General features: G+C 42.2%; 1 protein-coding gene across 1 annotated transcript; it reads left to right on the top strand.

Moving 5' to 3' along the window:
• Window positions 1–35,025: 35,025 nt before the first annotated feature.
• On the top strand, window positions 35,026–60,903 carry GRPR (gastrin releasing peptide receptor). The gene is made up of 3 exons (XM_074816889.1): window positions 35,026–35,444; window positions 56,610–56,961; window positions 60,511–60,903. The coding sequence occupies exons 1-3, from the start codon at window positions 35,026–35,028 to the stop codon at window positions 60,901–60,903; spliced, it is 1,164 nt and encodes a 387-aa protein (XP_074672990.1).
• The last annotated feature ends 11,186 nt before the right edge of the window (window positions 60,904–72,089 follow it).

Here is a 72,089-nt window from a genome sequence, read left to right as displayed (position 1 = left end):
GAACAAGGCGACATTAAATGAAATAGAAAGGCTAAAGGGAAGTACTTCTCACACAGCTTGCAGCACATGAAATTTGCTGCCATGGGATAATGCTGAGAACAAGAATTTAACAATTCACAGAAGAGTCAGTTCCACATAATGAGAACATCTGCGATTGCATTTGATAGGACACATTTATAGAGGACATTTTTCTTCATGCTTGAGGACATATGGCAAGTGCTAACTGCCTGAAGAAGAACCTTCCCTTACAGACTGGCCACTGGAGTATCAGATCTGCTCCTCCAAAGCATTCAGCATTACTGTTGAATATATTTTTGACTATCAAGTGTTCAGACCTACCAGTCCATTTATGCAGACTTAAATAGTCTGTTTGTCAGATCCAGGAAGGCAATTCCAAGGACCACGATGAGAAATTTTGCTCTTTTAATTATAACGTTTTCCCCTATTTTGATAATCCTTTTGTCTTTGTCAGACACTGATGGGTGGGTGGTGGTTTTTTTCAATCTACAAGCAATTTAAAGGGAGAGGAGTTGCTCTGTTTAAATGATGAAACATTTATATGTTTGTGACTTTGGATCCTCTCATGAATGAAATAATTACAGCTTTAACATCAACATTCAGTGTTCCCAGAATAAATTGAAACTCCAGCTATTTATTTAAAATATAACCTCTTTTCTTGATCAATATCTCACCAATGGTTTCAAACTGTAACATATGTCCTATTCAGCAGACATTGTATGATATGATACATTTAAAAGGAAGAAAAGTCGTAATCACCTTTCACAGCAAACGTCTAAAGGCAGCACACTCTTTAATGGCCAGCTTGCCACCAGATATTTGCTGTCACTTATCTAAAATACTACTGAATGTTGTCATCAGTGCTACAGATGACTAGTAATAAACTAAACACCATTATCTCCCTTAGAAGCTGTTCACCCTGCCTAGTCTGATATGAAGAAGATGTACGGGCATTTTATTTTGAATTTATCCTTTAGGTACATGGCTCATTGTACCTGTGCAATAATGGGCCTTGTATAAGCAGAATACATTTCCTTTGAACCACAACAGCTTATCACACCCTAGCTGTGACTTCAAGATAAAATCACTCACCATTATCAAATTGTGCCATATACATTTGTTCATATAGTTTCCTTCATCTGGTAAACCTCTATAACTGCAGCTAACAGTGGCTACTGATAGTCTCATTCTTCAAAAAAAAATAGTTGATATGTGGGTTAATTTAAATTAGTCTTGATTCAGCAATTCCAGCTGGGCTGGAAGTAATCTGAATAATGAGTTTGCATCACTAGAATATCTCAGTGTTCTGATGGGCTTCAAAATGAATATTTGTGTACAAATCAGGTTAGATATAAATCATATAAATATTACCAAAGCATCACTTTATTATTGTCATCAGACTTTAAAAAAACAAAAATCCCGCCCCCCTCCCCAAATAAGAGAGCAGAAATAGCTTTACATATCTGGGATTTTTATCTAGTTTTAGATTAATCAGGCTTTTATGCATGATATTGATCAAAACATGATAGAATCAGAACAGTTCATGTCTCTGTCATAGCCTCTGCTTCCCCAGCTGTTGGAGCAAAGGGCTACATAGACTAGTGGAAAAGGTCTCCTTCTCTGGACCAGAAGTTGCATGCTACCCCTGATTTTGACAGGACATGCAAACAGGCTGTAGCAAGCAGAACCCGTGAGTGCTGTGTCTGTGCACTTGCTGCAATCCCCAGTGAAGTCACCTGAGCACCTGGAAATGAAAAGTCAGCTGGTAACAGCACTGAACCTGTGAAAGAATGTTCAAATTCCCACAAACTAAGAATTTAAAGGCACTCAGGAAAAAAAAATTCATTTTATAGGGTGATTAGAGGTTATCAGATTTTTTTAGTGACAGAATCTACCAGTCTGTTCCAAAAAAGCAAATAACTTGCCTTATCCATTCTTCCTGTGGGGTTTGGGGTTTTTTTTTTTTTGTACTGAATAATGAGCATAGTAATTCAATTCATTAAAGCAAAGCTGAGTAGTGCAGCAAGGATGCTGAGACTACAAAAAGCTTCTGCAGGGCTACATAAGCACCAGTAATATGGGTACAACTTCACTGCTGAGAGGAAAAAGTCAGAGGGAAGTATCTGAAAAGGCAGGTAAACTGGGAGAGGACTGGAGCAATCTGATAATTTGCTACTTCATGTTACCTGGCCTTGCCCTCGTGTCTAAAGTATTTGGTATTTTCTTTAATTTGCAGTAAAATTAATTGAATTTTTAAAATGTTAATGACATTTAATTTCTCATTCTAAGTAGATGATCCAAAATATCTGGAGGTAAAAGGATATGGAATTAACTTAAAGTGCTAATACTGCACAAAAGAAGAATAAGTTCTTTTCAAGATATTTGAAAGGAGAAAAAATATCAAGAATATTTCAGTGGGACTGAACAGGACATTACATATATATGATATGTATACATTATATATATAAGTATCTATGGCTACTGCTAGACTTCTATGTGAGTGTGTGTGCATATATATATGTGCATATACATGTATTTGTATCTATGTATGTATGAGTATATTTATATCTATACACACAAGATGTATTAAATCACTAGAAAATCCATATGTTTAATTTTATAAGTGGGACACAGTCTGCCTGTGAAAATCTTAATTCTCTTTCTAACCTATCATGAACAGCAGTCAAGGATAATTATCTGATGTTAAAGTGACACCAGTGGGAAAACAGAAGTGAGAATTTTCCTCTTCAGTAGCAAAAACATGCAGAATGATGGATATATTTCCTTTTTTCCTGAGGTCCTGTCTCTTGGCTGAAGAGGTTCTCATCTCTGACCATTTAGCTCTGCTACTCTGGAGTAATTTGCTGCCCTTTCAATTAAGGCTGTCCACATGTTTGTGAGGCTGCAATGTGAATTACACAAGGGAAATCATCTTGGCTAAAAATAACACACACCAAGTGTATTTTTTGAATGAATATTATTAACTGAAATTATTCCAGCATTCTGGTTTGTACAGCAACAAAGAGTTGAAGGGAGCAATAAGTTTCATTTTGGCAGCAGGAATGAGCAGGCACAGAGGAGACCACTGAAGCCAGATCTACCCGTGTATGGCCGGACCGAGTTAAGATATACAGAACTGAACCAAATGGACTCAAATTACTTTGAAAGCTCCAGCAGCAACTGGGAAGTTGCCTTGTCTTGAGGGAAGGATCTGGCTGTGGTGTGAAGGTTTCTGGTCTGCAGGGTGGCCTTGGAACTGCAAGCAGTGAAACCTAGAGGAGAGGGGTTGTAGGATGGTAGATGCCATGCAGCTTTCTTGTGCTGGTGTGAGCCATCCCAGCTGCTTGCCCATGAGCATGATTTAATTTGTCTTGTTCGCTGTTCAGAAGTGAACTTCATGTCACATCCCCTTAGTTTTTCTCAGCAGATTTCTGCAGAGATAAGTGCCAGTGCCATCCTGGGCAGGGCAGGCAGGAGGCAGCACGGGTGGTAGCTGTGCACAGCTGAGTGAGGGAAGTGGCAAATCCACCTGGGGAGAGGGTGACGGGCACCTCATCCCTGCCAAGGATTGGCACTCCTGCACCCTTTCTCACCACCAACCACCTGCCTTTCAGCTACTCAGGGTTGCTCCAGTACTTCTAGTATTATTCGAAGCTATATTCAGTGAAAGCCATTATTCTGCTTGCTTTTGCCCACCATATGCAGGCTGTTAAGCAGACATCAGCTTATATCAGTTTGGAACACTGCAGCTCCATTAATCTCAGCTGTGTTGCCTGTGATTTAAAGCAATACAAGTGAAAACAGGTCTGGGACTCCGTAAAGGCTTGGGTATCTTCACAAAAAAAGGACCTTATGAAGCAGAAATGCTACCCGGTGCCCCAGTGGGCAGCTCAGATATCATTTCCCAATACAGCTGTCTTGTTTGCACTAAAACCCCTGATAAAAACAGTCTTTTATGGAAGCGTCAAGAAAGACCATAGAGAAAAATATGCCATTATGTTACTTCTGATGAATTTGCACATTACCATAATCTTTCATGACTTGCAGCCACCCCACCCCTGTTCAGTCAGTAATGTTTCAGGATCAGCACATCAGCTGGGATCAACCAGCACAAAATCACTCACCTCAGTAAAACTATGCCAGTGTGCATTCACCATCTGGCCTAAGACAGTTATTGTGTCTCTTATGTCAATAGTTACAATTTTAGTTCAGTTATTTTTACTTATCTGTGACATAACAGCTGCTAGACACCACAGCTTGTTTTATTTTTGATTCTTACTGTATATGGTAAAGTGCCTGGGTGTTTTCAGTACAGTTTGGCAAGCTTTGGAAGTGCCAAATGGTCCAGTCTTACAGATGGTTAGCACTATTCCACCAGCCTGCCTGGAAGAAGCATCTTAGGTCCTACTTAGCTACAGAGGTCTGTTTTGGTTTTGTTTACCATATGCTACAGTTACCTGGATTTGAACTATTGTTCTCCAGTGTAAACTTTGTACATGACTGCATGGTGATATGGAGTCTATAGCCTTTTACAAAGTGAAAGTCAACTTCCGGAAAGAGCTTCCCCACCACCATTGGGAATATGCTTGTTACTCCTAGTTCCCAAATTAGTCCATGACACAAGATTTTAATGCTGGCTCTCACTGCCCAACTAATGCTGGTGTTTAATGCCCCTTTTTATGGCAGATGAGAAATCTGCCAAGCGTATTATTACCGTACCTTTTACAATGATAATGTTCCATTTAACTGCAGACAGCATTCTTCTTACTTCCCAGGAAATGTCTGTGATTCAGGACCACCTGCCTCTGGAGTCCCCTTGGACATGTCTACACCAAGGAAAGGCAAGACCAAGGAACAATCCCTGCATTTGAGGCCAGCTGGCCCACAGCTCTGAAATGGTCAGAGTACCTGAAGCGATGCTGGAGCCATGTGGTAGCCTGCCAGACAGCTTTTCATTGCATCAGATTGAAAGTATATTGCACAATCTGTGGTGGGGTAAAAATATAGGTGGATGTTTGATGGTTTGTCCAAGGAAAAGTTAAAGTGCAAGAGATCCCTACATGCATACAACCCTGTCCTCTCACCCAGGTTATCTCAGCTTTGGGATGTAGGAAGGTCTTTGCCTATTTCAGCTCTTTGCCATCATTTCCATAATGAACTGTCATCTTTGAATTTGTAGGTGTAATAACTATTTTAATTGTTTCATTGCAATTTAAGAGATGGGATAAAACTGACAAATCAATCCCAAAAGAAATGGCCATAAATCAGCAGTGTACAACTGTGCTAGTGTCAGCAAATCCATAGAAGGATGAGAATAGTAAGAGACATGTATGAATAATAAAAGTAATAAGGGAGATATTTTCATTAAGGTAATTTCCCTGGAAACAGTTATTGCTTGAAGCAATATAACAAATGATATTTTGTTTAGACCACAATTTAAAGAAATTATTTAATGATTCTTATGAGGGTTCTGTGACTTCAAAATAAACAGAATATGGTCTGAGTCTGTGCCCAGGTAGTTAATGATAAAACGAAGTCATTCAGCCTGGCTCTCACTGACATTAAAAGCATTTTGTATTGCCCTGCCAATTTCCAGTAGCCGAACTTCTGCCAGGCTTAAGAATTAAAAATTGTACTTTCATACATTTGGATGAAGTCCAAAAAGTATCCCAATACCAAGTACATTTTAAGCAGCTTAAGGCAGCTTTACATGACAAGAACAGTGGAAAGGCTCATTAAAGCAAATGACTATGAGGTGCAACCGCTCCAGAGATGCATACTCTGGCCCCAGAGTCATAACAGCATTACACCATTCTTACCAATTCCCAATCTTGTTATTTAGCTACTTTCCAAGGTCAGAGATAGCCTTGGGTACCAATACCACGGGGACAGATTCAGATGTGGTGTTCGTGACTGCTCCAGAGAGCAAAGAACAGTACTTTTGTTACAGAGTGTATTAGCCGCAATAAACGAGACTTGGGATTTGGAACACAACAGATAAGAGTTTCTTTTTCCAGATTTGTGGGTCTTTGCCTGCAAATTAAAGTGGTACCAGGGAGCTTTTCAGACAGTGAGTCCTGTTCAACCCAACTGGCAAATTGTTAGAAGGGTCCGAGGTGTGGTTCTGGTCTGGGACAGCTGATACCCAACAGCCCCAGGCACCATTTGGGACCCAGCATGGATCAAGACCACCTATCACAGCTGTCAGTTTGGATAGTGCTGTCCCATTTTGGAGCATCCCCCAAAAGCATCTGATGCTGTGGACACAGGCTGTTTCACACAAGTTTGATTTATATGTGTAGGTGCAGAATGCATTTACAAATTGAGACTGGTTCTCCCATGCATCATATCAGCAGGACTTCCTCCCCACCCTATCTCTGCTTGATGTTGCAGCCTGATGTCAGTACCTAGTAAAAGCCTATACACTTGCAGATTGAAAATAAGACTCCTCCTCTTTTGAAGGAAAGCAGCATATTTTATTGTAAGATGTGATAGAAATACATAGGCCTATGGTTTACCCCTGATTATATGCTTAACATCATGCAAAGGTCTTCAAACTGAAAGGAAAAATTAGCAGTGTTGCTTTGGAAATGCCTCCCAGAACCATCTCTGCACAAAGGAAAACATGCACTAATAACAACCTACAAACTATTCTATAAATATTTTTATGAATATGAAATGAATACTTTGCAATCATAATACTGAAGGAGATTCGGTAAATAAGAAACCTTTCAAACATCATGAAGGTTTAAAACAATCCTGCAAAATCTGAATCTTTTCACAAAGATTGAAAACTCATCTATATCACATGGTGAATGAGTAGAGTAAGAAACCTCATAATCACAAAGAAAATCAAAAAACCACTCTTTCTTCTTTCAGCCTCTTTGAGACAGAAACAGAGCCAATTGCTCAGAAATGTTTCTCATGAGCTATGTCCAAGTGGCAGTGATTTACATTTGAAGTGTCCATGTCTTACAGCTCCAAAAATAGGCATGAATTTAAAACTGAATTTATGCAGTTATGTCATCTTCTGAATTGGTCATTTTTTTTTCTGTATTATCCCTTCACTGCTCAGATGCAAAACCAGTCAGTTGCAGAGTAACTTTTGCATATGTAGATTGAAATACAAAGATGCATGCATGCTTATAAATGTCAGGCTCCTGTTTACTTCCATTTCTGCCCCTCTCAGGCTAAATTCCTGAATGTTTCACTGTATGGTATGAAGAACTCCTCTAACCTGCAAACTGTAACTGGCTTTAATTCTGTAATAACCTGCTTAGACTCTACATCCTTCTGGAGAACTGCATCAAAAAAAAATCTAAAAAATCTGACAATACAACAAATAGAATAGAGAATTCCCTGGTTAGTATAAGAACACCTCAAAGTCTGGAAGATATTTCCTAGTTGCTTCAGCAGACTAAGACTTACAAAGCTTAATAGAGTCTCTATTGTATTCTAGAGACTGATAGAAAAGCTTTGATGAAAAGAGTACTCTTTGGTAAGTAATTCTTTGCTAGAGTGTGTATGTTTTTTGGAAATTTCTTCTGAATTTTAATCCTGCTTTAATGCTGAAGCTCATCCTTATGAGAACTTACAGCAGTAATGGGAGCAGGTTGCACTGTGCAAACAGACCCCTGCTCTTAATTACTACTCTAGCTACGTTAGCCTGTTGCAGAGCTCAGGCTGACAGATACTGCTGAGAGAGAGAGAAAAAGAATTATTTCCAGTGCATTGGGGACCTAATCCATTGAGTTTGCTCTTGGAGGTGACTTGGTATATCCACAGAGAGCTTAATTGGTGGTATATATGTGTCTCAAATATATATAAGCATTGACACATTTACACAAGTCTGAAGAGACAACCTGGCAGAAGACTGAGTACATACCAGTATATTCTTGGTACGCTACCTTGGAAAATGTCTTTTAACATTTCTCTCGAGTTGTACAAACACCAAAATTTGAGGGGCGGAGTGGATTTATAAACTTGATTTGTATGTCATTCAGAGCCTTTCATGGGCTCCATATCGAGCCCTTAAGGAATTTCACATCCAGTCACGTGTCATCCATGTGATACTCCTTTAGTGTTTCATGCTAAGGCAGTAATACATAATAGCTGTAAGGGGCACCCCTTTGCTAAAACTCGTTAACCATCTTAAGGATGACATCTTCATAAATTCATTCAGAGGAGGATTATTCAAGAGACACTGACAAATGAAGCCTAGCACATCCTGAGTAAGGAGGGGGTCTGAGTGAAAAGCTAAAATGTTATTAACGGTCAAGGTAAAGGAGGTCTTTGTCTCGTATCACACACAGCTACCTCAGTGCACCCCTGGCTTGCTCCAGCACAGGCCGGTAACAGCGAACAGACAGAAATCTCATGAAAATATTAACATGCCCAGGAGCAGCCACCTGTTTGGCATTGCAGCTGCAGCACAGCAGGCGAGGATATCAGCCCAGTTTAGGTGCAAGGGTGCAAGCACTCAGTGCTGTGGCCATGGAGCCTTGCTGAAGATGAGTGTGGTGAGAAGAAGGCCGACTGCCTTGGGAGGAGCAATGGGAGGTGGCTGCAGCATCGCCTCTCTCCCATTGCCATGTGCAGCACAGTCCCCAGCCCCTGGGCTTGCCTGGCCCTTCAAAGCCCTCTCCCAGCATTTTCCCCGAGACCTGAGCCATGGCCCCTCGCCTATCCGGGGCTGGGCTTTCCCACAGGGCAAACCCCGGCAGGGGAAAGGTGGCCTGAGGCATCTACATACTCCCCCCGTAGACCTAAAAACATTATCCTGGCAAAGCCCATTAAGACCCAACCAATATTAAAAGTGACTATCAAATGATAAGACTTATCCCTCCCTTGAAGGTGATTGCTCTTAGAGGAGCAAAGCTGCAGCAGGCACAAACATTGCAAAAAGAGATTATTGCCTTGTAACTAAAATATAAACACCCTTGCTGAAGAAAGAAGATATGTCATAAAACAGCCCGAAGTGATGTTTTGTTAAAGCAGCGAAGTCTAGCACAAAAACATGAGACAGCTGATCTCTGTTGTGAGGGCACAGCAAAGATTTAGCTCTGCCTTACTCTACCTATTCAGAATGTCCTCACCTAACAGCACAACTATAGTAAGTGGCTGGCACTTCAAAACCTGTTTAATCACCAAGAGTCCAGACAAAGGGTGTTTCTGGGGCAGTCAGTACAATTTGCTGAGGATTTTCCGTAGGAAAAAAAGGACAGAAAAGAAGCATGGAACTGATAGTTTTGATAGGGAATTGTACAGACCAAATTTCTGTCTACTTAAGTGTTTTGAAGTTCATTTTTCTCTATGCCCTTACACATCATACAGCCATCAGCCATCTATGCATTCTCCTGCCAGAAGTTAACGTGACATAAATTTCCACAAAGGTAAGTACAGTCAGTCCTGCTCTGCACTGAAAAGATTTCCCAGAGGACACTAATGACTTTTTGAACTATCCAGCACTTTTTCAGACTGTCACAATATCTAATAACAAAGTTCACTTGCACCTTTTTCAACACAAGTTTCATAGGTTTCAGTTATATTTAATAGAAAGAGTCAGGAAAGAAGAACTTCAGAAAAGAAATTAAAATATTCAAACCATCAAACAAGAAACTGCACCCGCCTTTGATTTTATTTCCATATTTATTGTCCTCCATCTGGGAATGAAAAAGAAAGGAAGAAAATAAATTGTATTTAGTTAATACACATGACCTTGTTATACACAGCATCGATTGGACTTTGTGGTGTTGAGCAGTTTGGGAGAATATCATTAATTTTATATGGAATTTCGAGGTAATGTTATGCTATGAAGCATGTGTGTTTGCTGGCTTTGATCTGCGATTTCAGCTTGCAAGGTCCTTTACACAAATCTTTGTAGTAAGCTTCCTGTTCTCAATATATAATGCAGTCACTAAGTCATATATTCAAGAGATCTTGGTTTCCAATTATCTTACTCCACTTTAAATGCAAAATAGTCAAGCCATTCTATCAAGACTGTCTTTGCATCAGTGTCAAAACCATATTCCTGAATAACAGTAATTTTTTATCATCAAGTGCTTACTTCTATTATTTGCTGACTGAATCATTACAAATAAAAACTGGTAATAAATTTACTCCTGTTGCAAAGCATTTACGGAATCATTCCATTTTCTACAAACACATTTAATTTCTGTAAGCAATAACAAATGTTTTCTCTGACTGTATATCAACAGATGTTTTTTTCATTTTTCTGCCTCCCAGAGCTGTTGATTGAAAGTTGGAGGCAGGTGAATAATGACTAGCACACTCCAAGTGTTTGAAATGCAATATGGGCTCCATGGTGATTCATTAAATTAGGTAAGTATTCATTAAGGTTTTCTCAAATTTCAGGAGGCTGTCCTAGCTACTATAAATGATAAATATTGTTATGAAAATAAAAGAAAACTAAATCACCACTTTTAGTCCTCAGAATATTCACAGATCACTCACAGTAATGAGTCAAGATTAAATACTTCTACAACCTAGCGTATCCAGAGTGTCTAAGCTTTAGGCATGAAATACCCATGCTTTCTGTCTACTGCTAGAGGCTTTGTCTAGGGTGGGATTTCAGACCTAAACAGCCCTTTCCCACCGCTGTAGCATACACCAAAAGGTTGGACTAAAGCTTTATCATTTCCATTTGAGAAAACTTGGTGCAGTTTTCTTCTTCTGAAAAAAATGTGCTCCTTGGAAATATGGCTTACATCGACACTAGGGATCATTGTTGGTGGTCAAAACTTTAGAAATAGGTATGATTTATCAGGCAAGCATGGGAAATACAGCTGACAGCTCTGCATCCTTTAAAGTCCTAGTGTCAGTGGGGATGCTGGCTCTGTGGCACGTCACAGATTTCCCACACAGTACCCGGTGCAGAGCAATCCCCATGGGAAATCTTTTTATTGCTCAATTTTCTACTGCGTTTCCACCTGCTCCACAAGGATGAGCTGCCCTTTCCTCTCCATCCAGCTGAAAGTATGGTCAAGCCCAACTCGGCATGAAGAATCTTTGCCTGTCCTCAGCATTTGGGTTGGACGGCATCATACAGAGCAAACTTATGTGACCAGAGATTTGTCCCTTTTTTCCTGCATAATAGAGTGCTATACAATTAATACCGCTGCTTTTAGCAAGACAAATACTGTCTCTGATGTCCTGCGGCATTGCTGAGGGCAGTCACTGCATCGTTAGACCCTGTGCAGTGAAGGCAGGTAATGGTTTACTGTAAACAGGTCGATACTGTAAACTTCTCCCCAGTTCTGCAGTCAAAGCTCGTGTGCAGAAGGAACAGTGTGTACCAGCTCCCACGTGGGGCCGTAATGAATCAGGAGGGCTCAGGAACAGTGTCGAAGTGACATCCAGGGCTGGCAGTGAGCTTTTGGGAGGCCCAAAGGAAAGGAAGGTTTCCCCCTCTAAGGACTGAAAAGGAGAGCAAGAAGGGGTTGCCCTGGAGGCAAACAAGGATGATTTGCCTACAGTGAGTTCAAATAAAATAAAGGATCCACTAAAACGTCTCTAACAGAATGAAAGAACTGTCACCAGTTCAAACATTTAAATAAACACTTTTTACAATTTTGGTCACGAAGCATTTTCTGTGACTGGAGACAGTAAACAGTGACTCTCACAGAAGATGATTTCTTAGTTTGTGAACTGAGGCTCCTGAAAGGTTTAAAATCCATAGATTTTTCCTTTCTTACTCTTATTCTGAGACTGGGGAAAACATGATATGTAAAACCCTTAAGTGCAAAGATAAAGCATGAACAGAGTCACACACCACCATGGAAGTGGTCAGTGGCCATAAATGTCCCCAGTTTTACTGTAAGTGTCAAGTAATTTTTCATTTTGAAGGAGAGCAATTGAAGATTTTAAGAATATTTCCATCCAGACTTCTTGACTGCAGCTGCCGGAAGCTTGAGGCAAAATCCTGGCCTTCACTTCTTATGGGACTGGACTGTGTTTGGAAGCTGAGACCTCAAGTGGGAACAAGCTTCAAAGAAAATTGACCCAGGTCACAGAAAGGAAAGAACATACAGATGGGACAATCCAAAAGAAAACAATATGATCTTGATCCTAATTATTTTAAGCATGCCATCAGTCTGCCTTACCGACATGAAAACCATCCAATCTTTCATGGGTTGTTTGTTGACAGTTTGTCATGGCAGTGTGTTACTGAACAAAAAAATCAACTATTTCCAAGAACAAGGTCATGGGATGTTTGATGGATTGGTGAAGGATAAAGAATTAGCTTGTAGAAGATTAAGAAGGAGAGGCTCCTTGTCTCAAAAACAGATAATACAGCTGTTAGTGGGCTGGTGAAGTGGAAGCAAAAAATGGGGATTGCTAGAAGTGTTCAGTTGATTTGGAAGCCAGCTGAGATTTCAACAGTTAGTTAAACTGAAGTGAACAAAACCTCCTTCAGTAGAGCCCTGATTTTTGCAGTGGTACCAACATTTTTATCAAGAGCTATGATGTTGATTGACAAAGTGAATACATCCTCCAGCCATTGCAACATTAATTAGCTGGAAAAGAAAAAAAAAAAAAAAAGAGGAGGGGTTAGATGTAGCAGCAAAAATTCACTCTGTGGTAAATTCTGCCAAGACACTGTGGTCAACTCATCTAAGACTGGAAACATTCAGATAATTGTATAGCGGCAAGTTTCCTACTAAGACTATAAAGAGCATTCTCTAGGAAACAGCAGTAAAATCTGTATCAATTAAAGATGCACTGTAGATGCTGGTCAAGAGAAAAACTGACACACTTCATTGCTTTAATTTCAGAAGTGCTGAAGAATTTGCAGCATTGCAGATAAATCTGACTAAAAAAACATGGCTGCAGAAGAATTACTTGACTTTTTTCTTTGAAAACACTGACAGAAGGACAAGGAAAGATGACACCTGTAGGAACAAAACCAACAGTGAGTTTCTAGCAGTACCTATAGGGACTTCAGTCTGAAAAATATTGCTAACTGTAAGAGTGCTTTGTGAGTGTGACTGACTCCATGTGTCTCTGTTACTAAAGAAGCACTGTGGGAAAACAATTAAGAAAATAGATGATATAGAGAAGCAAACTGTCATCACAGATTTTTCTATCTGAAATAGTTACAGCAATAAAGAAGATCTATCTAACTTGAACTGCACCAAAATTCATCTTCTAACAGAAAAGTATGTCGGAGTTTCTTAACTGCGCTCTAGTTTAGACTCAAACAACTCTATAATCACCTTGGATGTTCAAAACCAGACATCCCTCAGCTTGCATCTTCAGTTTATAAAAATGGCACACAAAACTGATCTTAATTAGGTCATTAATTAGTTAAAAGAAACTCCTCCCTGAGAAAATCTGCCTCTGTTTATTTCTGTCGTTCTCTAGACACCTTAGGAAAATTTGAGCTGTGCTGTATTTTTGAGGCTTCCCTGCCTTTCTCTAAAAGCCATGTTCTGGAATTGCTGATTTCATTGTCCTTATCTTGCTCAGGCCCTCTTGGATCTTCAGATTAAAAACTTCATTGTTATAGGCAACTCTGACACAAAATACAAAGCCACCACATAATGCAACATCAGCGCTGCAGAGAAGCAGAAGACCTCTAGTACTCAGCTATTTGTGTCTAGGATGTCCCTAGGATGAACGGTATAGAAACCTAGAAAAGCTATGGAAAAACAATGAATGAGCTAACATGAAAGAAACTGCTTAAGGAGTTTGGCTATGACATAGTGAAAGAGGACACTTTTTAAATGCCCTCTATCAAAGCATAAAACATGCTCTGAAAAGAGAAAGAATATTGAAGGGAAAATATCACCTAATACATGAAGGGAATGCACAAACAGCGAAGGAGATTGAGTGGACCAGTGGAAAGGACACACATCAGAAGGAGGACTAGAGAGATAACAGGTCAAACAGGTTTTTTTTAAAAAGGAGAGTTGGGATGAAGAATTTGCAACACATTCTCATTTAATGCATAACATAAGAGAAGAGATGACACAGATGAAAAGTCCCCCTTTGGAAAGGGCAAAAGAAATAGCAATTTTGGGCAAACGTCAAAGGGTGTAATTGCTCTGTTTATACTGAATGAAAAATGTTCTGCAAAGGAGCCAATTTCCATAATGTGGAGGCATTTAGTATGATTTATAGCCCTGCTTTAGAGGCAGTAGAGTGAAAAAAACTGTCGTTAAAAACCCTGCCTTTTATCAGAGGAATAATAGCTGTTGGAAAAGAAACTTCAAGGAACATCAGGAGCTTAGAGACTGGGGAGAAGCTGCAGGTGGCTGTGTGTTGTTGAACAGTTAGATGGGGCACTGAAATGGCATCTCCTCCCTACTACCATCACGGGGATCGGGAGGAAAGCACCTTGCAGACAGAGTCAGAACACGAGTTGCTGAAGATAACACACTTTCCCCTGGTGCTCTAGCGTGTGATGCAGGGATGAGAGTATACCCTCCATCATTAGTGTAAAATAGCAGCCGCCTGCCCTGTTTCCTCTCCCCAGAGTTGCCTGCCTGCCTGCCCGTGCTCTAGCTCATATGTGGTACCTCGTTTGGCAACTTCCACCCCCAAACCAAGGGTCATGGGATGGAGAAGACAAGGCAGTGCTGGGGTAAGAGGAGAGAATTCACTGTTACACATCTGGTTAGGTGTTGAAGGCTTTTCTACAGCTCAGAAACAGGGAGCATCTTTTCATTCTCTAGCCTTTCTGGCACTCCTCTGTCACAGGGGTTGGGAGGCAGAGCCCAATTGCACTGCAAACTTCAGGGCTCACTGTGCCCTCCTCCTGGTATCCCAGCGTACCCTCAGCATAGGAGGCAGCTGTTTTCTGGCTTATGAGTTGCCTCTTACAGAGTACTTGGTAGCTCCAACACACACTGAGAATTGGCATGCATTGCTGAAAGACCCTGCCCTCTATTTTGTATCACAAGGCAATCTCTGATTCAGTGTATGCTACCTCCCTGGGCCAGATCTTTCACCCCACTGCAGCACCCAATGCATGGGGAGGGTCTGGCCCATCCTCCTGCAGCATGCAGCTTACCCACTGAAGTCTCTCCAGCTCCATTGGCCTTCCCTGCCTATGACTGGGAGCTAATCTGGATTTAAAAAGTGTTTCTTCATTTCTTGCTGCTCCTGTTGTCAGATGGACCCACTTCTTGAGGTTGCCCAAGTGCATAAGTGCTCATGGGAGTGTAAATGTGGATGCGGAAAATGCATGGCCCAAGAGAGGGACAGGCTGAACCTCCCTTTTGACAGCTGCTCCCAGTTTCTGCAGCTTAAAGCAGTTGCAGTATAACAGCCTCATTCACTGGAGAGACCCCAGTGGGGAAGAGAGCTAAATCAGCCTCATACAAGGCTTGAGACTGGATCAGGCTCTGGCTGTAATAGAGCTTTCTGCTCCCAATCAAATTACACTCAAAGAAAGTGGAGATAAAGTGTGGATAACTTATAAGAGTCTCATTACTCCGGTGTAACAGGGCTGCCCGAAGTTCAACGTTCATGGCAGGGCAAGCCTGACACAGAAGTTCTAGCAGAGCTTTGAGAAAGTTGCCTGCAGGCAAGTTTCCAGCTCTCCGTGGGCTGCTCACTCACTGCCTGCCTTCAAACCCAGATCATACACTGAGGAATGAGTGCTTGCTGCTGGGTGTCTTTAGGCTGTTGAGCCTAAAGTTGTAACCCAGCTTTGCTGATGGGAGAAAAGGCACTTTTATTGCCAGGCTACCTCTGGCCTGTGCTTTGCTCTTGCAAAGCAACTGCTAAGCCGCTACACCAGCACCCGTGTTGTTGTTGCTCTCTCTGCCAGTTCCTCTGTCCTTTTCCCGTCCTGCAGCTCCAGAAGCAAGGCAGTATTTGCACCTGGCATGTGGCCATTCCTGTGGGTTCCATGTGGCCTGCGAGATGGCCTCCTCTCTGAGCAGAGCCAGTCTGCGGTGCTGATCAACTCCCAGCTGAGGTGGAATTGGTTGCATCCTTATTTTGTTTTGGATCAAAAAAGATGATCATCTTTTGATTTGATTTGCCCATGGATACCATTCAGTATAGGCCTTTAAAGGGGAGACTTTTTGCTTTGTTCCCCAAGATGCTGAGCGCTCCCAAATCTCACTGATCTAAATGAAAAATCATAATCCCCCTCATGACAAGGGAACCGTCTTGACCACATTCATCAAGAAATGAATGAAAGCTAGAGCGAAGCATTCTTCTTTTCAGACTTAACATACTTTCCTGAAAATGCAGGGATTAGGTTTCCTCAGCTGAGTGCAAAATAATTTCTGCCAAACATCTTCTTATGGAAGAAAGATATTAGTGTAGTTTTTTGAGAGGGAAAAAAAGAGAATGAGAATATTTTTGACAGGCAAAATATTTTGACAATATTTGTGACAGGCAGGCTAAAGACATTAAGCTAAAGACTCTACCTCTCACAATGTCAAGAGTTTCTGCTAACTGGGAGTTAGTCAGTTGACAGTGCATGTAAAATCAATACCAGCTGACTTAATTGTTGACTAATCTCAGTTCACACATTCCTAAGGAAAAATGGACTATAGAGCCTGCTGTGATTTTTATCCTGTTTGGTTAATGAAAAAGGAAAGGCTCCTTCCAAAAATACCCAGTCTGTTCATTTTATAGATTGTCCTGTGAAAAACACTGCTCTGCAAAATTGAGGAAAGAGGAATTACACACCTGATACAAAAGGAAGTTGGGTAATTAATAATTTGAGCTCCCTTCATAAATATTTTAGCCTTATAAAGGTAGAAAAAGATTTACCTCCACACACAGAGTCTAACTCATTATGCCTGTCTGGTACTATAGTCTCCACACATGTCATTTGAGCATTATTTAAATAATCTAAACTCATTAGGGAGCACAATACCATCACCTACAGGGAGCAGCATCTTACATCATGAGTAGTCTCACTGATGTCACCTATAGAATAAGGTATTGACCAACATCAGTACAGATAGTGCAGCAAGGTCCCAGATGCAATGGTAGGCATAGCAGAAAGAGCAATAAAATGTCAAGGTATTATTATGTCAGCATGAAAGATCTTATTGTTCCCAGTCCAAATCTCTTTAGTCCTGAACACGTTCCTGTCACACACTTGCTGTGGGATACTCAGGCTATTTCAGAGTATCTATGACTCAGTTATAAATCTTCATAAACACAAATCAATGTCAGCATGGGCACAAGTGAATTTAGCATTTCCAAGGAGAAATAAATAGCTATTAAGAAGCATACTTCTCATTTCATGTGTCAACTCAAATACTGCCTCACATCAGTCAGATCTATACACTCTAAAACCTGTCCGGAGAGACTAAAATTGCCTTCTAAATAGGAGCAGAAGAGCTCAATGAGCTGAAATGGAGTCACTGAAACATAGAGAGGGGGGATGTCACTGGTCACAAAACCTAGCAAAGAGACTCATGATGCAGCACAACAACATGAGAGCCTTGACAGAGCATGGACTTTTTTAATGTTTTACAGGTGGTTGTAGTTTTTTTAAGGAGAAGAATCTGTATTTCCAGACTGGTTAAGAGTTTTTTTTATGACTTCATTCTGTTCACTGTATAACAGCACTTCACTCCTATTTCTTTCTTTGAATCCCTCAGACAATACACATTGCAGCTCTGAGCAAGCATTTCTGCCAAAGGTAACCCACCTAAGCTTGATAATTGTCTTGCAGGGAGATGGGTTACATTTCAGCTGTCTCTCAGTCCATCCTCATTGGTTTCTCTCTTTAGTGAAAGAGAAGTGAGTCACCAGATACTTCACAGGACTTTCCTTCTATGGCCATGAAACTGCTGGATGATTACACTGATAAGGATTATTACAGATAAGGAGTTGCTTATCTGGCCGAGGCTGGTATTTCTACAAATTGATAGTAAATATCAGCAATTCCAGAATTAAACACTTCTCCTTTTTTGTCTGATAAGAATTGCATTGTAAGAGAAGTTACTTAACTTTCAGAGCATAACCCATTAACAGACAGATGTTTACCTCTTTATTTGTAGGCTGCGATGCTTGAACCTGAAAGGAAGCACCAACCCATTTTAGACCAAAAACCACCCAAGAATTACATAAAGGAACATTCATCATATCCTGCATCTCTTCCCATACGGCAGGGGCAGGGTGTGTGGCAGTAATCTAAAAATCTGAAATCCTTTCCTATATTTCTAATAAATAATGAACTTGGGGGAGATGAGGAGAGGGGTAGTTTTTTGAATCCTGACATCTATTACAGAAAAGGTGGTAGTACTTCATCCCTGACAGGTGTCTGCAGAGAGTTTGCCAGCAAGCCAATTCTTCTTCATTAGGGCCATTTGGGCCAACTCCAGTGAAAATGTTAATGACTCTATTGAACCAACTACAAGAAATTTAAGATGGGGGAAATTAATATTGATGGGCTGGTTGGAGCAATGGCTGTGGCATTCAGGGAAGGTGCGGAGCCAAAATCTTTAACAGAGAGTGCAAAGCTCAAGAATGGGAAGATGAAAAGCCAGGGTGAGAAACTAAGGATGGCCAGCCATGGCACAGTGTGGGTGCTCTATGCCCTGGTTCTGGGAGTAAAGTGGCAGCCCTGCCCTGCCTACATGTGCTTACCTTCCCCATCTTCCCACTTCTTCACTCCTTCAGTGTGCTGCAGATGAACAAGCTACAGAAGCATCTTTATTTTCTGTCATCACACAGCACTTTTACTCAAGGCCACAGGGGTGAAATTCTGACTGTGCTGAAGTCGATGTGAATTTTACTGTTGTTTTTTGTAGGTCCAGGCTCTTGCCAGCTATGCTTATATCCAAAATTTACCGATCATTGCTAATCATTTCCTGCAGAAGAAGGTGGGAAGCTGCATTTTCCAGAGGTGAAAAGGTTACAGATGAGAAATCTCTCTGGAAGTGTTGTGCCTCCATTGCTGCTGAGTTTGGTGGCATTTAGGGGACCCACAGCTACCGCTGGGACCTGCATCCGTTCTCAGGGCTCAGTTGGGTGGACTCAGCCCCTCAGGGATCCTGCAGTTTTATGAACCTAATTTGCTGAAATTACACATTTCAGACTAAAGTTGACAGGTTTGGAAACACGGACAGACATATTGAAACTCGGAAGAAATTTCCTGCAACTCTAAGAGTAAATGGACAAGTTGATACGTGGATTCTCAGAGTGGAGTTATAGCTTTTTATTGTGGATTAGTTTATCCTCATGAAACACTGAATGAGCACTGTTAGTAACCATTATGAGTGAAAGAACAGCTTGGGCAGTAAGGTGAAGTACCTCCACCTGCTGTGTTAGCCCAGATAAAAAGAGCACTTCAAATTGCCTTTACACGCACAGAGGTCACTGTCAAAAAAGGTATTTTCATCTATCAGCTCCCTGACAGAGATTTCATAATAACATTTTTCTAGCTTTTCTGGTTCTTTAGTCTCAAATTAGAGCTATTCAGATGGGAAATGTAGGGTGTCTTTCTGTGTACAAGTAACGATACTTTTTAGTCTCCAGTTTGGGCAAGGTTTTCATGGCAGGAAAACGTCTGTGGTTAGACACTGGCAGAGTGTGTTCACAGTTCAGCCTACCAGCATTAATGGAAAACCTCCCATTTGACTACTGAGAGTTTGAAAAAACCCACAAAGTCTGTACTGAGTTTTCAGATGTGGCTGAAGCTTTACAGCTGTGTTGGGTTGGGTCTGTCTGAAAACGGTTTTAGATACTGCTGTGGACATGGTCTCATTTTACCTGCATCACATTTAATATGCTGGAAATGGTCCATTATTTGCACTATATATTACAGAGAGCAGCCTGAACTGTTACTGCTGTAAAATGTCTTCTCAGTACTACTGATTTTTTTTTCATGTAAGGGACTGAATGGTTTTTAGATTTAGAGGGCAAAGCATTTAATTATTTCTATTCTTTCTTCCCCTAGCATTTTTCACATTAGTATGATATCTGTATTTTGGCACATCCAGAAGATCAGACTGGATTAGACTAAAAGTTTGACCTCACAGAAGGTGAGTGAAGGATGCTCTTGTTCTCAGGCATTGCTCAAGTTCCTAGAAAGGATTTGCAGTGTGACAGCATAACTGGTGTGCTACAGATGTTGATAATTCAAGCTCCTCTGATGGTTTTCTTCTGTGTGTCAAATACCCCACCAGAACAGTTATCTTTCTGAAGGTGGCTATTCTCCTATACTTTTCCTGAACATGTCTTTGCAAAACAAATGCTTACTGAAGTTCTTGTCTTTCCTGTCAGATTTGTTACATGGAAACAGAGGACCCAGATGTTCTTCATGTTCATATTGTGTAAGATTTTAAGTCCTTTGACTGAAAAGAATGAATAACCTAGCTCCAGCTACATGTCAGATAGACCCAACACTGGTATTTGAGTATGTGTCAGTCAAGAATTTCTGTTGCTGATTTAATTTTAACACAAGACACATGCAGCCATTTTGGTACAATGAGTATTTACAGTTGATAATGTGCTGCTCATGAGTGTGCAAGATCATTTTTTCACTTTTCTAGTGCTATCTGTGCTGCTAAATGCTCCTGGTGGAAAACGATTTCTGACTGACAGGGTTCACCGAGTCTCATCCCCACTGTTCAGGCCTGCCCTGCACAGGTCGGCTGGTACAGCCACACTGTACAGCACTTGATGCAGGCCTCCTCTGGATCCCCAGTCACAGCCCAATACTCACATACTTTGTCATGTATTTTCTCAGTTCATAGTGTCTGAAATACATGAAGGTCTGGGCTGTATCCCACCAGAATGGTATTTTTACAGTAGGACACCAAGACCATGTAGGACATGCTTTGGGATGTGGTGGCCTAAGAATATTTGTAGCATACATGAGGGTGTTAGACCCACACAAATAGTGTTGGAGGACTCTGTTGGGTTAAAGGAGGCAAACATGATGAAGTCTACTCACTCATTGACTGTTGAGAGCCGTACCTGGTTTTGCTTGGGAGGAAACTAAATGGTACAGCCTTGGGATCATGTTTTATGCAGCATGGACAATCAGTGGACAAGGATCTAGGAATGAGCCAGAGAGCTAAGCCTTTTCGCTGTATAATCATACTTTATATCTTTATCGTTCTGTCTAGTCACCTGTGACTTTTTGGAAGATACCATGTACATGATGGTACAGCACTTGCTCACGATGGAGAACTTCCTTGACCTTTCTTCCATCCCAGCTTTCAATGTAAGGCTCAGGGATAGTTTGAGAGGGAATTGGACCAGCAGGGAAAATACCAATGATCATAAATTATCTGACATTTGAGTGAAAAAATGTGTATTCCATACCACCTGGGAGCCCTGTGCTTTGTAAGTACTAATGTTGTAGCTCCTGACCTATGGCTGCTGAAAGATGAAGCTCTTCTAGAGTGATATACATCTGCTGAGCATACAGAAGCATATTATGATCAAATCAGTTTAATTCAGCTGGAAGCAATCTCTGTGAGCACAAATTTACTGACAGCTATTAACGGTTCTTTTGCATTTTCTAGCACAGCATGTCATATCCAAATTAATAACACAGGCAAACTAGAAGTATGCTAATAAGTAGACTGTATGGTGGATGAAAATCACCCCAAAGTAAGTAAATGTCCTATGTGCATGTGTCACAAGTAAAGGGATCAAAGCAAGGTGTCACAACTACAGCTCCAGTTGAATGATTTCATGAAATAATTTCTTGGTAGAGGATCTTCAAAGCATTTGTCAGATTCTTTTTGTCTATTTCTTTATTTGAAGTTTCACTGTACTTCCAGGGTGATGCATTCACATTGTGCTTGAATTCCTGTCTCTTCTAATGTTGCAGTCTGACAGATAATAGAATTACTTCCATGAAATGCAGAAAAAGCAGTAGTTATATTTGTTGTAGTATTGTATCAGAAGCCACTTATTTGGGATTTCTATGAATAGGATGTTTGCTGAAGCACAGTGCTATGCTGAGGAAATGATTCAAAGTCATTTATTTTCCACCCACTTGTCTGTCCGTCCAGAAAACTATTAGTTTGTTTATTCAGTCAAATAAGATGGGAGACCAACTTGCCAAAACTTAGAAACGAGTGTTGAGAGTCATCGATACATACATGAATACAGATAGTGTTTTACGCTGACTTTGATCTAATTTTTGCTAAGGGTTTATGCATCTTACTGAAAGATTTTTTCCCTGTGGCATTTACAGTGAGGCATTACAGTCACTGTTAGGGCTGTAAACTTCAAGGATCTCTCGTCTCTCTTATTTCATATAGATAACATCTAGTGTGAGAAGCTGTGGCCAAAGAAGAGCTGTATTTTAGTGGAATGACATAACTGAATTGAGGTCTTGGTAAATCATATCTGTTGGCACATTATTTACAACGTTTTTGCTATCTGCTTTCTCAGCGAAGTTTAGGAACATGTTTATGAATGAATTCTCCGTAGATAGAGTGGGAGTTGCACACCGTGCCTTTCTTGTTTACAAAGGATGGCAAGCTTTCTTCTCCTGATTCAGGGTCAGCTTTTCCAAGTGCAGGCATAGTTCTATATCTCAACCTTACATCTCTCTGCAGTTGCTATAAAGGCAGAATTGAATTTGCTGAACACTGTTATGTGCATTTTTGTGGTAAATCAAGACAGTAAACCACTGAGTTCAGGGAAGTGATGGCATTAGAAAACCAGTGTGATATCAGAATTGTCTCTCTGTCTCATTGAAAGAAAAGCTACACTCCAAATAAAACAAAGCTTGACCAATTTCTCACTTTCAGGTTCCCTTCTGATGCAGTATCTATTCTGGGGATAAAAGCTCAATTATTTCAGCTTTGTAATTCTATTTCAAAGCCTTGAACTTCCCTCTGTCCTCATTGTAGCTAATCTAATTGCTTGCTGCAAATGACTGATTTTCCTCTTTTTTTCCTTCATTAGTTCATTATACATTAGATGCTCAGCGATATCACAAGACCATTCAGAATATCTGTCAACCCATATGTTTTCAGAAGCTGTTTGTGTGAAGCACTCCCCTGAATACAACATCTCCTTGGCCAGTTAGCCTTGTCTTCCTCTAACAGTCTGTCCTTCAGTTGAAACCACAGAGCCTGAAGTGAGGCTACGATTTCACATGGGGAGGACCGCAGCAGAGGTCTTGGTGTGGGAGGTCCCACTCAGTCTGTCCTCAGGCACTTGTTCCCCGCCTTACCCCAGTGCGTGTTGCCTTGCAGAAGTGCTGTGTTTTCCTCATCCACCTTTCTCTTCCTTCTCAGCACGATGGGGGAGGAAGTGTTCTTGCTAGTGGAAAGGAGAGGGGAATTATTTACGCCTCTGCTGTCCCCAAAGCCCTCTCTCAGAGAGCTACTGAATTGGGTCTTACGTCAGAGAGAGCACGCACAGACAGGTAAAATAAGATCATTTCATCCACCATCCTGCTGGCAGCTTATAACCATACTGTGACTACTGAACACTTTATTAAATTTAGAGCCTTGGTTGAGCATAGGTACCTAAGTTTTGAATAACTCTTACCTGGTCATAACCTCCAACTTTCTGCTTTATTTTGTTTTTAACCTAGCCACTTCCTGAAGTTTAAATTGCAGAAGGTCCAAAATCCTCTATAGTTCCCTGACACTTTGTGGTCTTCATTCATTAATGGAGCCCAGTGAAACCAGCAGATCTTTAGCTGCAAATTTCTTTGACAGTTTTGCTGTCAGATCTACTTATCTACACCATCATGATTTGGTACAGTCATCAAATATCTCCTTCAACTGTTCATAAACAGATAAAACAGTAGTTTGCTGCAAGCTACATTTAAATAAGCTACAAAGCGATCCAAGAGTCCGTTCATTTCTTTTGCATTAGTCAGTTTAGCTTTTTTTTTCAAGGGACAATGTCTTATCTTTATTTGAGTCTGAATTTTCTTCTCCTTCAAGAGCAGAACAATGTGACTGTGCAGTCTACAGGAGAGACAAGGACAGCACGACATACATGGCACACTACAGGGGCTCTTGTAGTTTTTGTAAGAATGACTTTCTGACTGAAAATACAAAATAAAATTTCCCATCAGGAAACTCCAAATTAAGTCTTTAGATTTGGGTTGGTTCAAACTGGAATCCTCCATTTTCCTGAACAGATTAGAAATGTCTCATTCAGCATCAATTATAAAAAAAATATTAAATTACATATCATATCAGTCCACTCCTACATAGAGCTGATAATTTATGTCCCTCTTCTCATTTATGGATTCAGCTGTATTTTCCAGAGTGAAAATGTGTTTTTTCTTGTGAAGTCAGTGATGTGGGGCATCACAGAGGATGCTACAAGATTTGGCTTACAAGAGAGAGTTATAACAGCTGCTTCCCTAAATAAAACTTTCATACAGTAATGTCACAAAATGGGAAATGCAATGACTTACTTAGATGAATTGAAACCAATTAATTTGAATTTATTAGAGAACACTAAAATGAAATGTTGAGTGCATTGTCAATTGTCCTCATCTGGGTTGAAAAAAAGACCGATCTATCCCAGTTTCTGATCAGAATCTGGAATTTCATTTTGGGGAACTGAATGTGAAACTAAAAGCATGGTTGTTACCACAGAAAACCATCTTTGAAATTGTAGTTCCCTTTCATTGCCTTTCTGTCTAGCTAATTAGAAGATCTAATAATGGTGATAGCAGATACTGGCTTTTAATATTTTTTTTAATATTCTGACTTCTTAAGCTTATGGCACCTCTAGCAGTCAATGCCAACTTCAGTAATGAGCAGAGCTGTGGAGCTCTTTCAGGTGTCACTGAGGTGATGATTACATCAAACATCAACTCTTTCCTCTGAGCCCAGGAATGAGTACTGCTAGACCATAGCCTTCATCTCAGCTTGTATTCTGATAATATTGGTTAGCACATTGGCAGAACCCAGGGCTCATATCTTGTCTTTATAGATGAAATAGGAGTCTCCATCAGTGAATGTAAGCCTTGGCTATGTCAGTATGTTAATTAGCACAAGAATGTCAAGAGCATCCAAGGATCATTATTTAAAATTTAATCTATGTTTTATCAGTTCTGCTGATCTATAGCCAAAGAATAAGAAGTCGGCTGCAGATGACTGGACTTACAAAGCATTTAGGTACTTAACTCCCAATGACCACAATGGGACTAAGTGTTTTTGTGGATCTGGGCCAATGGTGGTTATGTGTCTTTCTGATCAGCCTGCAGATGAATTCTGGAGACATGGATGATAGTGTCCATGGTTTTGCTAGCACATAACCAGTTTCTCAGCATAAGACAATGTAAGTACTTCCATTCAAAAACACTAAAAACTAAAGATTGCCAGCCAGTGCTTCAGCATTGTCCAATTTTCTGCTGTATTACAAATAATCATGTCCCAGCAGCCTCAAACACTACCATGTGATAACTGCAGGCAAATGCAGATTAAGGCATTTCATGCCACGCAGAGTACTGCCCATTCTTTAATGCAATTATCGCTACAGTTTGTAGCAAGGGACAGGAAGACCAGGCATTAAAATGACTTGTTCCCTCTTTATTCCTTCATCGTTCCTTCCTCATTGTTTACCTTTAGGACTGTGTGCACCAAGCTGATGTTTTCAGAGAATGAATCAAAGCGATTCCAAGGTTGCTTTTCTTGCTGGAAACAGGATGTTTAGATCCTATCAAGTATGGGCATGATTAGTCAAAGTGATATGTTCCTGTGAGTATTACATTGTGTTTCTTGTCATTTATTGTCCATCCCCTCAACCCAAACACCAAATTTTCTGTCAGTCTTAGCAATGAGCTTTCCTTATACTGCCTTGAGCAATGCAGGACCACCAACAGACTTTGGTCCCCCACAGTTCACTCCCTTTTCCAGATCACCTCTGAATATTTTGGTCTGCAGAATGCAGGACTGCTCCCCAGACTGCCCCTGGTTGCCTTTCTCCTTGGAAAAGATTGACTCATTCCTATTCCTGGTTTCCTGTTTTGTAACCGTTATTAAACTGTAAGTTTCTGAAAGCTTTCAGAGTCCAAGCACCTGTGTATCGTCTGATTGCCCTTATTTACAGCCTCACCGACCCCTAACTTAAACAGTATTACGTTTGTGAACTATGACTTCCCTCTATGAATGTTGTGTTGATTTTTCCCCAATAACATGCATTTTTCACATAGCTACTGATTGTATTTTTTAATATACTGTCTTCTTCAGACACCAGAAGCAAGGTGTCTGTCCTGGAGTACCCTAGTTCTCTCTTCACACTTTTCGGACATCCATGTGACATTTTCCCCATCTTTCCTTCTGCTACCCTTTGTCAGAGCAAACCCATTTCTTGGCACAAAACCCAGCACTGCCAAATTCATAGGAGATGTTTTAAGAAACAAGACTACACTGGTAGGTTGTTTTGCTTTCCAGAAAATCCAATTCTTCCCTTGATCCTCAGGTGTGCTCATATCTTAAATTCAGCTGGAGTTAAGCAATAAGGTTGGAGCCAGTCAGACACATGCTCTGTTGATATGCAAAGCCACTAAAATGAATCCTGCAAATGGGTGGTGGGGATAAGGGAGCACAGCCCAACAAATTAAACCTAGAGTTAAATTAAACTCAGACAAGAGAGGAAGTTCTGTCCAATTTCTGCCTCTTCCTCTCACTGCTCTAGGAGGATCCTCCAAATCTGTCACTCATCAGCACAGCTCAGTGCAGTGGAGTAGTTTGCTGGCATCTCATTTTCCCATTTCTCTGTGTCCTCCCAAGAGCGTAGTGACATCCTCTTAGTCATTTCTCTGTCACAGAGTGTGGACTGGTTTTCAAGTGCTCATGTGGGATGCTTTCCAAACACCTTCAGAGATGGCTTTATTTGCGACCTTATTAAAATATTATTTTTTTTTTGTCCTGTATTGTTTGCTACCTGTTCCTTATCAGCTTATCTCTCCTGCTGGCACACTGGCTGCAAAAATGGGGCAGTCTCTAACTACCCACTCATGCAGTCTCCTCCAGCTCTGGCTACCCGTGCTCAGATGATATTAGCGTTGCTCTCCTGAGAAGCTCCTGAGATAAACACTGGTCTGTGCTCTCCATGGCCTTTTTCTCGATGAGAAAATCCGCACCCTGCAAGGAACCACACCAGGGAGCAGTGGGAGCCCACCCCCACCCCCTACCACTGCTAGCGAGGGGATGTGCCAGCCCATGTTCGGCAGCCATACCAAGGGGGAGCCTGGCAGTCCCCACTGGCCCCAGCCAGGCAGAGCAAAGAGGGGTGTCCGGGGTGCCCCAGCCTCTCCCTCTGGGGAGGGAGGGGAGGACACCTCCCACTTGCCAGCCCCAGGGAGAAGTGAAGGTACCCCAGCCCCGCCAATCAACTTCTGCATGGGGTCCCATCAGGTCCGCCTGAATAAATCACAAACGACTTTCTCAAGCAAAACTCCTGTCCTCAACATTTCTGTAAGTGTTTGTGGTTTGGGGGTTCTCCCCCAACCCCCCCCACCCCGTGGGCAGCCACTGTGGCACACTGCAGGGACACAGGTACAGGCTGAGGGGGGCAAGGAGGGCTCAATCCAGACCATCACTGGGGGTTCAGCCACGTGTGCTCCCTCTTCCTTGTCATAACGGCAGCCATCCTCCCTGGTAACTTAGAAGGCAAATCATTGCCCTTATCTGAGATTTGCTCTCTTCCTTATGTGAGAGAAGATAACAGAAAGCAAATCAGATGCTAGATATAGAGAAAAACAATTTGTTCAGAGTTATCTTTATTGACTAGATGATCTTCAAGGTCTTTTCCAACCTTGATGATTCTGTGATTCTGTGAATGCGTTTATATTACGTGATTTTCTTTCTGAAACATCCCTCAAGTACAATACAAAGATGGTAAATGGTAATATTACATTGCTGTGTTTCTCCGGTACATTCCTTGGTGATTTTTGCCAGACAAGTTTGGAATAACTTGTTTAGAAAAAAGTTTAAACAGCCTTGTTGACAATGCATTTTGCTGTTTTTTTTTCTTAAAATATGTATTTGACGCTGTGTTGTTTCACTGTTGCAATTGCCCAGAGTACAATTTTTATTAATAATAATAACAATATTTCCATTTTTGTCTGTTTTCATGTTAGGTGGGGAATTGTTCTCTCCCATGAAAACAAATAATAAAAAAAAAAAGTACATCTTTAGTACATCTTTCCTTATAAAAGGGAAAGTATAGCATAATTTATTGCACCAGCTGCTTGTCAGTGACAGCACAGGAAGACAAAGATATTTCAACCCCAGGAGCCCACAGGAGGGCACTGGAATGTAGCAGGGAAGGGAGTGAAACCAGGGGTGAAACCATAAGCACTGCTTAGCCCAGGGAAAGAGCTACAAGGGCTGGCAGATCCTGAATTCTGCTTCTGCATGTCAGGGGCCCGGAGGGAAGATTTAATATTCTTAAATGAGCACCTACAGATGCCTGTGAAGTGTTTCAGCTAAAGGCTGATGCTCCCAATTTGAGGTCTCAACATAGATGTTATTGCCTTTAGCATTCCTGTCTGGCCTTGCCAGAGTCAATATTTGATTAAACACTCAGTCTGACTCTGCCCGGATTTCACCTACCAAGTCAAGTCTTTTAAATTGGTAGTGAGGTAACCTGTAATGGTCCCAGTAGAGTCCAGCGCTGTCTGTCAGTAGGTCCTGAAAAAATGTGTTAGTAGAATGGGTTTGTAGCCTTGAGGTTGCTGTTGCAGGCAGCGTGGTGTTTTGCAGCATGTATGCCATCCTGGGCTCTGCTCTCCTCAGCTGTCTCTCTGAGGAAATACTTCCACGTCCCTGCTAAGGGGTAGCAACCGCAGAGAAGTGTTGGCCCTGCTGACAGCCGAGAGCAGAAGCACCCCTTTCAGGAACTTCTGGCCAAAGTGTCCGGCTCTGCAGTGCCCTCCAGGAAGAATTAGGGTACTGAGGACAAGCATGGGTTATGTGCATTTTCTTTGCCTTTTCCAATGCTGTTGTCCCCAACCCAGCTTCTTTTTCTTTTTTTCTTTTACCCTGGAAAACAGACTGCGTGGAAGAAAAACATCTTTTTCAGACCCAGCTCAGAATTTTAATCTGGCTTCTTTCCCTTGCACTGAAATTTATTGCACCAAAGTCTGTAATTCTTTCTTTTTAGCCTGATATAGCCTAAACTGTGCCACTAGCTTCCCCTTCCTTGGCCAGGTAGTTACTTAGGATGATCTATCTGATTATACACTTAACCCAAAATTTTGGCTTTCCCTGCTTTCCTCAGCTGCCCTCTCTTTTTCTGCACGCTTCTTCCCTTCTGCAGGATCTTTGATGGCTTCTTTTCATCTCCCCTCAGCTGTTTATGGGATACTGGGATGTTCTTCCCTTTGTAGCCTTCTTTGCCCCACTGAGCTGTCCCCATCCACAAACTTATGTCTTCTGTCCATTCTTTGCCTCCGTCTATTAGAATGGGAATCTTGTGCTGCAATGTTTCCTTGAGAATGATCAGTTGCCAGCAGGAGCTCAGCATGATTAAAAGAGATGTTAGTGTCTTCTCTGCACCAAGGTGGCAGCACTTTTCTTGACCGTGTATCACTCAAGCCCGCTTGTTACTTATTCCTCTCTCTGCATCCTCAGGTCTATCTGTCTTGCAAGGGGGGTTCTGTATAAAGTGTGTGGGATGTACTGTTTCATATCTTGACTGCTACAGCATTCTCTGCTCTTAAAAATGCAGTGTTGCTCCTCCAATCTGTGCAGAGGACTGCTGCCAAGGTACTTTTCCTTGCAATCAGCTTACACCAGTACTCTGTGCATCTTTTCCAAATGCACCCTCCTTGAGAGCCATCTCATGCAGGCAGCTTCCTTCATTCTCAAATCCCTTTTCATCCCTTTTTTGCCAGGCACAGGCTGGCTCCTTGCTCCTACTGGCCCATCATGCAACCTTACTCTCTCGCTGTGTTTTCAGATGCTGTTATGCTTTTGGTTGTGTTACTCTTCAAGCCTGGCAGGAGATTCCTGTAAACAAATATCTGCATGGTCTCTCCTTCAAATACTTCCTTCTCTATGAGCATGCATCCTAGGTGTTATGCAGCCCAGACATCCCTTCCAGCTGTGCCAGTTTTTGATGACTGTGTGTCATGATGAGATGCTGGGAGTGAGTAGGGGATTTATGAAGTTCAATAACAAACTGAAGGAGTTGTCTAATTTAGGATGAATAAGCTATTTTCAAAGACACAGTGGGAACATTGTATGGCCTGCATCTTCATTTGCAGTACAGGCTGTGCATCAGTAAGGCTGCTCGATGAAGAAGAAAGCTTGACAATGCTTCATTTCCATTTTTACACATGCAAGAAGCCAGCACATAGTATCCACCCTGGGGGCTTTTACACTGAGTTATATTCAGTTGCCTCCCCAGCCTCTCTGACCTCCAGTCATGTAGGTATGAGCCCAGATCACTGCTCAAAAAAAAAAGAAAAAAAATAATTTAATGTAATTAACTGTCTGTAAAGCTCTGCTGTAAATCAGATCCCTGGAATGGACCGGGTTAGAAAATTCTCCTTTTGTGAACAGTTATTGTTAACTTTGGTGACTGAAACAGAGTGGTGAACTGAGATACAGAACATGATATGGGCAGGTAGGTATGACGGCAATAAAAATGAAGAATTTGCTTGAAGACATTATAGGCAGGATGCTTTCCACCACTTTATTCCCTCTGAGACATGAACAGTTTGCAGGAGAATACTTGGTAAATCAGCGGATGTTGCACTCCACAAGCTCAGCAGGGAATAATCCCTGGTTCACTGGCTCCCAGCCCCAGTAATCCAGTTATCAGGAAACAGCAGAGCCCTGAGCACAGGAACTTCTCTCTGACATTTGACTGTGGAAAGGAGTTTATCCATCTCCTCTGAGGAGATGTGCGAGAGGCCATTACAATGGAAAGTCATATTGTTGCAAGATAACAGATGTGACATGCTTGGCGAAGAGCCATGCTTTCTGGGAGACAATCCCCATCGCCTCCCTGTTCCCTGCATGCTGGAGGTGCCTGGTGTGGAGGATGCTGCATGGACTGCCCACCCCAGTGCAGCTGGCATGCTCCTGCCTTCTGAGGTGATGGCTGTGCCAGCCTCGGCCAGACTCAGGATCTGCAGGTGGGCGCAGCGGCATCCTCCAGCTCCCATCACCAGGTCATCTCCCATGGGAACTCACAGGGGCTCAGAAACCCCCCATTGCACTAGATTTTCAAAAGAAGTCCATTTAGGTATCTAGAATAAATGGTCAGTGTCTTTCAAAAGACCTCGGTACACTGGATGTTTGGGCTCTTTGAAAATCTCCCTGTAGCTGTCACTGTGGCAGCTGTAGCGCTCCAAGTGCCTTTGAAAAATGAGTCCTCAGGTACTTTTCTCAATGCAGACTGCATTTATGCGAAACTCTGGCTCTGTTTCTGGGCAGTAAGCTCATGATCAGTGTAGGAGCCTAACTTTCATTACCTTTCAAATAGATTTAGCTGCTTTTGAAAATTTTACCCATCGAGCTCTTTTACAAATCTCCCCCACTGTGCACAATTAAGGAGTAAGAAGACCATCTCTTTGCAGCTGTCATTTAGAAGTTGGATAAAGGTTGAGAGCTGAAAAAAAAGCATTTATTGAAAGTATCTGTGGAATCTCTCATTGTCCAACAGAAAACCATTATAATGCAGGACCAGGCTCCGGAGACCTGCATTATTCTATTCACAACTCCGCCAACAGCCTGTTAAGTAACTTTGTCACCACTTCTTTTTTGTGTGCATGAAGGTTACTCTACTGGTGAAATATGGGTATTGATGCTTACCTTCCTTTGGAGAGAGGCTTGGGAGCTTGAAATGAACACTATGCAGACGTGGCTATGCTCATATAAATGCCCAGACATTTTGCCTGCTCAGAGAAGATAAATGCTAGAGTGATGTGATGAAAAAGGTACACCATTTATAATAAACAAAACCTCTCATCTGCAATTTCTGACAAGACAAAAACATCTCTGGGAAACATCCTCAACATTTCTAAGTTACTTCTGGGGAATGTCTACAGGCTAGGCAATTGTAAATAAAACCTGTGTCCTTCATACTGGTAGTAGTCATGTGCCCTGAAACAGTCTATTACATCTGACATAAATAATGAATGTTTTTATAATCTAAAGTAAGTTTCAAGCTTCACAGGATCCAGGGTTTTGTTGTGTCTGGTTTTTTTGTTTTTTCCTATTCTGCATTTGTCTTTTCAGTTTCTCATTTTCTGTGGCCAAATGAGGTTGTCCTAAAACCTGAAGCCTGGGTTTGTCAAAACCAAAAATTAGAAAGTTGTAGCTGTACACTTGAAGTGCTTCCTGGAACAAAATATCAGCCTTGCAAGGATAAAGGTGAAGGGAATCCTCCCAGAGGTCATGAGAGCCCCTTCCTTACTGATGGAGACACCTGGGACATGGTGATCTGCCTACACTCAACTCAAAAGACAAGTGATCAACACCACTGTCTGCTGGAAGCTAAGAAGTAGTTTCCAGCATTACTTCCCTTTCCTCACTTTGCTCAACCCACATAGTTTGCTATGTAATGGTATGAGAGATTTCAGTGTAGAAGAGTTTAAACAGTGATGAATGAGGACTCAGTGGTTCTATTAGAGGATTTTTGGCAAACAGACCATTTTGTTGTCCATGTGGAAGAATAAAGGCTCATGATGAGAGCTAGAGCTGTTATGTCTCTGAGTGGTAGGTTTACAAATCCCAGAGTCATTTGAAGAGGAAGGGACCATAGGAGGGCTCTGTCCCACCTCCTACTCAGAGCAGGTCACTGCCAACTGCTGACCCAACGGCTGGGCACAGCGATCCATCAGGGTTACACTGAGTGGCTACTCCTACTTCTTCCTCTCTCTTCCAGAAATGTCCTTTCCGCTTTATCCCAAAGCTCAGAAAGCAAAGAGGGGGAAATGTGTGTCCCTTTGTCATGCAGCCCCTCTGACCAGACTTCCAAATATCCTGGGGAAAGTTCTGTGAGAGGTGTCCCACTGTGCAGTGTGGCTGGGCTGCTTCAGTGGCTCCAGAAGTAGTCTCTCCATACAGAGTAGCCTCTCTGTGCCTTCAGTACGTCCTGCTGTGCCAAACGCAGTGCCAGCTCTGGCTGGCCTCTACCCAACCAGGCAACCTTGCACCGAGCTGGCCCTGACCCACCGAAGTGCTTTCGCCTGTGCACCCTGATCAGATCGTGCACAGTAGCTCTGTGTCCTCTGCTTTTAACAGGGACAACCTCAGGTCTATTTTTAAAACCAGGCTTTTGTCCGAAAGAAATACCAGAAAATTTGGCTCTCCTCTGTTCCTTCGAACTCTCAGCACAGCATGCTCCTGGGTGTTTGGCTTGAAAAAAATATGTAAGTAACCCTACTTAAAGTTAAGAGTACACATAAGTCCTTTGTTGACTTAGAGTGAACAGCAGCTAAGCAGCTGAAAACACTGACCCAGGTCACAAGAAATAGGCAGGGAAACAGCTACTGAAGTCTCCCCCTCAAAATCCCACCCTGGGACATGGCTTTGGAGCTTTGGAGCACCTGGAGATTTTTCAGATCATGTCCTGAAATGCTTCCTTTATCTAGAAACCAATGATCAAACTTTATGCCTGATTTGAATCACCTCCCCCCTCACTTCCAAGTAATTCCAGCAGTTGGTAAAACATTCTTTTGCCTGCAAAAATGAGCAGTCGCAAGGGGAAATGTAAATTGCAGTTTCATTTAATTCTGCAGGCTGGTTTCCAAATTAACTGTATTTCTCTGCAGTCCAGAAAGTCCTCATATATAATCATAAATAGCCTGTTATATAGCAGTAAGTCATCAGTAATAGTTATACCTTAATTAAGCTCTAACAAAGAGCATTTTCAGACTGTTATACACCAAGCAAGTTTCTCTCTGCTGTGTCTAAACATGCCTTACCTATAGATGACAGTATGATGGGTACCTCATAAATAGAAATGATTGCACTGAACAGCAAACGTTGTCCATCGTTATTGTTACCTCCAAATTAAAACATTAACAAAAAATGTGCAAAGTTCAGGCTTCCCTGGTTAACTGCAGGTGCATAGTGCTAATACCCATTTGCCTACCTTAACTATAATGTTGATTTTATCTTAATTTGCTTTATTCAATTCATTTGCCCCGGGGGATGAACTTGGCTTCATATGATCATTCTCTTTCATTGGAACAATTGAATACTGGAGTGCAAACAAAGTATGTGTGCTCTTATTAAAGAATGTGAGATTGCTTTTCTGATCACGTTATTTGCAGTTTGAAATAAACTATATTTTTTTTTTTTTTTTTTGCGAGGCGGTGAACCTCATCTAACGAGCTATAAATGAGCAGATTTTTTTTTTTTTTTTCCCCCTAAACAGTTAACGGTGATTTTGGTGTGGTTTTGACTCTCCCCTGCAGCCGGGCAATGAGGAGAGTGGCCAGCAGGTGGCTGGCATTCCCCGGCGCTCGCCCGCGGCTCCCCCGCGGTCGCCGCAGCCGCTGAAGCGAGTCTGCTCTCATCGGGGGAAGCAGGGAAAGAACTGACGTCCAGAAGATCCTGCCTATAGGATCCGAGCCGTCAGCGGAGCCCCGGTTTTTTCCTCGCTTTAAATCCAGCTGGCGAGTGCAGGTGCTGAAAGCCGGGAGAGATTGGCAATGCAGCGCGACAGCAACTACCAAAAGTTCTTGCTGTTTGTAATTCCCTTGTTTCGGACCCGGTTCTGCTCAGCAGACCTGAAGCTGGGAATTTAACAAGCCTCGATTTTGAAAATGCCTCCCACTCACTGGTCTTTGAATTTGATAAACGGCCTTCCAGAGCTGAGGAATACCTAACAGCTGAGCCAAAACAATGAGGAAAAGGCAAGTTTCAGGATTCAAACTATGCTAAAAGGTGTTCTTTCACCTTATTGAAACAGTCCTGTTGAGCAGGCTGCAGTTGCTTTTTGATTTGTTTATTGTCAAGATGTGCCACAAAGTGGTATGACTTTTAAACTCTTTGGACTGTTTAAAGCCGGCGAGCAGCAGAAAATTAAAGCAAGATATTTATTTCAGGATTTTCAAAGAAGAAAGCTGTCTTCTGAGAAGAGCAAAGTAGGACAATGGCATCTGGAGAGTGCCTTCTGCTAGACTTAGAAACAGATAACTTCATTCTCTACAACATCTCTGTCAACCAGAGTGCAAACCTCTCCCTCCTCAGTGACAACTGGTTCTACCCAGCGTTCCTCTATGCCATCCCCACAGTCTATGGGATCATCATCTTGATAGGCCTTATTGGCAATATCACTTTGATTAAGATCTTCTGTACTGTGAAATCCATGAGAAATGTCCCTAATTTGTTCATCTCCAGTTTGGCTCTGGGAGACCTGCTGCTTTTAGTGACTTGTGTGCCCGTGGATGCCAGCAGGTACCTTGCTGATGAGTGGCTGTTTGGCAGAACTGGATGCAAACTTATCCCCTTCATACAGCTCACCTCTGTAGGGGTGTCAGTCTTTACTCTCACTGCTCTCTCAGCTGACAGGTAAGCTGGCTACTGTAGCCTTGAAAAGAAGTCTGCATAATTATGACTCCATAAAATTCATGATTACAAATGCATATTTTCACGTAACAAGTATATTTTTAACCTAATGAGGGAAAAAGCGCAATTTCACTTAATTTCTGGTGATTTTGAGCACGCTACATGAGGAGGATGCACACTGAACTTTTTCTAGGCTAAACTAAATGTTTGTGCAGCTTAGCTAATAGTCTAGCTTAATTAAAAGAAAAACAAGATCAAACTAAAGATCAGAGAGAGAAAATGCCATTAATGAAGCTCTGTTAAAAGATAGCATGTTCATATTTGCCGAAAAGATCATTGATCCGTATTGCAAGGAGTGTGAAGGCACTGGAGCAGCAATTTAAAGTGCAGTTAGAATCAATTCTTTCTAGTGGCTTGCTTCCTTAAGGCTAATTACATGTGAAGCAATATTTCATGAAATATGTTCCAAATATTCAAATGAGGATGCCTGAAGCCAGGAATCTCGGTTTGCTACAGCCAGTATATTTCTCTTGATCAAACCATTTGCCCCTTATCCAATCAAAACTGATCTGTGCTGTTGGTTCAGAAACTTTGTCTTCCAATAATGCTTGGTAAAAATAACATGTAATAGCGATGCTATTTTAAAATATGTGAAAACAAGTTTGCTTTTAACAAATTACATGCTTCTAATAAGCCAGCTCTATTTTAGATTTCTGTGAGGCTTTGGAAAACTGTCTCGGAGCATTCAGATTTAAATTCAAAAGACATTTTAATTTGGATGTTATTTGGAAGGATGAAGCCTACCTTTCTGGAATGGTTTTAAGTATTTATAGACTGTTGGCTTCTACAGAAACTCCTATGTGCATCAGAGAAGCCAGGATATTTTGTTTCTAGTTTGGATGCTTCAGAAACAGATTAAAGAATACATTACCACCATGCTAAATTTATAAAATCTCACAGAAGTATTAAGATTTCCAATGAGAAAAATTATTTCAGTTTTGTTTTGCTCAAAAAAGACCTGGGGATTGTATTTCTTGGTCACAAGGAAATGGAACTAGGTTTGCTTTATGTAGTCCCTTGCACGCCACTCTGTGTCTCCCCTCCCAACCTACTTCAAAACATCAGACTATTTTTGTTCAGTTTTCAAGGTAGTTTATACACATATTTCAATATACAGTATGTGTTCTCAATGAAAGCAGATGACTCCATAGTGTTTCAGAGACAAAATTGTCAGTATGTTTATTAACTCCTCCATGTTGGTGTACATATAAAAATAGCACTGTCTGCCCCAATAGTAGATGACAAACAGGCCTATGTGTAGACAAAAGTCTTCAAGCAATTTGCTCTAAAAGTGTTGGGAAAATAGGAAAACCGCACCAATCCCCTGGTAAAGGATCACCTACACTTTTACTCCTGAGTTTCACGTGGTGGCTGGATCCCCACCACTTGCTCTGAAGAAAATGTTAGGGAAAAAATGAGTACCTCTCCAGGAAACTCATCTTTCCAAAGCTGTAATGTAAGTTGCTTTAAGGAGTGTCAGGAAAAGAAAAATGCATCATAAAGACTATTACGTTGGATAGATTCATTGCTATCTGATCACGTGCCACATAAAGTAAACGTTACAAATGCTTTTACTGAGCAGCTCATCAATAGCGTTTTTTGCCTGAAGTGAACAAACAGAACAGAAAACAGCAGCTGTGGCAAGCTTGAGGTTTGGTGACTTTAAATACTGAACTTCAGCTTTATCTGGATCCTGTTAACCATCACACTGCACCGGTGATCAAACATTATCACACTTCTCAGTGCCACTTGGCAATAAGGGAGACAAGCATGCATGTGGGAGAAGACTTTGTTCCCATTTCCAAGGGATCATTTTACCCTCTTCTAATGCACCTCTGTCCAATGCAGAAGAAGATAGTAACAAAACTTTTAGCTTTATTAGATCTATGAATCTTAAATCCTGTGCATTGAACCACAAATGACCCTTATCTATTATGCTTGCTGAAGTTTCTGTTTTGGTATATTAACAGCAGTGCTGGGATAATTTTGTTACAAAATAATACAGTCAGCTCAAAGATTTTGTCAGGTCATAGCCTATTAGTCTATTTTCATTTCCTTAAAACTGTCACTCTGAACTCTAGGCCCCAGTATCAATCATGTCAGAATCATTAGGAAAATAAAAGGTACAGGGAAAACTTCCAAGATGCAAGTTGACTGTGACCAGCATAGTGATGCCTGCCTGGGTCTGTGAAGGGACTGGCAGCCCAACACCCTTCTGCGGCCCCTGGGGCAGGGAGATGCTGAGCCCGGTACCTGGGGTGGTTCCATAGACAACCCTTTCCGAGGTCAGATGTGGCATTGCATGAAGGATGAGCAGCAGCTCAGCCCTGCAGGAAACACTTGCAGAAGACAGAGTCATGGTGGTGAGACCAGGGTAACACAAGGACTCAGGAATCCAGCAGGTAACACCACTCAGACAGCAAAAACCAAGCTCATCTCTCTTGGCTTTTGCTGTCTGAGGTAAGGAGCCACTCCAGGATAGTCAGCAAGGTGCCCCGTAGTCCATGGAAAGAGATGCCTCCAGAGGAGACAGGATAGATCACCATGTCAGGATACCTATCTGCCTCCTTGGATGTAGAGAAAGCCTTGCTGCTTAGCACAGATTAGATGCCCATATTTGAGATGGCTAATGTTCAGTGATGTGAACCCTACCTGAGATGCTCACATGAGGCATGTGAATGTCTCTGTTCTCATGAATCAAAGCCATAAACATGGGAGAGAAAAAAACCTCCTAAACCATCTGCTGTGAAAAGCACCACATGGCACTGTCTCCAAGGAAAGGAAGATTTGTCAGTGCACCACAGACCCTTTGTCTATAGTTCATCTCCTGCAAAAAATAATAATAAAACTCCCTCAATTCCAGTGTCCTTCCATTGACAAAAGCAAGTAGGAACAACTGCTGACGTTACCAAAGGTATTGTGGTGATGCCTAGAGAGACCTGGCATTGCAGGAGTCAGAAATCTGCTGTCTAAAGAGTGTGATATAACAGGGTCATTTCCAAAGATGTGACCATTGAAACAATATGAAAGGCAGTGGGTAGGTGTGATGGGCAGATACAGTACATGACAGAGCAGTACGTATGCTGCATGTTACTACAATTGTACAAATCATCTTGGTTGCTTTGGATGACCTTCTGAAATCAAGGGGCACAGTTTTAATAGATGGCACAGCCCACATCATGGGCACAAGCGTATAACTTCCTGAAGAATACTTTTATTCTTTCCATTTCCACTTTCCCATGTGTTAGGCAGGGTTAAGAATACTGAATCTATCATCTGCTGGTGACTGCAAACACTCAGCTAAGTGCCAGTCTCCAACACAGAGCACCTAAAGCTGCTCAGTGGTTTGACCTGCCAAGGCCTAGTGGTTGTCCATAGAACCAACTGCTCACTTGCAAACTTTTTTCAAGGAGAAACAGAGGGACAAACCGCTGGTCTCAGCTTTTCCTGCAGTGAGAGCCTCCCAGCCTTCAAGGTGCTCTGGGTGCAGACACAGATTTGGTTAGGTAGGGCAGAGCTGAGGGATCCCCAGGTGCTTAGGCTGGCTCTGTGTACAGTCATGAGATCACATCAGGCTAAAGGTAGATTCTTTGAGAGAGTGTGCAAGAAAGGGCAAAAAAGAGTTAACAATATTAGAAGTGTATTTTCTGTGGGAATACTCCACTGGCTGCAGGGTGCTTGCATCTATCTAGCTGCATTGGCAGGAGCAGTGGGAGCTGTGGGTGAGACCTGTTTTCCTGTGAGCTTGGCAAATATGCAGAGCAGCCAGGAAAGCGTTAAGGCCTGTGGTGTGCTTACAGTCACCCTCCATGAGTGATAAGGCACCAGGGCTGAGTATACAAGAGCAGGGAAACAAGCAGTCGATGCGTGTGTATGCGTGTTTGTGTCGTTTAGGACTGTAAATGGGGTTGGCAGGGGAAGGACATCTGCCTGCTCTGCTGCTCCGCTCTGTCGAGGCAGCGGATTTCTTCAGTTACTGCTCAGCAAATCCCAGCAAAGAGGGAGTTTGGGTTCATCGGCTGGCTTGCCCTCCTCCTCCTGGGTGCAAGGGAAGGGGTATAGAGGTGCCTGTGAGAGCGGTGGCACCTGGGCCACTGGCTCAGGCAGAAAAGCCAAGGCTAGCTCAGCCAGTGACAGGAAATTAAGGAAAATCTTTGCACAGTAGGAGGAGAAGCAGCCCATTTAATTGCCCTTGTCATGGGAGATGTCTTTATTTAATTGACTGTTTCTCCCATGATTGACAGGGTTTATACATTTGCATTTAAATTACCCAAGCTGTCAAGCACTGATCATGCTTCCCCACTGTTTTGCTGACATAGTAAAAAATCGAAATGCCTTGGTGCTCATGCAGTGAAACCTTCCTGAAGTAATGCTGTTTTTACAAGCACACAGCAGAGTAAGTGTGAAGCGTAATTGGAGTTTACAAGCAGCATCTTCACTTTAAACACCTTGGATTATCTGGATTTTAGCACTGGAAAACCGCAGCAATGCCTACCAGTCATAGCTGCCTGCTGGCCTGTGGTGGAAGGGAGTGACAGTGTAGTGAGACACATGGGGTGACACTGTGCGTGAGGTTAGGTGGCTTACCTTGGTAAGATCAGCTGCGGACAGCAGGAATTGCAGTCATATGGGAGACCTGAAAAGAGGACATTAGCTTTGGAAATGTTGACCTTAGTGCTTGGGTGCCAGGATGTGTGCAGGGATGCTGCAGTGCTTCCAGCTGTGCTGGGTCCCTTGGAGTGGGTCACAGCCACAACTTCTGATGTTCCTCTGAAATCATATGACAGTTTGTTTATCTAAGAAATAAAAACTTCAAACAACACTCTCCCAGAAAAACAGTGGTGAAAGGAAAGAAACAAATCCAGAATTTCTAGAAAGATACTTTTATATATGCAAAAATCTTTGTTTAGTGGACTCCTCTGTGATTTGGATGTCTCCAGCCCCTACTATTACTATTACGTACAATACCAGAGGAGGTGTAATATCCACATGTCAGTGCATTTGTTTTATTTTACAATCACTCGATTATGTCTCCACAAGAGGATTGAAGGAAGCGTGCCACCCTATGGAAAGCCAAACCAGATTTCCATTTAGTTGATTTACAGAGTGACACTATTTTTTTAATACCATCAGTTGTAAAGTGTCAGGTCCATAGTGGTTATGAATTTATTCTGGGCAGTCTAGTCACAGCATTCATGAAATCTCTTCAGGTCACTAAAGCGGTATTTTGGAAAAATTTACTTGTGCTGTGATTTACTGCGCAGCCTCGGGAAGGTTTTGAGAGGGTGGTGGAGAAAGCCTCTAATTCAGTTGATGCGAGTTGGCAGAGTGATACCCCCTTGCATATGTTTTGGATTCACTGACATGACCTCAACCAGAACATTGGTCCTTCCAAGCCAGGGAAGAAAATCGGAGGAGCTCTGAACTCCAGCCCAAAGCCTTCCCTCCCACTGAAGCACTGGGCAGCCCTTCCTCAACCCTTGCTGCTAGCACAGTGTCCGTGCCGCTGGTCTTCCTGTGCTGATGGCACAGAGTATGTACAGTGAGAGATACACGTATCTCTTCAGCCAATGTACAGAGTCTTAGATCCTGTGTTGCTGGCCACTGTGTCAATATAATATAAACACTCTTAGCACCCTTGGTTTTAGCTCTCATTTCCTCAGCCCTGCATCCATCTGCACCAAGAGAAACAGATCAAACAGCACAAACTTTCTGAATATCTTGATTATCAGGAACAGATGGCGAAAACACAATAGATGCACTTCTATAATCAGGAACATAAGAGCTCCCATTTATATCAGTGGGACTGGTGTGCAAATCCAAGGTTAGAGTCAGTGCTAATGTGCTGGAGACTGTCAATATTTAAGCAATCAAAAGGAAGAAAAGTTGGATTACCTATTGTTTACATTTCAGTAAAACCTAAAAACCCTGATCAGTTGTCATGGTCTCGTGGTACAAGGCGCTGTACACACCGTTAATAAGGAGAGCAACTGGCTGCAAAGAATTTGCTGGCTGTGTGTCAGACAGAAGGCAGTGGGCTGGGGCATCACCATCACTGCAGGCAGGCAAGCTCACGGCAGTCCCATTGGTTCATGTATTACTACTTGTTGTTCAGATGTGGACAACAGCCTGGCTGACAAAAGTAGAAGGGAGTTGAGGTGAAAAAGGAGAAGACTGTCCTGTATATGCAGTGAAACATTCAGTAGCTGCTTTGCTCACAGACAGCTCTTTCAATAACCTGTTTTCCTTTTATTTTGAAAAGAGGCTCCACTGCTAGCCTTGTGGAGTCCCCTCACCTTCTCACCAGTTCTGCACCCACATGCCCACCTCACCCCATACCATGTAGGACACCATGGGCCATGAGATCCTGTCTCAGCTCCTGCCCATAGCGGGCTCTTCAATTCCCCCACACACTGCCTGTTTCGTATGACCTCAGGTGGAGCAGGGGATCTTGGTGTCCAGAAGACCAGCCTGTGCCCTGGGGCAGGCCTGGGCTCCTTGCAATGCTGAGGCACCAGAAGGCATCCAAGCAACAAGACAATTGCTGTGCTGTAGAGAAAGATAGAAAGCTGGAGTCCCTTGCAGAAAGCCACCCTCCTGGTGCCAGGCTAGTGATCAGTTTAACCAGACTGCAGAATACTATGGAGCATCGACAGGAGAGCTCTGCCCATCCTGTCCTTGCCTGCCCTCTGGCTACAGCATCTCTGAAGCTCTGTGGGAAGGCAGGACAGAAAACAGTACCACGGCACCCTGAGAGGAAGAACTGTTTCTTCACACCTGCAGACAGCCCTGAAGCATGAGATTTAGACACAGACGGTCGAATGACCTGGGAGAACCAGAGATGCAGATGCTAGACTAGCACCAACTGCACTAGTCATCCAGTTCAGCAGTATTTCTTGCCTGCACCTGTGCACAGAAGCTGCTGAATATCTCATAGGATTTGGATTAAAACAGATCTTTTCGGTGACACAAAGCAACTTTCTGAGTATTCGGACTAAAGGTGCACATATCACCCTGTGTCCCTCATGTATCCAGCATCCTGTTATCCTCACTGCTTAGAACTTAAGTCACATTTCAAATTGAAATTCGTCTGACCTCTAGCCACTGCATAATAATCCAATAATTATTATTATTAATATTAATAATCTAATAATAAATGAATAAATAAGTAAATCATAATAATGTAATAATAAACTAAGAGCATAACTGAAAGGCTGAGAGAGTTGGGGTTCAACCTGGAGAAGGGAAGGCTCCAGGGAGACCTTTCTGTGGCCTTTCAAAACCTGAAGGGGCTTAGAAGAAAGACAGAGAGGAACTTTATGCCGAGGCCTGTAGTGACAGGATGAGGGTCAATGGTTTTAAACTGAAAGAGGGTAGGTTTAGGTTGGACATAAAGAAGAAAGTTTTTACAATGAGGGTGGTGAGACAGTGGAACAGGTTGCCCAGAGAATTTGTGGATGCCCCATCACTGGAAGTGTTTGAAGCTAGGTTGGACAAGGCTTTGAGCAACCTGGTCTAGCGGAAGGCATCCCTGTTCATTGCAGGGAGGTTGAACTAGATGACCTTTAAAGATCCCCTCCACCCAAAGCATTCTGGGATTCTATGATAAGAGCAGTCAATGATAGTGCTAGATTGTTCAGCCCCAACATGCAGCTGAAAGTTGATATGGAGGTGATTGTCTCTTGTGACACGTATGTTTACTGAAACCACAGAAAGGACTTCAGCATCATATAACTGACTTAGCTTTATACTAGCTAGCTCAGGTACTCATTACACTAAAGCCATGACACGGTGAGAATGGCACAGGATACCTCATTTTGTCACGTGCAGAAGAGATGCTCTAATGTCTTCTCTTGGGCTCCTCTTTCCTTGAAAGATTGCTGATTTTTTGGCATAATCTGCTCACTTGGGTCCTAGATATATGATTTTATACCTGGCTGAGTTAAAATGGCTTCTGTTAGACTGTGGCCATTTATCCCAATGACTCTACAATACTTTTACAGTCTGGTCAGCCACTGTGTCATCTGCAAACTTTCCCAGCAAAAGTTTTATAGCCTGCTCAAGGCAGCTGATAAACGCAATAAATAACACCGCGGCTAGAGCAGGTTCCCAGGACCCAGACTAGAAATGGCTCCATACACTGCTACCTTTTACAGGCATATTTGAGGACCTGCTGGGGAGGCCATGGGGCTCAGGGTCCCCACCTGGAATGGCCCCAACTCCCAGTCCAGGACTGTTCATTTTAACCCTTGTGCCATGGGAGAGGGCAGGGATTTCATGGGCGTGAATACGGGAGGGAGGACCACATGTGTCCTGGCACACATGTATGCATATCTACATGCATGGTCACCCATGCCAACATGCCCATGCAGGCTGAGCCTCCCTTATACGCCAGCATGGCCCACACCCTTTTTACATCACCTATAATGTCGTGATAATATAAAAAAGAATACTAAATCTGCCATGCATTAAACAAGACAGACTTACATTAATTATCGTCTGTTAGTAGGATTAACCTCTCCATTATTCTTTCTACAGCTGGCCTTGGGCAACCCAAATACTTGCAGTTTCCTTGGTCACACCTTCCAGCTTTCTGAACTTCACAACTTTGGAGCCAGTTTTCCACTTCTGCAGAATTTCTCCACTTTTCAAGATTTGTAAAAAAATTAACACCAGTTGTTCCCCAGCTGGTTCCTTTAATACTCCTAGGTGTATACTATTCAGGCCTGCTGGTGTAAAAGTGGTTTATGTTAGCAGATATTGGCTCAATCTTCTTTAATACAGCTGACAAGTTTTCTGCTACGTCTGTAGCACTGCACGCATGGTATAGATACCTCCTCCACATTTGGTCTTGAAGACATATATCTAGTCATTGCTTTTCACCTTGTCTCATCATTGTTTATATTTTCACCATTTACGTGTATACCTTAATGATTTTTTTTGTTCCTGATGTATTTAAAAATGCACATTTTTCTGTTACACAGCGACCTTTGATAATTTGTTGGCTCCTCCGGCTTCCCTTATCAGTCACCGACAATTTTAAACTCTGATATTTGCTGTCATTTACTTTTGCTTTTTTTCCCATCTGTTGTATATTGATTTTTTAAATTACTTCTTTGAGGTTTTAGCATGACTCCTCATTTTCTCTCGTTCAGGGCAGCTTTTTGCCCTGCACCATTTTTTCAGGACAAGGTGGGGGAGACAAGGGGGGAGACTGGGAATCAACTACTAATGTATAGTTAGCAATGCTCCCTTTACATTTATATTTCCAGTCAGTTGATCTGAAAGCTGCTTTTAACTTTAGGAAACCTGCTGCTCTGAAGTACCATATATATGTGTGTGTGTGTGTGTGTGTGTATCTAGATCTAGATCTATATCTGTATCTATCTTTTTATTCTCTTTCCACAAAATTAAGATAAGAACACCGTGGCTACTATAGCTTAAGAAACTGCTAATTTTTAAGTCTGTGATGAACTCTTCTTTTTCTGTCAGAACAAGGTACAATATTGATTTATTGCACGTCACAGACAGGACTTTTTGGGTTGAGAAACTACCATTTTTAGAAACTCCAATGAATTTCTATGACTGGGTCTGTGAGTGATCCAGCAATTATGTCATGTGTGTAGGTTACCCAGTGATGCTGGTTTTATGCATGAAAGGTGGTACTTTCAGGAGAAATAAGGCTGATTCTCTAATGAGATGAGGGGTCCATATCTGAGACCCCAGCTTTAGTTGCTCTGATAAGAGTTCAGTCCTCAGGCACGCAGAGCCCCTGCTCCCATGCCACTGACCACCCTGGAGTCTTGGGCTGAGACAGCAAAGCCTTGGATGGAAAGCATCACAGGGCCTTGCTCCTTCCCATACCTGTTGGCCCAGGTGCCAATGCCAGCTCTCCCAGCGTTGCTACAGACACACACCACATTGCAATGCCGGCACCAGCAAGCTGCTCCACCAGCACGTGATCTAGTGCCATGCGGCATGAGCAGGCACATCCCTCTGACTGTACTGAGCATGTAGAGATGTGCACAGTGATTAGCAGGTGCTGAGGAGCTGGGGCATTGGCTGGGGGGGGGGGAACGCACTGGTTTTGAAGTCAAAGGATGTTTTTAAAGGAATGGGTCCCACCCCTCCTTCAGAGCGCAGGTCTCACATCCGTTTGCAAGGACTGCGACAAACTGTGAGGCTGGTCCCATTGAAATCTTTGACTTGGGGCCAGGGTTTCATTCAGAGACTTGGCTGAAGATCACCTACAGGCAATAAATACTGCGGGTGCAAAGTGGGTCTTTTCTAATAAGGAAAGCATCGTCCATGGGACTCCCACTATTTCCTGCAGTAACCTTTACATCCATTGTTTTCCATATGTAAGTTAGTTTATTTCTGAAATATTTTATGCTCTCCATGGTCATGATTATGGATAGCACATTCACTATCAAATGGTTACTATTTAAGCTCTCCTTCGCTAATATGTTGTAAAATTCAATGGTCTCTAAACCACACTGTCTCAATATGACCTTAGTCATTCCCGGACTGAAATTCCCATTTGTCCAGATCACAGGATGATGTAGCAGCATGCAGGTATACAGACCAAAATTTGAACACACGCTTCAGAAAGTGACAACTGTGCCACTTCCATCAATGCCTCCTTTTTCTTTTCATTTAAATGTTAATTATTAAAAAGAGGGAGAAAGTAGGCAGTACCTGCCAATGTATGTAAGACTAGCCCATTAAATATGTCTTCATGCCCATACGCAATTTACTAAAGTAAAGATTTTAATAACAGATGTTCACCCAAGAATCATGCATAATAATGATAATCTTAACTAAGTATGCAGAAAGCGGATAGACCCAGAATAGATTGTTGGATGGGTTAGATAGTCTAGCAATTTTGTGGGTTTATTGAATTGTCTTCAGTTATGAATATTCATAACATTCATGGTGGAAACAACAAAGAAAGTTTGGGGCATTGCATTTCTCATAAATTTCTTCAGATATTTAGTAAGACTTTTTCTTTGCTTTCCAAGTGGAGCTTCACACTCAACAAGGCTCCATGTGCTTAATTTATGCAGCTTTTGCATAGCATCAACTTTTTCTCTATTGCTTGAGGCTTTTTTGCATGGTAATTGAGCCAGTGCTTCATATTATGTGGACAAAACAATAATGTGATACTAGTAGAACATAATTACAAAATTTTTAATGAGAAGATTTTCGTTCAGTCTACTCATGGGCCAAGACCCCATCAATGTGTGTGCATTAAGCTTACAAATGGGAACAGATGACTGAGGATCAAAGAAACTGTGAATTGCACATCTTTTCTCCTTCTTTCAGTTACAGGTGGGAACAGAAGAAATATGTGCTGACGGAGAGGCAGTTCTTTCATCATTACAATAGGAAGTTGTGGGAATTTCAGGAGCTCATTTTCTAGAGCTGGAAAAAACTCAAGTGTTTTCACTTCACAGCAATTTACATGGCTATGTTTGTAAGACATCAATCCATTCAAACTAATCCCTGCATTTTATTTAAGTTTCAGGTTTACATTAGCCCAACATCTCAAAATAGAACTCAGTTTAAACAGATTCAAAAGTTTATAAGCAGATTTCTCACTTCAGAGAAAAAACAGAAAGTACAATATGGCAAATCTTTCTGCCAGCCTGATGCAGTCTAAACAACAGGGTTGGTAATGAAGCAAAGGTGGGCAAGCCTTCTGAAATTTTGTTTGAACATGTTTTAATGCACTTGCTTTTTTTAAACCATTATACAAATTCAGGAGTAGGGCCCAGGATCTTTTTCTGTAAACAGTGTAAGACATAGTAACAGATGATACTATTTGGAGGAAACTTTCCTTGAAACTTAAGTACTCCTGCAAATTCATTTTGGAAGGGCAGTGTCCCATTTCCCTGTAGGAAGGATGGGGAGGATTTTTTTTCTCTTATATTTCTTGCAAGCATGAGGTTCAGCTGCAGGAATATAGGCATGCTTGGAAGGACTGTGTTAAAAAATGGCAGTACGCTTGTGGCATAGCCTCTTTCAGCCATTTTCTCTTGATACACTCCTACTGCTGAAAAAAGGAAGAAAGAGTTATGAAAGCAACTTACTGCCTCTTATTAAGTCAGATTCAATAGATGAGAGCGATGCAGTGGCTGACACATAGTTGCTATACAATCCTTGCTGTCATATTCAGACACCAGTAACATCTCCGACAGCCACCTACCTGTGTAACCAGCTGCCTTCACTGACGTGAGGGAGTGATGTTTCTTTCCATTGCCACTGGCAGCAACTGCAGATATTACAGAGGACACAAACTGTTTTGGTTGAAATTAAGATCAACTGACCTACCACTTGTAAAGAGGCTGCAGAAGGTGGTATCTCTCAGATTTAAAAAACCTGTCTCTTTTTTTGCAACCTGTAGCTACCAGATATACGACGAGGACTGTTGTATGGGCCATCTATATTAGTTTTAATTGCTGACATAAGGGAAGGGGGAAAGACATAAATACAAAGCAAATATAAGAGAGGAAAGCAAGCTAAGGCTGCCTACAATGCCAGCTTCCCCACACAACATAAAGTTACCTCCCTAAAAAAAACCAACAAACAGACAGTGAGACATATGAGCTAAATTAAATTAAAATCCAGGGGAAGCATCTGATTTTCCTCCCATGCTTTAGTTGTTTTAATTTAATTTTTGTGGCTGTTGTAGCAGGCACAAATAAGTAGATGAAGGTGACAGTAAAAAAACATGAGGGATGCGCTCGGGCTGCTGCCTTAAGAATAAGGTCCTTTCTCCAGTGTGAGAACAAAATTACAACCCTTCATATCTCTATGCTTAGGAACATATAGGCAATATAGTTTTGAGGGCAAAGTCTGTTTATACCTCAGCTGGTGTGTATTTTCTTGGCTCATCTGAGGAGCACAAAGGTGGCTATAATATTTTGCACCAGCAGAGAAACTGCATCTAGGAAACTTTGACATTCATTTGGGGCCTTATTTTGATCTGTGTCTTTGGAGAATGTATCTGTAACTGTCTTTTTCATGATAAAGCTACTTCTGTGTTTATATTTGAAGTTGCAGCTTTAGAGTTAAGTGTACGGTATTAACCAATGTTTGCACAGTCAAAGTTTTAGAGTACATTATGTGGTGTTATCATTAGTTACATTATTATTAACACAAGGATAATGACACACTTTTCCAGTTTCCCTGGCATATTCACCTCAGTGGGAAAAGTATTTACCACAGAAAAACCTTGTGTGTGTCACATTTTAGAGGTTTATGGTCATTTCAGTAGTTTCTGTTGTGAGAAACAATTATTCAGTGAGCACGAGATCCTAAGAGATGTATTAGACATTTTCTAGGGTTCAATGGAGAAGCACACACTTTGTGAGCTCCTACCAATCCCCGATGAATTTTGGGGATTAGGTTAAGAAGTGATCCTGCGTTATATGTTACTGAATTATGGTATTCTGGATTGAAGCAACCCTCTCACCAGGCTCCGCTTAGAGGTCTGGAGACTGACCTTGAGAAGAGGGACAACACTGGAGTCACTGTGGCTGGTGAAGTTTGCCCTACAGGGTGAATCCTCACAGTACCTCATGAACTGTGATTATATTAATTGCACTTAAGATAGCCCCATGTGTAATTTCTTTGTGCAGGCTTCTTTGAATGAGACAGCTAGACATAGAGATCACTGGCATCCAGTGATCACTGGCCAGAAGGTCATTGGTAGCTACTGTGCATGAGGCAGGTTGCTGCTTCACAACCACAGTGGGAACAAGGAAGTGCAAGGACTGAGCAGTAGTAAAGGTCAGTGTCTCTTTCATATTTCCTATCAGATTGGCAACCCAGTCATTTTCATCTGAGCCATTTGACAACTGGAGAGAGACTGGAGTTGACACAAGTTCTTGACTGTAACATTTTTTATTCAACTGAATCTTCAGAAGGCATATTTTTCTTTTTAAGTTTTGGCCTTTGTTGTAGGGCATGAATCATACCTCTGGTTTTTAATCTTTTTTGAAGATTTCTTTAAAAGTGAGTCAGGAAAGGAGTTCAGCTGAAAAAAATTGGTATCAAACAACAATTAGAGACTGAATGTGAGAGCAGCAGAGGTGATAAATCCACAGCCATGCCTACATCTACTGCAGACAAACGGAGCATCCAATGTGACATGTACTCTCAGAGACTGTGCTACTGAATGGGTTAAAAATAATGCTGTTGTAAGATTTTTGCATGAGGACTTACTCGGCTGGCCACCTAGGTCCATGGCCTCACTGACCTGTATAAGCATATTCATCACAGAATCACAGAATTGTCTGTGTTGGAAGGGACCTTGAAGATCATCCAGTCCAACCATTAACCTCACACTGACAGTTCCCAACTACACCATATCCCTCAGCGCTATGTCAGCCTGACTCTTAAACACCTCCAGGGATGGGGACTCCACCACCTCCCTGGGCAGCTCATTCCAATGCCTAACAACCCGTTCTGTAAAGAAATACTTCCTAATATCCAGTCTAAACCTTCCCTGGCGCAATTTGAGGCCATTCCCTCTTGTCCTATCGCTTGTTACTTGGTTAAAGAGACTCATCCCCAGCTCTCTGCAACCTCCTTTCAGGTAGCTGTAGAGGGCGATGAGGTCTCCCCTCAGCCTCCTCTTCTCCAGACTAAACAACCCCAGTTCCCTCAGCCGCTCCTCATATGACATGTGCTCCAGACCCTTCACCGGCTTAGTTGCCCTTCTTTGGACACGCTCGAGTAATTCAATGTCCTTTTTGTAGTGAGGGGCCCAAAACTGAACACAGTCATCGAGGTGCGGCCTCACCAGTGCCGAGTACAGGGGTAAGATCACTTCCCTGTCCCTGCTGGCCACGCTATTGCTGATACAAGCCAGGATACAATTAGCCTTCTTGGCCTCCTGGGCACACTGCTGGCTCCTGTTCAGCCGGCTGTCAATCAACACCCCCAGGTCCCTCTCTGACTGGCAGCTCTCCAGCCACTCCTCCCCAAGCCTGTAGCGCTGCTGGGGGTTGTTGTGGTCCAAGTGCAGCACCCGGCATTTGGCCTTATTGAAACTCCTACAGTTGGCCTTAGCCCATCGCTCCAGCCTGTCCAGATCTCTCTGCAGAGCCTCCCTACCCTCGAGCCGATCAACACTCCCACCCAACTTGGTGTCATCTGCAAACTTACTGCGGGTGCACTCGATCCCCTCGTCTAGATCATCAATAAAGATGTTAAACAGGAGTGGCCCCAAAACCAAGCCCTGGGGGACACCACTCGTGACCGGCCTCCAACCAGATTTAACTCCATTCACCACAACTCTTTGGGCCCAGCCATCCAGTCAGATTTTTACCCAGCAAAGTGTGTGCCCATCCAAGCCTCAAGCAGCCAGTGTCGCCAGAAGAATGCTGTGGGAAATGGTGTCAAAGGCCTTGCTAAAGTCAAGGTAAACTACATCCACAGCCTTTCCCTCATCCAATAAGCAGGTCGCCCTGTCGTAGAAGGAGATCAGGTTTGTCAAGCAGGACCTGCCTTTCATAAACCCATGCTGACTAGGACTGATCATCTGATTGTCCATTATATGACTTTTAATGGCACTCGAGATGACCTGCTCCATGACCTTCCCTGGCACCGAGGTCAGACTGACAGGTCTATAGTTTCCTGGATCGTCCTTTCTGCCTTTCTTGTAGATGGGTGTCACATTTGCCACCCTCCAGTCCAATGGGCCCTCCCCAGTTAGCCATGATTTCAGGTAAATCGTGGAAAGCGGCTTGGCGAGCACATCTGCCAACTCTTTCAGCACCCTTGGGTGTAACCCATCCAGTCCCACAGACTTGTGTGCATCCAAGTGGTATAGCAGGTCTCTGACCACCTCCTCTTCAACTGTGCTGACCTCATTCTGCTTCCCCTCCCCATCTCCCAGCTCATGAGGCTGGGTGTCCAGGAACAGCCAGTTCCACTGCTAAAGACTGAGGCAAAGTAGGCATTGAGCACCTCAGCCTTCTCCTCATCCTTAGTTACCATGTTTCCCTCTGCATCCAGCAAAGGAGGGAGATTTTCCCTAATTCTCCTTTTGCTGTTAACGAATTTATAGAAACAATTTTTGTTATCCTTAACAGCTGTAGCCAAGTTGAGCTCTAGTTGTGCTTTGGCTCTCCTAATGCTCTCCCTGCATAACTTCACTACATCTCTATAGTCTTCATGAGAGACCTGGCCCCTCTTCCAAAGGCAATAGCTTCTCCTTTTGTTCTTGAGATCCAGCCAAAGGTCCCTGTTTAGCCAGGCCGGTCTCCTTCCCCGCCTGCTTGTTTTTCGGCACACGGGAACAGCCTGCTCCTGTGCCCTCAAGACTTCTCTCTTGACAAGTAGATTGACTTCTCTTGAAGCTGATTGACAGCCAGCTGAACATGAGCCAGCAGTGTGCCCAGGTGGCCAAGAAGGCCAATGGCATTCTGGCCTGTATCAGAAATAGCGTGGCCAGCAGGGACAGGGAAGTGATCTTACCCCTGTACTCAGCACTGGTAAGACCGCACCTTGATTACTGTGTTCAGTTTTGGGCCCCTCACTACAAAAAGGACATTGAATTACTCGAGCATGTCCAAAGAAGGGCAACTAAGCCGGTGAAGGGTCTGGAGCACATGTCGTACGAGGAGCGGCTGAGGGAACTGGGGTTGTTTAGTCTGGAGAAGAGGAGGCTGAGGGGAGACCTCATCGCCCTCTACAACTACCTGAAAGGAGGTTGCAGAGAGCTGGGGATGAGTCTCTTTAACCAAGTAATGAGTGATAAGACAAGAGGGAATGGCCTCAAATTGCGCCAGGGAAGGTTTAGACTAGATATTAGGAAGTATTTCTTTACAGAACGGGTTGTTAGGTGTTGGAATGGGCTGCCCAGGGAGGTGGTGGAGTCCCCATCCCTGGAGGTGTTTAAGAGTCAGGCTGACATAGCGCTGAGGGATATGCTATAGTTGGAAACTGCCAATGCTAGGTTAATGGTTGGACTGGATGATCTTCAAGGTCCTTTCCAACCTAGATGATTCTATGATTCTATTCTATGATTCTAAGTATGTCCAGCCTTCCTGGACTCCCATATCCTTCAATGCAGCCTCCCAAGGGATTTTGTTAATCAGTCTTTTGAACAGGTCGAAGTTAGCTCTCCGGAAGTCTAAGGTGGCAGTTTTACTAACCCCTCTTTTTTTGTTTCTCGAAGGATTGAAAACTCAATCATCTCATGATCACTGCACCCTAGACAGCCTCCAACCTTTACTTCCGCCACAAGCTCTTCCCTGTTCACAAGAAGCAGGTCCAGGAGGGCACCTCCCCTGGTCGGCTCACTCACCAGCTGTGTGAGGAAGTTATCCTCCACACATTCCAAGAACCTCCTGGCTTGTTCCATCTCTGCTGTGTTGTATTCCCAGCAGATATCCAGGAGGTTAAAGTCCCCCACAAGAACAACGGCAAGTGACCACGAGACTTCTCCCAACTGTCTATAGAAAGCCTCATCCACCTCACTGCTTTGGTTGGGAGGTCTATAGCAGACTCCCACAGCAAGATCTGCTTTATTGGCCCTTAACCTAATCCAAACACTCTCAACCCCGTTATCACTATACTTGATTTCTGAGCTGTCATAGCATTCTCTTACATACAGGGCCACTCCACCACCTCTCCTTCCCTGTCTATCCCTCCTGAAGAGCTTGTAGCCATCGATTGCAGCACTCCAGTCATGTAAGGCATCCCACCACGTTTCTGTTATAGCTACTATGTCATAGTTCTCGTGCTGCATCATGGCCTCAAGCTCCCCCTGTTTGTTGCTCATCACCATCCCCTTCAAAGAGGATTGGGTTATTCAAATGCCAGATGTTAAATATGGGAAAGTTATGTGCCTCAGGCTAACTCTTTGAAAAAGAAGTTGCAGAGGACAAAGCTGTGGAAAGCTTGAAATAATATTTGACACACAAGCTGGAAATACAGATGATGAGAAACAGGACAAGCTGCTGCTCAAATCCAGTCTACCTTGCTGAAGTTCTTAAGAAGTGTCAAATAAATCATAAAATCCAGGGTTGACCCTATCAGGAAAGTGGTGTGAAAAAGTAAAGGAATGAAGGAGTTTCTGAACCCCACTCAGAAACCAACCAGAAGGTGCAGCTTTTTCACTCCCTGAGCACCAGTCACATGCAAATCTTCCAGTGGTGTCCGAGCCCAAGCCCCAGCCCAGGGGTGGGGGTCTGATCGCTCGTGCGTGCTCCTCTGTGCACACACAGAGCAGCCCTTGCAGCTGCTGTCCCGAACCCAAGCTGGCATGGGAGAGCAGAGCTGCTGAGGCACAAGCTGGGGAGAGACCCATCAACACATCGGCAAGGTGACTGGAAATGGAGACTCCCACCAGATCAATACTGATCAATTAAGCATTAAGACTCAGAGTATAACATAGATTACTGAAGATTTCTGAATAAATTAGCCCACTATCAAAGAAGTCATGCAGATAGTCATCAAAATAATTTGATTCAATTGTCAGGCTCTTAAGCAAATATCTACCCGTGTTCCTACATCTTACATTTTCAAAACCTGTTTCTAGCTTTGGTTTTTTTCTGGTTTACCTTTTTGTGCTTTCAACCTCATGGTTTGGGTCTACACTGAGCCCCTTGCAAGCAAGCCATCTCTCAGATCTTCTTTTATATGTGCTATAGCAGGCTTTAAAAAACAAATTTTAAATGCCTAATAATCAGTGACAGCATTCCAAGCCATTTCTAATTACATTCTTTCAAAATTATACTGTTTGAAAATACCATCTTTAATTAAAATGTACTAATAAAATGAATTAACTTTCTGACTGTCCCTATTCTATTAATGTTAGTAAAAAAACCCCAGAGTCTCTCTTTTTCTGTATTCTTCAATGCATTCATGTTACTGGAAAGTAATACTGGAAAATATTTTCTCAGCTGGCTATATCATGTAAGAAAATCCCTGAAATAATTATGCTAACATGCCATGTTGATAAGCATACAATAAGCACCTGCTGAAATACCTTTGAATTAACTAAATTTATTAATATCTTGATATGTAATTAATTTCCCTTTGCATTTATCTTCCTTAAGGTTTACTGAAGATGTTCAGTTAGCTAGTGTTTCCATCAATAATCTATAACTGGTGAATCAGACTATAAATTGAGCTATTTCAGCTACATTGTTGTAGTAATCTGCCTAGCTTTTCCATTTTATTACTGCAATAGTTGTAACATCATATTTGTTTAGCTGCTGTGATTTTCTTCACCTGAGATGATGATCTTGCACTGGAAGATTGTGCTTTGTAGTATGACATCACTTAATTCCCAGCTTCATAATACAAGTTAAAGAGGTGCTAAGCAAGCCTGAAAAATACTGTGTCTGGCTGTTGCAGCTGTATAGCTGTAATAAAAGGGAACTGGAGATCTTGGAGAATAAGTGGTTAAACAGAAGACTATTGAGCAAGGTGTCTGCGGTCCATTAAAGAAAAAAATTATCTGCACAAGACACCTGTGGGATTGCATGAAGAAACATCTGCAAATGATGTCATGTCCAGAGTGAGTCTTTATAAAACTATACAAATACATGTAAATGTAAGTATGTATGTACTTATGTATACATGTATATACATGTATATGTCTAAAATATATGTGTATAAATATATGTGTGTATGAAATATGCACACAGAGATGTACACACATATATACATACACAGAGAGAAAGGATAGGCATGCTGAACAGGGTAATGCTCATAACTAGAAGTTGAATGTGTGTTTATCCTGCAAATAAGGGAATTACCCAGTTAAAACAGTGCAGGACTGATAGACTCTTCTCTTAATGCTGAATGCTGAGCTTTAGGATGGGATATATAGTATGTGGGGAATCAGTCACGTACATGAAGTGTCCCTGGTTTGGGCTGCCAGGTGGCTGGACCCTGCTGTGTGCTGCCTGGTCTCGGGCAGGGAGTTATGCTTGCTACCTCTGCTTCCACCCCAGTGCCCAATTCAGCTGACTGAAAGAGCAGGGGTCCTGCTAGGAACTTAGAAACAGATGCCAGAGCAGCCCTATGGGGATGAACCCTGCCATGCCAAAAGTGGGCTGTGACAGCATAGGACCCAGGCACCCGTCAGTCCCCAGGGAGCTGACAGTGACCAAGGGACCAAATGGGCCATGGGCAGTTCGAGGTAGATCCTACAAAAAACATCCAACTGATTGTAATTGTTATGATAATGATCCTAAATAATAATTTATGAAGCCTGTAGATATTCCTTCTTAATTATCTTTTTTTCTTCTACTGTGTTCCTTAAATGCATATATGAATCATGATTTACTTGGAGTGTATGCTCCTTCCAAAGCAGGGCTCCAGCAGGTATGAAGCTCTTCTGTTTTATGGTCCTCTCATTGCACACATTAGGTTCAAATAAGTTTGCTTCTTTCATTTTCTTGGATTCTAAAATACAATTTTCTGAAAGGCTGAAATGATGAAAGACAAAATTGCAAATCAAAAGAAGTATTCTACATATCTAGCATAGCAAGCAATAGTATTTTTTCCTCAAGAAAGTCAGTTAACAGCTCTGGCTACTTAGCCTGGCTGCATTGAGTTATGGACAACTGTTAATTGCCAGCTGCACCACCAAACAGCAATTAAAATGAGGAACATGCTCTTTGTAGCTTGAGAAAACATAAGATTTGGCTTGCAGGAGGCCAGTGTACTCACAGCTCAAAATGAAATGTGTGGCAAAACCTCCATTCAGATCCTTCAACACTATTCTGTAAAGGGGTGCAAACTGCTTTTGAAGAGAAGTCTATGATTGCACTTCCTATCTTAATGCTATTTGGACACATACATATTAATGTCAGGCAGCACCATGCTTTGTTGGGTCGATTACAAATTAAATGAACTCAGAATCAATACACATGAAACTGAATGGACACATGACAGGTGGCTCTGGTTTAAAATGAGAAATCTATTGAAAACATTGAAATTTAAAACATCAGAAAAAAATTCAGTCCTGAGTAGAGGAATTTTGTTTGGGTTTTTTTTCTCTAAATGGAAAGAATGAGCAAGAATAAAATGTCTGAGTGTTGAGGTCAATAAATTATTTCTCTCTTTTTTATTTTTTAGGTATAAAGCCATAGTAAGGCCAATGGAGATCCAAGCATCCCATGCACTGATGAAGATTTGTGTGAGAGCTGCTATAATCTGGATCGTATCAATGTTGCTTGCCATCCCTGAAGCAGTGTTTTCAGATCTGCACCCTTTCCATGACAAAGGGACTAATAAAACCTTCGTCAGCTGTGCCCCTTACCCACATTCAGATGGGCTGCACCCCAAAATTCACTCAATGGCATCATTTCTCATCTTTTATATCATTCCCCTATCTGTCATTTCAGTATATTATTATTTCATTGCTAAGAATTTGATCCGGAGTGCTTACAACATCCCTGTGGAAGGAAACATGCATGTGAGGAAACAGGTAGAGACTTGACTTTCTTCAAAAATCCACATTCCCCGTGAATCTGGGACTAAAGAGTGCGCATACAGGGAAATTTACACTGGGACAGACTGCATCTGTTGTGCTATTTTTAATAGATTATGTGAGCTAAAAAAATTAAAATGGTTGACACAAGCCATGGCACAGTGCTAAACAGTTAAAACATCTTCTCCTGTTTCCAAGTTCAGAGATTTTGGCAGGGTGGTTACCATGCAAACACATGCCAAAGCCTGGGAAGGTATTGAATAGGAGGCAGGGAAAGAGGCAGAGCTGGGGTTGGTGTTTGGAGATTGAAGCTGAGGGGTGACACAGCAGAAAATCAAAACTTCTCAAAGTTGCTTTGTCAGAGTGAGGACCTTGGATACAGCCTTGCTCTGCGAAACAGTCCCTCTTCACACAGAGGGAAATGCTAGCTCTGTAATTTGGTCCTCTGGACTGAAAAGCAAATGGGACACAGCAATGAGGGAGTGGGAGTGAGGAAAGCCCCTTCTGCAAGGGCCCCCCAGGGCCAGGGTTACCAGTCGGTCGGTCGGTCAGGGCGGGAGGAGCGCACCTGCTCTGTGAGAGCGGCGACGGCTTCTGCGCTCGCCGTGGCCTCAGCTGTCCTCTGCTGGTGCTGTGCTGTGCTGAGAAATCAGTACAGGCTAGGGAGGGACTGGGGGAGTGCAGACCAGAGGAGGATGGTGGTGGGCACAGGGTCCCCAGGAAGGAGGACAGAGCAGGACCGTGTGGGGTCCCCATAGATGCACCAAAGTTTTATGTCTTGTGGATGGCGTGATCTTCGCAATGTGAAGTCTCAAGAGAAAAGTAGAGTCCTGGTTTCTTCCCTTTGCTCATTATAATTCTCCTTCTATTGTCTCCAGGCAGGAGTGGTGTTGGACAGAATAGCCTGTCCACCCGTTATTTGCCCTCTAGTAAGTCAGACTGATCAATCTTCTTCTGGTCCAGTAGCTGGTAACCTCAGGTTTCACCATAAGACAGTCTTTGATTTATGTAAATAGGCCATTTTCTCCAGAATAATAGAGTCTTTTAATCTTTCCTTTGTACTCTTGAAAGCAGAGCTACTTCTGTTACTGTCACTCTTGAGTGTTTTTTTATAAGACTCCCCAAACCACCCCACCACAAAGCTCACTGTTGGGCTGGCTCAGCTGGGACCCATGTATTTCAAGTGCTTCATGCTCTGTCTGAAAATGTGTGGCTGAAAATGTGCGAGTCCTGAACCAAGTGAGGGGATTTAGCCAGGATTTGGCCAAATGAACTCCAGCCTTTCAATTGGAGACTGTTTCCTCTTGACTGCTCCTTTTGTAAGCAACTGGAGAGAAAAAGAGTCATCTCCAGGAGGAAATCCAAATCCTGCATGAGCAACTGGGTATTTCAGGTCAGTGCTTAAATTTGAATGCATCTGAGCCTTAGGTTGTCCAAGTAAGAAAGTATCAGCAGGATAACTTGTTTCTAAATAATTTATTTACCTTGATATATTTAGCTTATTTACCTTACCTCTCTTCCTTTCAACTGAGGTGTGCTTCAACCTAAGCTAAACTGACACAAGCCATTCTTCAGCTGAACAAATGTCCATATAATTGCACCCAGCTGACATCTCCACCTTAAGCTGACCTAACGCTATCATCTCACACATCCATCAGGTGCTAAGGTGAAACAGCAAGGCTGGAAAGCTGTGTTTTTTTCCCATTAAATGACGTGCGATCCCTGAAAACCTCCTTTTCCCCTTCTGAATGTGCATAAATCCTTTTCCCCTGCAGGCAGTTTTTCTGCTGATTCGATGACTGTTTTGATTAGTGATGATAAAGTGAGTAGTAAAAGCAGCCCTTTCCCCCTTTAGTTTTGGGGAGAGAGCTCTAAAGAAAGCAAAAGGCCAGACTGCAGTCTAGCACTATCAGTCCATCATTCCTGTCCTGTAGTGCATTCAGGAGCTATAGGTCTCCATCTGAGAAAACTGGTATCGATTTCTTTATTGCGTTGCTTCCTTTCTTTATAGTGCAGATGTGGCCTCAATAGCCCTATATCAAATTAAGGATACATTTAAAAAGAATATATGGTTTAGCCAAGGAGAACCCTTTCTCAAAGGATTTAATTTTCAGCCTGCTCTCTGGAGACATTATCATCTGGTACATGTCAATCCTTCTGAAGCTCAATGGCTGATTTTGAGTTGGTGCCGTTAAAGGGGTACAAAATAAAGTCAGAATGGTTTTGTTGGGTCTCTTTTGCCTACTCCCTGCTTGCAGCTGTCCTAAGACCAGCCTGTGTGAGCTGCTTAGTTTCCGATTTACCTGTGCAGCTCAGAAGGGGAGTGAGGATGGGGAAGCATCCCAGGAGCCTGGCCAGGCACCCCAGCTGCAGGAGCAAGGGCAGCAGGGCAGGGGACAATTTCAGGCCATTCAGGTCACATTCAGATACAGGGAGTGGGTGACAACAAATTCCCTAGGAGTGCCTGGGAAGAGATGCAGGGATTAGCAGAAAGGAGAACATTATGAAGCCCCAAGAAGTCAGCAGTGTTACACTTTCTGTGACTGCAAACTTCTGGCTGCGCAACCTCTCCCAGGGAGCAGTTTATTTCAGCAGGTCTTTCTGGACAACTCTGTCCTCTCCTTTTGGGTGACCTCCATCATGGCTCTTGTCTTCATTAGGAAGAAAGATGTGTTTTTCAGTGCCATTGTTATCTTAGTATGCAGCACTGGTGGACAAAATACAAGGTACAGTTTACCTCAGCTCCCCTCAGTTGAGCAATACCTTTGGGTTGACTCCAAGCCTGTACATGTAAGTAAAACAAGTGGCTTGTCTGCATGAAGGTTATACTGTGTGCTAGCTGACACTGTAAAAGCACCTTTCCCTGACAAAGCTCAAATTATGCTAAGAGAGGTGGTCATCTATCTATTCACCACCTACATCTGTCTTCTTGTGGCCCCAGCTTTTTCAGTGGATGGGTCCAATTCACCACTGCCTCTGTGTTTCTCCAAGTGCAGAATTTCCTCTCTCGGTTTCTCTGGCTCCTTCAGCCTCTGAGTGCTGCATTTGGTCTCTAAGGGCCATGAGCTGTTGGCAGCACTTTTGTGTACATATACCACATGGCCCCAAGGCAGAAGGTCCTGCCTCTGGAATCTGTGAAATATCCCAGACCCCTACCCCATAATTAATAATAATATTAGTAATAATAATAAGTTAATATATATAAATTACATATGATTGTATATATTATAGGTGGATAACTAATGCAGGTGTCTGCACTTTTGTTGCCTGAGCTGGGATTTTACAGAGTGACAAGCCATTGGAATTTTATCTCTAAACAGGAAAGGAAAGACTACTTCCTTATGTAATAAATTTTCAGAATTATTTGTTTTTAGGGGAAAGGGATTGAGGAGAGACAAAAAGGCTTCACCTGCGGTCCAGGTTGCCCTGCGCTGGCCATGCTGCCTGCCATGCACTAGCTCCAGAGCTGCAGCACTGGAAAAAATAGTTAGTTACTGGTCTGAGCTAGGAATAGCTGCTAATCTGTATTTCTCATTCTTCTTCCAGATTGAATCCCGTAAACGCCTGGCCAGGACAGTACTGGTCTTTGTGTGCCTCTTTGCCTTCTGCTGGCTTCCCACTCACATCATCTATTTATACCGGTCCTACCACTACTCAGAGGTGGACACCTCAGTGCTGCATTTCATTTCCAGCCTCTGCGCTCGGATCCTGGCATTCACTAACTCTTGTGTCAACCCATTTGCTCTCTACTTGCTCAGCAAGAGCTTTCGGAAACAGTTCAACAACCAGCTGTTCTGCTGCAGAGCTCGTCTCCTCATCCGGTCCCAGAGCATGGCCAGGAGCACGACACGAATGACTTCCCTCAAGAGCACCAACCATTCCCTGGCCACCTTCAGCCTTATCAACGGCAACCACATCTGTCACGAAGGCTATGTCTAAAGGGCACAGTCAGGGACTGCCACATCATGTACTTAGCACGGCTCCTTGGTTTTGCTCCATGGGGATGGTGAGTAGCACACACATGCACACACACATGCACATGTGTGTGTGAGGAAGTCTGATGTGCTCAGAGGACTCAGAGGAGTTTGAAGCATCCAACATTTCATCCTGAGCTGAGGTTGAAGCATCCAACATTTCATCCTGGGCTGAGGCATCACCGGAGCAGGACATCATTGAGCACCAGCCCACAGGAGCTCCCTGGGAAGCACTGGGTTGCTTCAAGACCTGCTGCTTTTAACGAGAGCAAAGTGAGCATCTTCAGATCAAATCTAGTTTGGCTCTGCAGGTTCTTCATCACTTTCTGCTCAATCCTGAACTTGGGCAGACTTACAGCAGTGACAAAGACCATACCAGGTGCACAAAATTTCTCAGAACTGTTGCATCCAGCAGTTCACAGTAGAATATATTTTGACACCCAAATAAATCCATTTAAATAAGGTAAATACTTTTACAAAGGAGTTCAATGTAGGTCATTTACAGACTTTTCAAGTATTTATTAATGTTCTGAGTACAGTATTAATTCATGGTATAAAAGTTATCAAGAGTTTACTGGGGCATGTCAATAGCCCCATCTGAAATGAGCAGTATCTTGCACCACATCAATGTGAAAGCAGTAACGTGAATAAATGTGAGTTGGAATATGTTTACAGTTTTCAAATGTGTGCGCTTTTGCCATGCTGTGGAGGAGACAGCAGGGCATTTCCAAGCATTACTGGTTTGCTCTTCCTGTCTTCAAGGTGTGAGATAGTGAATGTTTCATCACCTAAGGGGTACCACAGAATTTTGATCGGGTTTGGCTAAGGGCAGGCAATAAGCAGAAAGTGAAGCACAGCTATTTTTCATACAGTAGTGTTTTGTAACACTACTTTTTCAGTGAAAACTATCAGCAAAGCAAGATCTGATCTCCAATGCACAGGTTTTTCCTTCTATCTTCACAGAAAACTGTGGAGACAGAGTGCCAAAACTGGCTAACAGATTGGAGAATCAGGTCTTCTGTAATGTTCACTCCAGAGTAATTCCTGTGCCAGGTACCAGCTACAGATAACAAACTCTTGAATCACATGGGCTATAGGACAGGCAATGAGGCTGCACACCTGATAAAGAAAGCTGCTGCAAAATGAGGCCATAAACCAACCAGTGTAGTGGAATATTGAGTTTTTAATGGCCCTCATCCTTTTTGATGATGATCCTTTTTCTTACCATGGCAAAAGAAAAATGAAACCTAGTAAAACTCTGTGTTGGTCTTGCTCTGTGAATGTAGAAAAAGTCATGTGTGCAGTGTAAAAACACTCAGCCCTGAATGTGTGGTTGCCAGGGTTGCTGGTGGGAACTGGTGTCTCCAGGGGCTGCAAAAGGGCTGTAATGCCAAAGGCAGAGCTCTGAAAACTTTAACTGATTTTTTCTTTGAGAGTAATTCCCTCTGCTTGATGTCAACAGGCAGGTGCGTGATCTCAGGATGTGGCCACACCACTGTGTTGATGTGCTGCTAAGGGCACTCTTTCCCTGTCCCTGGGCACCACCACCTGTGTCACCCTCTCCTGGCCCCACACCCCAGTCAGCTTGAAAATTAATGTGGTGGGGTTATTTTACAACTGAGTCAATTCTGTTGCCCAGCTGACTGTGTAGCTATGGCATTAATTTCAATTTACTTGGCTATCTGAGGTCCTCATTTGCTAAAATTTTCAGCAGGATGGTGCTTTGCCTGAGCTTTAACATGAAGCCACACACAGTACGAGAAGCCCAGTCTGTGACCATTCAGAGAGTTTGGCTGAGTTTTGAGCTGTTTATGACATTTCAAAATGAGAAAAATGTATCTGGACTGAGATATTTTTATTAAATATTTTCGTCAGCCTTGTAAGAAATTAATCAAAGGCAAGCAGGAATTACTTAGAGTTTTTTTAAAAAAAATGAAAAAAACTGCAAGCTTCAACAGCAGTTACACCAGCTGTGCTGTGTATCGTCCTGGTCGGTAACAAACAACAGATTACTGTTGCTTTACAAGAGGCTCCAATAGTTTCTGAATTCTTGTTTTTGAGGGAAAGAGGGGTACAAGCTACGACGTGAGCAAATCATAAATATGGGGAAAAGAGCATTGCTATAGCTCCCTCAGGGCTATGCTGAATATGGACCCTGCCTCCCTGAGAAAGATGCTGTTTTGAACACAGCAGAGTTGTGAAGATACGGCACTGTGGAATTAAATAAGTGCTATTGATTTTACCCTTTTCTTCCTAACAGAGCTAGAGACTCCTCTGAGGACAGGAAAGATGGTTTTGGCTCTGATGTAGAAAGTGCTTTCGAAAAATGCACCTGCAGGTCTCCACACGTGTCATAGCCCCACCATTGCTTAATTTTCTGGGTATTCCTTTCCTCTTTGTTTTCAGACCTGACAGGCAAAACTTTAGGGGGAGTTCCATGTAAAATGTAATCTTTTCATCAGCAGCTAAAATGCCTATAACTTCTTTTAATTTTTAGCAACTTAGATCAGGGCTAAATTTCAGATGAAAACTAGAATGTAAATTTTCAGTAACAGTCTTCATTTTATTCAGATGGCTGCCCCCTGTTTAATATCTTTAAGACAATTAGGTGGGTCTATGGAAAAAACAAATATCCATTGGAAAAAAAGGTTCCTGGCAAAAAGTATTTTTTACTGTATTTCACAAACTTACACTAATTTTTTTAATACCATAGAAAGACCAAATCTGAGGTTGGAATTTCTATTTCATCTCTGTGTTAAAATAATGAAAAAACCCAGTGCAGCAGTTGAGGTCAGGAAAGGGAGACTTCAAGAAAGTTTTCTTCCATATCCTAGCACGTAATTGAAATACTTGTAGCTGTAACTGTTTTTTTGTTTCTCGCTCCTTGTCTCATTACCTTGGTTTCAAAAACACAATGTACTTTACACTGCTGCAGCAGTCTAATCTCTTATCTAGAGCTATCCAGGTGTTTGCTGGCACACCCGCAGCGCTGATTCTTTCAACCTGGAGTGTTGTCTGCAGTGTTTCATGTGTTTGATAAATTTTCAAAGCACCCAAGATAAACCCCTGCCCTGGCAGGCGACTCCAGAGCCACATGCTCAGGTACTGGCCGGTTCTGGGAAGCTTTGCAGTCCTCGATGGAGAGAGCCCCTGGCTGTGACCCTGGGGTGGCTCTGCTCCACCAGCACTGGGAGCGTTGCGGTGGCATCTCAGACCACGTTGTTGGGAAACATCGTGTTCCAGGGCTCTGAAAGACAGTGCCCCTGAAATGCCTGGCTCCTGGGAGGCTGAGGAATTTTCCAGTTGTGGTTCATACAGACCCACCCCCCAACCTGGAAACAAGTGAAATTCCCCTTGAACCAGATAGCCCTCTGGGTTCGATCTGCTCTGTCCCATCCAACACATGGAGTCATGTCATGTTCAACCAACTGCAGGGTGTGGGTAGGGGAAAAATGGTCTCTGGGTCAGGATGCTGTATGTAACACACCGGGGGAGGATTGCTGTTTACTACAGTGCAGCTATGCTTTTGTCCCGTGTCAGAAGTACTACAGGTCAGAGTAGCTGCCATTAGATGAATTGGTGTAAAATACAAAACTAATATTTAACACGGATATATTGTTATGCCCATGCTTTCTCAGGAGAAATTAAATAGGATAAAACACTGTTCTTCATTAGGAATTTGAATTTTCTGAAATTCCTGAATTCTATTTGCACCCATTGAATGTGGTGGGAGATGAAAATGCCGAGTAAATCACAGTTTTCAGCTGTTCTTACTTTAGTTTAGGATTATTTGGTGCAGTTTGGCTCTAAACCGATTTCTTGTAAGTTTGGAAAATCACTGCAAAGAATCAAAAACTATAGAAACTTGACACCAGGTAGAGGATTCAGAGTTCTTCAGCTCTGCCTACAAGGGACATTTGTGCTGCAGTGTTTCCAAATATTGCCTTTTAGGAAATGTTTAAATATGAAAAATCAAAGGTGTGTGATTCTGCTGCATGGAAACAATAGTTGTAAACAAGAAAAAATGTCACATAGTGGAAAGGAAAGGTTGTATTGTTGAACACAAATATTTATTTATGGAAATATTTGTTGAACAGAAATATTTATTTTATTGAAAAAGAACCACTAAATAATATGTAAGGTAATGATTTTTTCTTTGTTTTAAACAAACAAACAAAATAATTCAAAGAGCCCCTATCTACCTAACAAGAAAACAGGAAATCTGTTATTGATATGTGTAATCCTGATTCTCCCCATTAGCTTGATTTATATGGAATGAATGTTATGGTTAAAAAACAGAAACATTACAGTTTTATGCATGGTTTGGCAGAAATAATATACCTTCTTGCTCATTTTTCTGACAAAATATAATTGTTTTTTACATCAGAAAACCACCTGTGTGTATTCAGTTGGGAAAAAAAAAACCTTTTTCAGCCTTCTTTAAAGGCAAGAAGTTCAGTGCTGCTTATCTGAGCAGTAAGTAATCCCCTGAATGTTAACTGCGTGGCTCATTGTTAGTGCTAGGCACCACAGTGATAACGGGGTAGCTTATCCTCTCCATCCTGGGAAACCACAGCAGGTGATGGGCATGTATCATTCACAATAAATCATTAGAGAGTTCTTATATTGCCCTTTCCAAGAGGAAGAAGGCATCAGTTCAAAGAGGCAAGGTGGCATTATTCAAAACTGAAAGTTTTCTGTACCTTTGTTGAAATATTTATCCTATCCTTACTCCATTTTTTGTTGTGTTTTTTTTTATTTTTATGACACCATCTTTATACAAGCTACTATCTTTTATGCCTGAAGAACATGCATGTAAAGAGATAACTGATTTGGATCGTCTGTAAATTGATATTTGTTTAGGAACAGAAAAGTTGTTGCTCGTCTGTAAAATGTATTTTAGCTCAGGTAGCTACAGACACCCCTCACAAGAGAGTTCAGCCAGCCTGCAGCTGGGTCTCCGCAGCAGATGGTGAGCTGGACAAGCTGCTCTTGCCACAGCCCTCTCTTGCACATGGCATTTCTTGCACGTGAGTGATACAGTTCATATGCACAGACCACAGCCAGACTGCTCCCTCAAAGCCAGCGGCCCTGCACCAGCTGCATACCCACACATCTCTTCTGGGAAGACCACTTTGTCCTCAACCTCTCTCTCTTCCCAAAAGAGCTGGCAGGGTTTTGCCCCTACTGATCCTGTCTGTGGCTGGGGATGTAAGCAGCTGGGTGGGAGGAGTGCGGGGATATGCGGGAGGTGGGCACAGCATCCTGACAGACCCCTGGACGGAGAGGCACTGGTCATCTCTGAATGACTCTTCAGGTACCCCAAATGCAGTTAACTTGGGTCTGAGTTACAGATCTCCTATAACTTATTTCTCCCCTGTAATAGTTTCCCTAGGAAGCCTGAAGTTTAATTGCACAGGCCACCTTGAAAGGCTCAGCACCTTGAAACTGGTGGAGCTGGATGCAGATTCACACTTAACCCATGAGTCCTCACCCGGGTAGGGCATCTGTGTAGGTCATGCCACAAAAGGGGCGAAAGACTTCCCTTTGGAAAGAACCCCCCCTTGGAAAGTCCATCACTGCTGGCTGGCTGTATGAGTATGTGTGTGTCTACATTGCACTTCATAATAATTGACCACTGCAATTGTAAAATCTTTTAAGAATAGAGACTGAATAACACTCTGTTTAATGGTAAGATTATCAATGAAAACTATGTCTAACTTTATAGTAAAACCACATCCAAATCTCATTTTAAAAGTGCCTGATTGCTTGTTTATGGAAATAGCTACTTCAAATTATTTCTGTGATTAGTATGACTATTTTACCATAAGTGGATATGAATTAAAGAGAATTTATCGTAAAATTCTTTTGAAATAAAAGATTTAATCTACCTTAAATTAGTAACACCTAATGGAAAAATGCCTGCTTTATGCTGAACATCTCTTTGTAGGTGCTACTCTGTGTTTTCAAGGCAACTCAGTCCCTTAGGTCCATACAGTATTTTGCTTTGAAGTGGATGGACCTTGGTTTTGTGTCAGCATTTCCAACTCTGGAGCCAGCCAGTCTATTATTGCTCTTCACACCACCATTTCCTTGCAGTTACTTTTGAGGAGGAGATGGGTTTGACACCAGTCTCTGCACTGTTAGGTAAAGAATGATGGTTATAACACCTGTCCATTGAACAAATCTTGTCCAAAATTTTGCCAAAAAAAAAAAAAACACGTTTCTATCTGTGTTTTATGACTGTCCTAAAACCAAGCCAAAGCAGGTAGAAATGGGTAGCCTACTGGCCCTGGAAGTCAGCAACAAAGTTGACTATAGTCTCCAGGAATGGAGTGCCTCTGTCTTACCTGTTGTCCTGAAAAACCAGGCACTGAGCCTCAGCAAGATGTCATCTTCTTCCCACCATCCATGGAGACGGCCAGGCACATCCAGTGCACATCATACCTCCTGTTTTGGACACATCCCTTTGCATGAGACACAGCACCCCATCTCTCACCACCCAGACCAACTCTAAATGACCAGCATAGGCTAGATGCCTAACTTTTAAATGACTGGTGTCTGTCCAGCCAAGTCCCACCACACCTCTCCTGAGTCTCAGCCCAGGGCCCCTCACTAGCCTGCTCTGCCTCCATGCTGTCCAACAGAAGGGCACACGTGATGCCCCATTCTTCTGTTCTTACTAACTGCTGTCTGCAGCCCTGTCACCACCATCTGATGCCATGTTAGGCAGGGTGTTAAGATGGTTTAACAAGGAGAAAGGGGCTTTTACTACTCATAAGTCACCTTAATGAGGCACATAGGAGACCTCTTCAGATAGTGGTTCAGGTGTTTGCTCATTTGACTGGCCCTCTGGGGTTATTTAGCTCCCTGCTGGCATGATTGAAGGAACCTGTTGTGAATACACTCCTAATGGCCACAGTCATCCTTTGGGATAACACCAGACATCTCACTCAGGCTTTGTTAGACTGTAAGTCTTACAGAGCAGTGGTCTGTCTCCCCTGTGCCACGTGATTACTCATGTAGCAGAATGAATAGAGGAAGACTCAAGAAAAATGTCTTATCACCATAGACTCATTCAAGAGAAGATAATAGCAAATCCAGAAAATTCTCAGACCAATCTCATGCCTACAGCGCTTACATTTTTGCTATCTATGCCGGAGGTTGAAGGTTGCAAGAGCAATGGCTAGTCATGGTCCTTGGTCTGTGAAACACTAAAATTACATCCGCCATGAAAGGGGCAACCTGTAGGAACAACATAATTTATTTATGTCCAGAAGGATATGTGGTGCTCTTTGGGAAAGTTGGGTGTGTTTCTCCCTGTAAGTGTTGAGTTGCATTTCAGGGAAAAAGTAAACTGCTGTACAGTCTGAGACATTGAGTCTAGTTTGAAAAAACCCTCTAATTTTACAACTGTAAAACACTTCCCTTGGTGGTTAGAAGTCTCCAAGGGGAACCCTATGAATGGTAGGTGAGCACTGAACTCCAGAAAGGCATTTCCAGTTCAGTTGGTTGCTCCTGGAGGAAAAAATCATTGTGTGCTTCTACTTGTTCTGCATGTGCATCCAGGACCAGTTGCTGTCAGTCTAGAACAAGCCAGGAATCAATTCAGAAAGTGTGGCAATCCATTACCATGACATGCACTTAAAAAATATCTTAAAGAGACAACACAGTATTTGATTTTTATAAAAACTATTACAGAGAGAAGCAGTTACATATCATAGACTGGCTTTACCAGCAGTGTACTCTGAAGACAGCTGAAGACACAACGCACATCATATCAGTTTCCAAGTGCATGTGTGCAAAAGCTTAGTTATGAACTACAAGACTGTACATATTTCATAAAGTATGTGTAAATTTAATATTGCTTATGAATATTACTTATTGCTTTGTAATGTATGTATGCATTCAGCCATCTGTATAGAATGCGACTGTCTTGAACTGCTGTGTACAGAGGCAATGCAGTTTATTTTACTTGAAACATGCTTTGCTTTTTCTTTTCCAGAGGCTGTGTAATCTGGTATGAAAACCACTGAAAAGTAATTTCCTTATCAAATGAAAATTTGCATAAATGTTAATGTTTCAGCTACACTGAAGTAACATTTATAAGGAAATTTAGAAGAAAAAAGTCAAAAAGTGAAAGCATGTCTTTTCATTTGGGTTTTTTTCTTTGCCTTTGGATATATTTTCTAATTTTATACACCATGCTTTTAAAAATGCTCATGAATGACCTCTATAGAAATATAGACTCCAACTGAATATTCTATCAAAAGGTATATATTGAATTCCACTAAGCTTACAGATAATAAAGCATGATAGACAAAATAAGAAGGCTTTTGTTGCTTTTTAGTTAGAAAAAATCTCAAGTTTCATAAGCATTTTTATTCACTTGCTTTTTTGTGAATTTTCAAACATTAGAAAGGGTTATCTTCCAGTGATCAAATAGACAAACAACAGAATCAGTGTCACCAAAAAACCCCAGGAATTCTCTTTTCCCACTGAGAATCCTCATCCCAGATCCGCTTCACTCCTGTGGGCAACACTGGACTGACAGCAGATGTGCAGGCCCTAAGGACTTGGCAGAGGTTTTTTAAATTTTTAGTACTCCCATTTCTGCCACCCCTGATGTGCAGCAGCAATGGAGATGCAGATGCAGTGCGAGGGGCTGTGGATGGAACAGGGGATAGAGGAGACCACAGACAGAGCGAGCAATGAAATAACTAGTTGGTGTCACCTGTAAAAACAAAAGGCTCAGAACAATTGTGTTAGAATAGTTGAATGTGCCTAACAATTATTGGCTGTGAAGCTCAGCTGCATTAGGTTGATTAATTAAAGGAAAAATACAGAAGCATATAGAAGCTCTCCTGTACTACATTGGCATCGGTGGGCTTTGTGTCTGGCTCACGGGAAAGAAACTGTGAGTGGTCTTTACTTTAACATCCATATCACCTTGAACATCTCTTACATGTGTTTTGGCCCTCTAAGAATCAGTTGCAGCTTGAAGGAGACGGTGTTCTTGCTGTGCATTATTGCATGTGAGGTCATCAATCCATTCCACCAAGCCTTTAGCATCTTTCCCATTCTTATCACAAACAACACTGTAAGCTGGACACAGACATTAGGCATGTAGGAGTGCTGCAGGAAGCAGAATGTCATGCTAACAGATATTGTTTGTTTGAGTCCTTCATACTTCAGTTTCTTTTGCTTGCCATTGTTTAATTCAGGTTTATATTGCTGCTCACACTTTGTTCCATGTTTGACTTAATATTAATAAATTATTTAAAGCTTAAACAGTATAGGTAACTGATAAGGACTGTTTATTGGAGGAGTTCTCTACACATTTGCACTATAAACCATTTAAAACTTGATTATTTTTTTCCATTCTGTTGGTTATAGTTCTGTTCTATATTATTACATGAAACTACTTCTTATACTGCATTTTTCTACAAGTGATTGGTGTATTGTAATAATAAAAACCATGAAATAAGCAGTATACTGCATTTGACTAGGTATTTTCAGACAGTATGGGTATCAAAATTCAGACCTTTCACTGTGAATTTGACATGAAAAGGTATCGAGTCCAATAATCTCCAATTAATTTTTATTGTTTTTAATGTGGCACTTTACACAAATTGGCAAGTCCCTGGTACTTCTTGGAAAACCTGTAGTGTGGGGAAAAGTGGTGCAAGTTCTCTCAGCACTGCATGTAATGAAGTGTGTGAAAGCTGCAAATTCTACATGTCTGCAGTCTGGTTTCTCTCTGCTCAGGCAGACAAGACCAGTATGAATTGTGCTGGCATATCAGCGATCTCATGAATTGTGCACATGAAAGAGTAAAGAAATAATTAAGTATCTTTGCATAGTTTTAAGACTGGGATTTTTAAAGAAATCTGGATGCCTACTGATATTTTCAAAAATCCTGAAGTATGAGAAATTATCTGAATAGCTTTAAAATGTAAACGAGACATTTGATGTTAATGCCAGATCATATCCTCTAAAATGATACTAAATTAGTTATTAATTAGCCTTAGGAAAGTTTTGTACCTTTGTATGGTAGCATTCATTAGCAATTCTTGAACAGCTTTGTCATACAATCTGTAGAAAGAATCACCTCATGTTGCCTTACATTACTTTCAGATAGTAGAAATATTCCAGAGCAGAACTTCTGTCCCTGCCCACTTTTCTGTGTTTTCCTTTGTTTCTGCTGTCTGGTGTCTGATGTTAACATTAATTGCCAGTTCACGCATATTTCCATTTGCATGGGAGATTTTGCAGACTCTCTACTGGGAAAATAGATTTCTGCGATGTTTCCTACCACAGACTTAGGGGTTTATTAAGATACTCATTAAGAAAATACTTCAAATCCCTACCTAGTAGCTCCTCAAATTATTGGGTTTTATTAAGTTTTCTGCCACAGGCTTAAAGAAGACCCTTACCAGGCAATGGAGCTAATGAAGCTTCTTTTCACATATTATATTTATATTAGGAGGATTAGCTACGCTCTCATTCAGAGCTGGTCAAGTGCAGCTAAGGATATTTTTACTGGGAGTTACTCTAGGGTCCTTCAGGCCACTTAATCAATTCAGTTTAATTAATATGATTTAGAACTGATCCTTATGCTTTCCCCACCCTGAAAAGTACTGTGTAGCCTCAACTGCCTGCTAGTCCTGCTGGAGCAGAGAATAGTGGCCTTTGATTTAGGTAGATTATTATTTTCTTTATTATCAGTTTGAATTTATTAGTAGTAACTGCTTCTGAATTTGTTAAAACTCCAGGAGAGACTTCAGTAAACTTGGGACTGCAGCTTTCATGTAAGAAGGGAACAGATCTGATAAGAAGTCACTGTACAGCCACACAAAACACAAACACATCTTAGAAAGTACTCTAAAATTCAAATTAAGGCAGAGGATCTACAAATACAGTCTCTTGCACTGAAAAAGGAAATACAGTATATGATGTTGGGGGAAACAAACAAATGTTTGCTGACAGAATAATGTGCTCTCCCTGCTGTCTCACCAGCACAGAATAACTTTCTGCAATGATGTTCTCCAAAGTCTGCCCAGTACATAGAGCTTTTCCAGGAACAAGAATGAGCTTATGCAGGAAAGACCAAGTATAACATTGCTACAGCTGAGTTGTGGTGTGTCAGTG

Source organism: Strix aluco, chromosome 2, assembly GCF_031877795.1.
Source record: "Strix aluco isolate bStrAlu1 chromosome 2, bStrAlu1.hap1, whole genome shotgun sequence".
NCBI lineage: Eukaryota > Metazoa > Chordata > Aves > Strigiformes > Strigidae > Strix > Strix aluco.
The sequence above is the reverse complement of the archived record's forward strand: the minus strand, read 5'-3'. Positions and strand labels throughout refer to the sequence as shown.

Coding starts and splice junctions, on each gene's coding strand:
- GRPR (XM_074816889.1), top strand. CDS start 35,026: ATGGCATCTGGAGAGTGCCTTCTGCTAGACTTAGAAACAGATAACTTC. Junction 35,445..56,609: donor ACTGCTCTCTCAGCTGACAG/GTAAGCTGGCTA, acceptor TTTATTTTTTAG/GTATAAAGCCATAGTAAGGC. Junction 56,962..60,510: donor ACATGCATGTGAGGAAACAG/GTAGAGACTTGA, acceptor TTCTTCTTCCAG/ATTGAATCCCGTAAACGCCT.